Below are 72089 nucleotides of genomic sequence, written 5' to 3'. Positions count from 1 at the left end.
TATCCACGCATCTGAGCAGAACCATGTCAAAATTCCTTTTGTAGAGCACATCACCATTGAGGTAGAAACTGCCAGATAATCTCCTCAAAGTCTTCTTACAGATGCCCCAGGCGGGTTAGTCTGACTTTGAAGAAAACACTTGATATCATAATACCACGGTTTATCATCTTTTACTTCCTCAACTGCAAACACATGAGCCGGTCTATCCAAGCGCATCACAGTAATATTGGGGACTTTATTCTAATACTTCACTACCATCATTGAAGCAAGCGTAGCAAGAGCATCCGCCATCCGATTCTCATCTCGGGGAATATGATGGAAGTCAACCTTAGTAAAGAAAGTTGAAATCCTCCTCGCATAATCTCTGTATGGGATGAGGCTAGGATGATTCATTTCCCATTCACCTTTAATCTGATTAACAACAAGGGCCGAATCACCATAAACATCAAGATGTTTGATCCTAAGATCAATACACTCTTCCAAACCCATAATATAAGCCTCATACTCCGCCATATTATTCGTGCATTTGAAATTTAGCCTTGATGTAAAAGGAAAATGTGTGCCTTGAGGAGTAATAATCACTGCCCCAATACTATTTCCATACTGATTGACAACGCCATCGAACACCATACCCCATCGGGAACCAGGCTCTGGTCCTTCATCGAGTGTAGGCTCATCACAATCTTTCATCTTTAAATACAGAATCTCCTCATCAGGGAAGTCGTACTGCACCGCCTGATAATCTTCAGTTGGTTGATGTGCCAGATGGTCATCCAAGACACTACCTTTAATATCTTTTTGAGCTCGATACTCAATATCATACTCAGATAACAACATCTGCAAGCAGGCAATTCTCCCAGTTAAAGCAGGCTTCTCAAAGATATACTTGATTGGATCCATTTTGGATATCAACCAAGTCGTATGATTCAACATATACTGGCGTAAGCGCTTAGCAGCCCAAGCCAAAGCACATCATGTCTTCTCAAGCATTGAGTACCGAGACTCACAGTCAGTAAACTTTTTACTCAAATAGTATACTGCATATTGTTTCTTCCCTGACTCATCTTGCTGACCCAATACACATCCCATGGAATCATCAAGCACAGTCAGGTACATAATCAAGGGTCTCCCTTCAACATGCGAAGACAGAATCGGAGGCTCAGACAAATACTCTTTGATACTGTCAAAAGCTTTCTGGAAATCCTCGGTCCAATCATGACGCTGATCTTTCCGGAGGAGCTTGAATATAGGCGCACATGTGGCAGTCATGTGGGATATAAATCTCGAAATGTAATTCAAGCGGCCAAGAAAACCCTGGACTTGCTTCTCAGTTTTGGGCGCTGGCATCTCTTGTATTAATTTGACCTTGGCGGGATCAACTTCAATACCTCTTTCGCTGACAATAAAGCCCAATAACTTGCCGGAACGGACTCCAAATGTACACTTGTTTGGATTCAAGCGGAGCTTATACTTCCACAAACACTGGAAAAGCTTCAACAAGTGTTCTACATGTTCAACTTCCGTTTTCGACTTCACAATCATATCGTCAACATACACCTCAATTTCCTTATGCATCATATCATGAAACAAAGTAGTCATAGCGCGTTGATACGTGGCTCCGGCGTTCTTCAAACCGAAGGGCATCACTCGATAACAGAATGTTCCCCAAGGTGTGATGAATGTTGTCTTCTCCATATCCTCGGGTGCCATTTTAATCTGATTATAACCGGAAAATCCGTCCATAAATGAAAAGACATTGAATTTAGTTGTATTGTTTACTAACATATCAATGTGTGGTAGAGTAAAATCGTCTTTTGGACTAGCTTTATTCAAGTCACGGTAATCCACACACATTCAGACTTTTTCATCTTTCTTAGGCACGAGCACAATATTGGCCACCCATTGAGAATATGTAGAAGTCACCAGAAACCCCGCATCAATTTACTTTTGAACTTCTTCTTAAATCTTCACTGCCATATCAGGATGAGTTCTTCTGAGCTTTTGCTTCACAGGCACTGTAAGACCCTAATTTTGACCCTAAGATCCCTCATGGCATCATATCATTTTCTCAATGCATTGCCTCAAGGATCATAGCATGTTTGGCTCCTTAACCCTTGGGTGGGACTTGTGTGAGTTGGTTTGAGACCACCAAGCATGTTTGTATTGTATATTATTGCCTTTCTTATTTTTGATTACTAACCAAAAGCACAAAAATATGTCACTAACTCTTTTTGTTTTGAAGCTCAAGTGATCATGTGCTCTCATGCTCCTAAGCTCAATGAAGTGGCTAGATGAAGGTGAAAACAAGCATGACAATGGTCCACAAATCTCCTAATCATCATATATGTATCCCAAGTATCTCAATTTTCCAATTTGATCAAGATAACCCAAAGGGCTTGAGGTTTGTTTCCCAAGGAAACCCTAATTCAACTGTGCATTGACTATGCCTTGCTCATGAAGCAACCTCAGCTTATGATCAAATTCAATCAAGGGAAGTTATTTCATTCACTATTTTATGCATATATGAGCCTATGTGAGTATCCTCAATCATGCATTCATCAAGATTTGAAGTTTGACCTTGAGAAGTTGACCAGTCAAGTCATCTGACTAAATTGAGGATCCTTGAGACCTAACCTTTGATGTGTTTGTCAAATGAAGATGACCCCGAGATAAAATATGTTCTTAATAACCATATGAACAACTTTGATGTTCATCCAAAATCCATTTGAAACTTGGAAGGGCATCATTCATTTAAAAACATTATTGGTCATTTTGACTGAAACCCTAATCTTGGGTCAACTTCCCAAGGACCTAACTTCTTTATTTTTTATTATTTTAAGGTGAGACCAATTTCATTGGAAATATTAAGATGTCTAATTAAATTGTTATGTTGGACAAAATTTCATAATCCTAAAAGAAACACATGTGATAATACAAAACATTATAGGTCACTTTGGACCAAAACCATTGAATTTGAAAAATGTCCAACTTCAAGTGCCCATGACTTTCTCATAAAAATTCCAAATTATGAAAAATTTAAGTCTAAATTTATCACCTTGAAAATATATACAACTGTGATGTTGGAGGTTTTTCCATTTGAGGCTTGCATCATTGAAACAAAAGGGCTTGAAGTTGCTTGGTTTTGACAAAAAATTTCAAAGGGAACCTAGACTTGTTTTGCACCCCAAGCTTCAAAGCCAGTTTTCATAAATTTCCAAACTCCAAATGGATTTTTGCCCAACATAACTTTTATTCGTTATGTCAATAGCTTTCTAACCACTACTCACATGACCATTTTCGGATTCTCCATGTTGGACTTTCAAAGAGATGAATGTTTATGTGCATTTTGGCAATTCACATCATAACTTGAAATGCAAGCAAATGACATGCCTTGTGCACGTCCAATTCACTTCAAAATGACTTCAGCATGCATTTCCATCCATCCTTGGGCTTTGCAAGTTCCTGTACAGGCCCATGCATGAAAGATCAAATTCTCATGCACACGAGCATAACACCTCTTTGCATCAAGCTCAGCTATAAATAGAAGTTCTTCCTCACTCCAAATATAACCTTAAGGTGATCTAAAACTCTGTTGGATTAAAACCTCACCCTCACTCAAAGGAATTTCAGTTTTCATTTCTCAATTTTAGGCTTGAATTTCAACATCCTTAGTTGATCTTCAAGTCTTAATTCCTTAGCCTTGCATCATCATCACATCTCCAAATCAAAATTGGATCAAGAACTTGAGCAAATCGTGTTGTTCAAAGCTGCATTTCAGAGGTATATCACTAAACTATTTGGATCTGGATCTTGAAATACAATGTGAATTGCTTGAGTTTGAACTGTTTTCTGAAGTCCTCGAGCAAGAGGCAGGCCAGTGGTGGTCTTAATTTCATGAATTGTGCCATTTCAGTTTGTGTACCTCGATCTTCAAGCTCTGATTTCTCATTAAATAGAAACATTGAGGAAGATCCAAGGTTACAGGGATGATGTACATCACCCCAGCTTCATTTTGGTAGCCTACTTGTTTATTTTCATTAAGTTTCAAAAACCTGCGCATGATGGCCGGAGTTGGTTCTATGGCCGGAGAAGATGGTGGTTTCCACAACCATCCCCTCGTGGATGCTTCTGGTCCCTTAGATCTGGCTCAAATGTTATAATCGTGGCCATTATTTTGTTTGACTTGTTTTAATTACACATGTGATGCGCTTGACTCAAGAACATGGTATGACCGCGCCTCTGGACCGTGTGATGATGCCACGTCAATTAATGAGACAGATCCAATGGGCGCTGATTTTTGCTATTTTTTATTTTTTGTTTTAATTTCATTAATTCCTTTTATTTTCAAAAATTCATAAATATTTTATTTGAAGTCACAAAAATATGAGACCAATGGCAAAACATTTCTTGAAAAATCTAGTTTCATATTCTAATTTTTAATTATTTATGTGACTTCATTTAATATTTTTGTGAATTATTTGGTTTTTAATAGTTTTTAATTCATTTTAAATACTTTTTGATATCTGAAAATTCCAAAAATATTTTCTTAACACATATGGATCATGATAAGTCTATGAAAAATAGTCTCATCAATTTCTTAATTGATTTGAGATTTATTTGAGATTTTAATTCATATTGTGTTATTTTTATTATTTTTAATTGATTTAAAAATAGTTTCTGATTTCAAAAATTGTTGAAATTTTTTGTCAAACCTTGTTTGACCATGTTGGACATATGAGAATTTAATTGGACTTGTTTAAGTTGATTTGAATTAAATTTGAGGTTTGACCATATTTTGTCCATTTTAATTTTGCATTTATTTTAATTCCAAAAATACCAAAAAAATATGTTTGACTTGTTGACTTCTAATCTTCATTTCTCTTCTATTTAACATTGGTTGATGATGATTTGATTCACTTTTGACCAATTGTGTTTGACATTTGAATGTTCTTTCCATTTTATTTCATCTTCATCTCTTTCTTTTTATTTTGGCCAATGAGTTAATGTCTTATGGTTGGTCTTGACATATGAGAGGTTTAACCTTCTTTGATTCAAATCAAACTCAACTTGATCCATGATCAAGTGAGTTGCTTTGTGTCCAAGATAGGTTGCTTATTGGTCAAGCAAAAAACCTAAAGTCCATACAAGGCCTTTCCTCTTTTCTTTTGGCATGACAAGTTGTAGGAGCTTGGCTTACTAGTCATGATCTCTAACTTGTGTTTATTTGCCTATAGTTTTATTGACCGGTCTCAGATAGGTGTGACTACTACATTAGTCTACTTACGATTGCTTAACATAGCGCTAAATTGTCTTATGACAGACTAACATAACCACTAATTACTAACTTTAATTCAAGCATTTAATTTCTTGTAATTTACTTTAATGCAATTTACTTTCTTGCTCATTTATTCATATTGCTTTTCCTTTTGCTCACTTGAGCACATATTTTATGTTTATGCCATTTTCCTTTTGCTCATTTGAGCTTATTATTGTATATAAAGATATTGTTGCCTTGTGTTTGTTTTGTCTTTGTTTGTATGAACCCAATGCATAAAGGAGAAAGGACTTAGAACTAGGACTTACCTATGCTTAAAGGAGTTCAAGAGCAACTAGGCCTCATGCCTTTAGAATGCTAAACTTGTTGAAGAGCAACTAGGCCCCATGCCTTTAGAATGCTAAATCTTAAAGTTGACTTCAAAGGACTTCCTAATCTAAACTCATTCTTTGTCCATTCCTCTTATTGTGTTATGAACTTTTTTTATGTTTGCTCTTGTGTGATAGGGATTCCATCTTGAGGTGGTAAGAAGGAACATTTTCATGAAAAGCCAAGTTATGAGAGACAAGCCAAATGGAGATCCTAGGAGCTTGAATGTATATTTGTTTTAATTGCTTGTTGCTTGCTAAGTCCAAAGGAAATGAGCATCTTGAATCATCTATATGATCTCAAGAAAAGGAACTCCAAGGGTTTTATCCTCTTCTCTTATCCTTGTATGCTTTAGGACTAGCCATTCTCTTATTCCCCTCACTCTAACCCAAGCCAAACTCTTTATGTGCAAACATTGACTTTGTTTCAAATTAGAAACCTAGGCCTTATGCCTTTGACTTTTCAAAATCCTTTTCATTAATACTCATTGTGAATAAACCTTAATTCAACTTTGACTTCATTTTGTAAATAATCTAACTTGTAAATACAACTCACTTCAAGTTGCTTTTGTGGTTCCAATGACCACCTTTGTTAAAAATGTTTTATAAACATTAGTCATAGGTTTGAGTTATCATAGTGGTTGATGTAAACCTCACCTTATCCTTAGTGGTTGGATTATAAGTCTCCCATACTTATTATAGGGTTAAACCCTCACTAGTATGTTGAAGCCCTCCTTACATGGTGGATTATTGGTTTAGGTTGAGTTTTATCCCTTTGATAACAAAAGACCTTAAGGCTTTTGATCAAATCAATTCACCAATCTTTGTGATTTTTACCCCGAACTACGAGGTTCTGATCCTACCTTTGTGATGGTACGTAGGCAATGGGTTCATCCATTCAAACAACAAAATTGTAAATATAATATTCTCTTCTCATCCCCCCAATCTTTTGCACATATTTTCACAAATACCAACCTACAATACACCTTTGCAAAAAGAGGTTCCCTTAGAGTACTAAGGATGTTTTGGGTGCTTAAAACCTTCCCATTTCATAACCAACCCCCTTACCTAGATCTATAACCTTTTTTATTAGTTTTTGATTTGATAAAACTTCTTACTTGGCTTTTGTTCACTTTTTTGCCTTTCCTTTGGACAAATAGAAGTGCGGTGGAGACTCGAATTGTATGTTTACTTTTGGTTTAATCAATAAACCTAAAGGTAACGAAAACCCCACTACAGGCACACACTCAGGTTTTAATGGCAAGAAATGTTACCCGATATCAGTATCTAGACCAGGCATGTCGTCATACGACCAGGCAAAGACGTTGACATATTCTCGTAGCGACTCAGTCAACCCCTTCTTAACAGATTCTTCAAGGAGTGCCCCAATCTTCACTTCACGAATGTAGTCTTCAGACCCCAAGTTAACTGTTTCCAGATTCTCAAGATGTGGCTGAGTGATTTTCTCCTTGTGCTCAAGTAGACGGGTAATCTCATCAGGAATCTCTTTAACATCATCTTCTTCTGCCTCAAATACAGAGAACTCAAAGTTGGGAGATGGTGTTGGATCATTATGTTCAATGGGTTTTATTAACTTGCATAATGATTTCGAGTATAAAAGAGATTTCAGAATTCAAACAAAACAAATCATTATGCAGATGAAAAGATTGATTTTATTCCTTTTTATGGTTTTATAGTGATCACCAATTTCATGCAAAAAAGCAAAAAGCAAAAATAATTTTGGAAGAACAAACATTTAACATGTGATTATTGAATGAATATCATTGTATTACTCAAATTATGCCAACAATGTCTTCACTTCTCCTTTTGGCATGGGAGATGGGTTTTTGAACAAAATGAACACATTACATTGACTTGTGGATAACTGTTGGAACATCAACAACGACCTAATTATTGCAGATTCCTCCAGGTATGACAAAGTTGCCAAGGTCTTCCTCTTCATCATCTTCGACAATGGCAGCAGCTTCCTGATCTTCAACAATGTGGATGAAACCTCCACTCTGGAACAACCCACGATCATTGGAAACACCAGAAGCATACCTTATGCCAGCTCGGGACTTGTTGTCTTCCAACTTGATCATTTTCCCCAAACCAGTAGTTGCACCATGCTCAATGGCCAACTTTGCATCATTATAGGAGACAAATGAATAAAGTCCTTTCCTTGAAGGCTCAACAATAGATAAGGCTTAGAACGGAGTCCCAACCTCATCCTCAGCATCAATATAGGAGAAGGAAGATAAATGACTGACCAAGAGAGCCTTCTCTCCCCCTATCACCACCAACTTCTTGTTCTTCACGAACTTCAACTTTTGGTGTAGGGTGGATGCCACGGCGCCTGCCTCGTGAATCCATGGTCTGCCCAGTAAACAACTATAAGACGAATGAATGTTCATGACCTGGAAAGTGATCTGGAAGTCACTAGGTCCAATCTTGATCAGGAGTTCTAATTCGCCGATCATAATTTTACGTGATCCATCAAATGCCTTCACAACCACTTCACTCTGGCTCATGGGAGGCCCCTGATAAGAAAGTTTAGCAAGAGTGGACTTTGGCAATACATTAAGGGATGACCCTGTGTCCACCAAAACATTGGACAAGGTATCGTCTTTACAGTTCATAGATATGTGTAAATCCAAATTGTGGTCTTTTCCCTCCTCGGGAAGATCAGCATCACAGAAGCTCAAATTGTTGCAAGCGGTTATATTTGCAACAATGCTATTAAACTGCTCGATTGTGACATCATGGTCTACGTATGCCACGTCGAACACCCTCTACAAAGCTTCGCGGTATGGCTCGGAATTCATCAACAAAGATAAGACAGATATCTTTGATGGAGTTTGAAGCAGTTGATCAACAACATTATATTCACTCCTTTTGATGAGCCTCAGCATCTCATCACCATCCTTTTTCAAAATGCCCGACTGGCTCACCAGGACAGGAGTACTATTATTCTTAATAGCAACAAGGTCAACACCCTTAACAACGGGAACATAATTATTTGGAGAAGAAGTCCCCACGGGACCGGCATGATTAACAATAGTTCTTTTCACAATGTCCTCATGGGATTTCGGCTGAGCCGAGAAAACACAACCACTACGGGTCACACCACTGACATCTGAAATGCTCACTACGGAAGTTGAGGGCAACGACACCTCCTTTCCATCCTTTAGCATGACAGTGTTATCTCGGTAAGGAACAACTTTGTTTGATACATAAGGGACAAGGCCCGTTGGCTTAATTACCAAAGCTGGAGATACTTTCTTCTTGCTGCCATCATACTTGATAATGACAGGCTAAGGAATTTTAAACACATGGGTGATAACATCAACTTCGTCCTCATTACGATTCTGAAGTATCTCAATCATCCCTTGATCTATCATCTCTTGGATGTCCTTTCTCACCTGACGACATCCTCTCTCGTTGATAGTGCACACCTGACACCTATCGTGATCATGCTCGTAATGACTGTGTTCACACAACAGCTTATGCATCTCGACTAAGGATTGCCTTATGTCATTCACATACAGGACTTTGTACTTGCCAGGGCATCCCTGAACCATGTTAACAACTGCCTTCCTATGCTCGGGGCAATGAGTTCTTCTTTACATTTGGACCTACGTCCTCAAAAAACAATATCCCACTTCTCACAAGGTCTTGCACCTTGGTCTTCAATGGATAACAGTTCTACACGTCATGTCCGGGAGCCCCGTAATGATACACATAATAAAGCTCGGGCTTATACCACCATTGAGGATTGGTTGGTACAGCAGGAGGATCTCGTGGAGTTATCAGCTTCCTATCGATCAAGAAAGGATAAAGCTCAGCATACGCCATCAGAATCGGGTCAAAAGTTACCCTCTGCCTTTCGCAGTTGCTGGTGCTGGTGTTATTATTGTTACGAGGCTGGTAAGCCTGCTATTGTTGACGATGTTGTTGTTGTTGCTGTTGATGAACTTCTTTGAAAGCAGGTGCTATATGAGCCACCTGGTGTTGGTTGCTAGTCGGACGGACTTCCTTCCTCCTTACAGAGGGCATTCTTTTGACATGAGATGACGCAACATGAGTCTCTACCTTTTTCTTCCTAGCAAATCCTCCATACTTCTTTGCTGTGGAACTGTCATCTCGAGATAAACGTCCTTCACGGACCCCCTCTTCTAGTCTCATCCCCATATTCAGCATTTCGGTGAAGTCTGATGGAGTACTATCAATCATTCTCTCATAATAGAAAGAGCTTAAAGTCTTCAGGAAGATCTTTGTCATCTCCTTCTCTTCCAGAGGTGGCACTATCTAAGCTGCCAATTCTCGCCATCTTTGGGCATATTCCTTGAAGGTCTCCTTATCCTTCTGGGACATCGCCCTCAATTGGTCCCTGTCTGGAGCCATATCCATATTATATTTGTACTACTTCACAAAGGCCTCGCCTAGATCGTTGAATGTGCGGATACTTGCACTCTCCAGCCTCATATACCACCGGAGCGCAGCACCTGTCAGGCTATCCTGAAAGTAGTGAATCAACAGTTGGTCGTTGTCAGTCTGTGTTGACATCTTACGAGCATACATCACAAGACGGCTAAGCCGGCATGTATTTCCCTTATACTTCTCAAAGTCAGGCACTTTGAATTTAACAGGGATTTTAACGTTGGGCACTAGGCACAACTCAACAGCACTTTTCCCAAAGAGGTCATTCCCCCTCAAAGTCTTCATTTCCTTGCGCAGCTCAAGGAATTGATCTTTCATTTCATCCATTTTTTCATATACATCTGGGCCCTCAGATGACCCGGAATGATAAATGGTGTCTTCAACGCGGGGAAGGGTGTGCACAGTGGGAGGTGGCACAGACAGGGCCGGGCTAGATGTCGGCATAGAAGCGAGAGTAGGAGCGAAACCCTTTGGCATGAAATTGGATGGCATTCCCCAAGGGAACCCAACTGGCATCGGCGCGAAGTGGGATGTTACAGCAGGCACCATTGAAGTAGTTATTTAAGATATGACCGTCCTCGCGGGAGGAGTTGCAGGAGTTGGCGAAGCTTGGCTTTGTGCGGCCAGAACTGACTCCATCATGGCAGTCAGCATAGCAATCTCTTCCTTTAAGTCCCTGTTCTCTTGCTCGAGATGCTCCATTGTCTTCGGATGATTTTCTCTAGTATTATACCGGTGCGTCAGCTTGTCTTCAGAATAAATGAAGGGCAAAGAGTTAGACCACTGATCAAGAGCTTTGAACAAAACCTGCTTATGCATATGATGCATGCAATGTTTGTGTATATGGTTTGTTTAGAGGAACTTTATAGAGATCTATTTTGCAAATATTTGAAAATATATGGAATACTCATAGTAACAATATTTGGGAACTTTTTACACCAAAGAAGTAATACAGTTTTGGTAACCAAATACAATACAAGAGAAAAGGAGAATGAACATCCTATGGATCCCTAGAAACAATCGTCCAAAGCCTTCGAGATCGGAACATAGGTCGCACGAAGCCTCTTCACATCTCTCTCATAAGTTGCTTCCATATCAGCCTTCTCCTTGGCAAGCTGATCATACTTCCTCTTCCAGAACCTAGATGAATAAGGAAGAAGAGAAGTAACTATATCATCAGGCTCATCAATAACCTGATGCTCTAGAAATTCTATCACTGCATCCTTATCTTTGAGCTGCTGAAGAAGTCCATCACGCTCACGAACCCATGAACGCGAACGGTCATCATCTCTCAACTCCTCTAATCCTTGGTTAGGGAGGGTTGAAGGCCCAACCATAACCATAGGGGTAGGTCTCGGATATTCGTATGGCATGTGATACTCAAGAGCTCTCTTCCTCACCCAAGCGGTGTAAGGTTCCAAAGCAATACAATTCTTCGGACCAAGCTCATTCCTCCCTTTCCTATGAACTTTGCGCCAAGCGTGGACCATCCTATCCTTCAAGTTCTGGGGATCTTTATCCTCTTGAAAGAATGAGCCCTCTAACAATATGTTGTTAGGTTTATCCTGTAAGGGGAACCCAAGCTGACGGCGAGCCAAAGTAGGGTTGTAGTTAATTCCACCACACGTACCAAGAAGAGGTACATTGGAGAATTCACCACAAGAATCAATAATCTGAACGCCATCATAAACATGATTGTACCAAGAGATATCATCATTAGTGAGAGACATGAGTCTCGCAGACCACCGTAGACATCCCTTGTTTTCCTTGAAGGCAAGTGTCTTAGGCAAGTGCGAAATAAACCACTTGTACAACAGAGGCAGACAACATACAATGGAGCCACCACCCTTTGCATTCCTCATATGCAAAGAGAAATAAGTGTCACCCAACAAAGTAAGAACGTGATTAAGAGAAGAGAAAATCCTAATAGTGTTCACATCCACGAAGTTGTCGATGCTGGAAAATAACACTAGCCCATAGATGAGGAGTACAAACAAGGCTTCAAAAGCTTCCTTACTCATGGCCTTCCCAAACAAAGTAGCTTTGGCAATCAGAAAATCAAACGGGAGACATTGAATTCCACCTTTGGTAGTCATGTTAGCAACAATGTCGGATACATCCATATGGAGCATATCAGCAATCTCTTGAGAAGACGGAATCTTCTCCAAGCCACTGAACGGAAACTGGTCAAGAATAGGTATACCCACATGATAGGCATACTTCTCAAGTGTAGGCAAAAGTTGGAAATCCGGAAAAGTGAAACACCGATACAGAGGATCGTAGAACTGCACCAACACACTCATCAGACCCTCATCCACCTTGGTAGAAAGAATATACAGAAGCTTCCCATGGCGAGCTTTGAACTCCAAGGGCTCTAATACATAAGATATCAAACTCCTTAACTCTTCTAAGTCGGGTTGTCTGAAACTGTACTTCTTCGTATTCCTTCTTTGCTTATCCATGTCTGAAAATTTGCAAATAGGCCTCTTTAAGTTCCTTGAAATTTTTTATTGTTGATGATACGTATGAATGCATGAATGCATGGATGCAACAATCACACTCAAGGATCAAGCAAGTCACACCACACAGAGGTCACGGGATGGCTCGTGTCATTGTCAATATCAATCATCCATTTTGGTGGATTATGGTTTACACCTTATCAACACCTAAGTTCCATTGATATTGAGAATGTATGAGAACGGATCTACCGTGAATCAAGGGTTTGTTGTAAGTCACGAGCATGGAGTCTTGGTTAAGAACCACCCAATGGGAGTGTATTATGGTTAAACTTGACAATCATGTTCTAAAAAGGGTCCCCATAGTGATCATCTCATCTTTCGATATTATCGAATAAAACGACTACTCATTCTCCAAAAATATTCTCAAGAGGGACTCTTACGAGTGTAGTATCGCGTAACAATCGTATCAAATCTTACACTTGAACGACCTTCGCGCTACGTCCTAAAATAGGCCAAGATGGGCTAATTATCTAAGGTCCTTGGCTTCTAAGGTTTATATTGGAAAGAATAATGCCTAACCACGACTACTCGTGTGACATTATTGATCCCAACAAGACCTCCACCAAGTGAATGGGCTTTCAAGTCAACTTGTTAAGGAATAACTCCACACAAGTCAACAAGACTATGCCATTCTCCTATCATAAATGCACTCGAGTTCGGGTATAAAACTCATCTCACAAGAAACCACCAAGCATACAAGCAATTAATATATCAAGTAATTCAAACATTATAAACAATATAGTCATCCCAAATTTGCACAAAAATATGTCACCAATAAATATAAACATACAACATACATAAGCAAAAAGTAGGCTAAACCCACTGGAGACTTGTCCCCAGCAGAGTCGCCACTTTTCTATAGCAGAGTTTTCGTCACCTTTAGGTTTATTGATTAAACCAAAAGTAAACATACAATTCGAGTCGCCACCGCACTTTTATTTGTCCAAAGGAAAGGCTAAAAAGCGAGCAAAGGCCAAGGTAAGAAGTTTTTCAAATAAAAAACTAATAAAAATTTCAGAGATCCGGGTAAGGGGGTTGGTTATGAAATGGGAAGGTTTTACGCACCCAAAACATCCTTAGTACTCTAAGGGAACCCTTTTTGCAAATATGTGTTGTAGGTTGGTATTTATGAAAAGATTTGTGCAAAAGATTGGGGGGATGAGAAGAGAATAGATTATATTTACAAATTTTATTGTTTGAATGGATGAACCCATTGCCTACGTACCATCACAAAGGTAGGATCAAAACCTCGTAGTTCGGGGTAAAAAATCTCAAAGATTGGTGAATTTATTTGATCAAAAGCCTTAAGGTCTTTTGTTATCAAAGGGAGAAAACTCAACCTAAACCAACAATCCACCATGTGAGGAGAGCTTCAACATGCTAGTGAGGGGTTAACCCTATAATAAGCATGGAAGATTTATAATCCAATCACTAAGGATGAGGTGATATTTACATCAACCACTATGATAACTCAAACCTATGACTAATGTTTTTGAAAAGGTTTTAATAAGGTGGACATTGGAACCACAAAAATAACTTGAAATGAGTTATATTTACAAGTTAAGTTTATTTACAAAATGAAGTCAAAGTTGGATTAAGATTTATTCACAATGAGTATTGATGAAAATGGTTTTGAAAAGTCAAAGGCTTAAGGCCTAGGTTTCTAATTTGAAACAATATCAAAGTTTGAAAGAAAAGATTTTGGCTTGGTTAGAGTGGGGAGAAAAAGAGAAAGGCTAGTCCTAAAGCATACAAAGATAAGAGGGGAAAGATAAACCCTTGGAGTTCCTTTTATTGAAGTCATAGGGATGACTCAAGATGCTCCTTTCCTTTTGGACTTAGCACACAAACAAGCAATCAAACAATTGAACTCAAGCTCATAGGATCTCCATTTGGCCTGGCTCTTAAATTGGCTACTCATGACAATGGTCCTCTTTTCACAATCTCAAGATGGGATACCTATCACACAAGAGCAAATATCAAAAAGTTCACAACATAATAAGGGAATGGACAAAGAATGAGTTTGGAGGAGAAGTCCTTTAAAGTCAACTTTGAAATTTGGCATTCTAAAGGCATGAGGCCTAGTTGCTCTTCAACAAGTCTAGCATTCTAAAGGCATGAGGCCTAGTTGCTCTTGAACTCCTTTAAGCATGGGTATGTCTTAATTCTAAGTCCTTTAATTAGTTCACACAAAACAAACACCAAACAAACACAAGACAACAAATATATTTATACAATAATGAGCTCAAATGAGCAAAAGAAAAATGACATAAACATAAAGTATATGCTCAAATGAGCAAAGTGAAAAGCAATATGAATAAATGAGCAAGAAATAAATGGCATTAAAAGTAAAGGGCAAGAAATTAAATGCTCAAATTAAAGTTAGTAATTAGTGAAGTTATGTTAATTTGTCATAAGACAATGTAGTGCTATGTTAAGCAATCGTAAGTGGACTAATATAGTAGTCACACCTATCTGAGGCCTGTCAATAAAAATATAGGCAAATAAACACAAGTTAGAGATCATGACTAGTAAGCCAAGCTCCACAAACTTGCCATGCCAAAACAAAAGGGGAAGAGCCTTGCATGGACTTTAGGTTTTTTGCTTGACCAAGAAGCAACCTATCTTGGACACAAAACAACTCACTTGATCTTGGATCAAGTTGAGTTTGGTTTGGATCAAAGAAGGTTAAACCTCTCATTTGTCAAGACCAACCATAAGACGTTAACTCATTGGCCAAATTATGAAAAGAATGGGATGAAGATGAAATGGAGGGAAAGAAAATTCAAGTATCAAATTCAATTGATCACATGTGAACCAAGTCATCATCAATCAATGCCAAACAGAAAAGAAATGAAGATTACAAGTCAACAAACCAACCATAATTTTTTGGTAATTTTTGAATTAAGAATAAATGCAAAATAAAATAAATAAAATATGGCCAAACCTCAAACTTAATTCAAATCATCTTCAACAAGTCCAATTAAATTCTCGTATGTCTAACATGGTCAAACAAACCTTGACTAATTGTTTTAACAATTTTAGAAATCAGAAATTATTTAAAAACAATTAAAAACAAGGGAAAATAACACAATATGAATTAAAATCTCAAATAAATCTCAAATCAAATAAGAAATTGATGAGACTATTTTTCATTGACTTATCATGATCCATAGGTGTTAGGAAAATATTTTTTGATTTTTTAAATATCAGAAAGTAATTAAAAAAGAATTAAAACTATTAAAAAACAAATAATTCACAAAAAATATTAAATGAAGTCACAAAAATGATTAAAAATCAAAATATGAAACTAGATTTTTCAAGAAATTTTTTGGAATTAGTCTCATATTTTTGTGACTTCAAATAAATTTTCTATGAATTTTTTAAAATAAAAGGAATTGACTGAAATTAAAAGAAAATAGGTATAATAGTAAAAAGCGCAGCCACCAGATCAAATTCATTAATTGACGTGGCATGGATCAAAGGCTCAGAGGCGCGGATACATGGTACACTTAAGTCAAGCGCGCAGCATAATGCATTAAATCAAGTAATCACATTGGATGGTCAGGATTATAACATTGAGACACGATCCAAGGGCTGGGAAGCAAACACGTGGGGATGGTGGTGGAAACCACCATCTTCTCCGGTGAGATACCAGATTAAAATGAAGCTCAGGTGAAGCTCAGGTGATGTACATCACCACTGTATCCATGGATCATCCTCACTCTTCCTATTTATAGAGAAATATGAGATGGAAGATCATGGTATGTCGACTAAAAATGCACGAAATGGACAATTGAGACCACCACTGGCCTGCCTCAAGTGTGAGGACTTCAGAAAACCACATAAACCAAAGAAAATAACATTGAATTGCAAGATCTAGATCCAAAAAGTTTGAGATGCTACCTCTGAAATGGAGCTTCTAAAGGTCATGAATTCTTCAAGATCTTAATATGCTTTTGCTTTGGAAGTGTGATGGAGATGATAGGTTAAGGAATTGAGCTTTGAAAATCAACTAATGATGTTGAATTTCAAGCTTGAAAAAGAGAGAAAAATCTGAAAATTCCTTTGGTAATGGTTGGGATTTCAATTCTGCAGCATTTCAGGTCTCCACTTGGTGGTGAAATGAATGAGATTGAGTCTCTATTTGTAGCTTAAGAGGGTTGTAAAGCATGGTTCCCTCGGGTGCATGGAATTTGAATTTTGCTTGTATGGGCATGTGCAAGCGTGTAGCAGGCCCAAGAATGAGTGAAACACCTTACTGATACCTCATGGAATGCATTTGGACGTGCACAATGAATTGAACAAGCTTGCACATCAAGTTATAACATGAAATACCAAAATGGACATAAAGAATGAACTCTTCGAAACTCACACATGGAAAGTCCAAAAAAGTAATGTGAGTAATGGTTTGAAAGCCCTTGAAATAAGGGAAAAAAGTCATGTAGGGAAAAAATACATTTGGCATGTGGTAACTAATGAAAACTGGCTATGAAAGTTTGGGCACAAAACATGTCTAAGTCACCCTTTGAAAATTTTCACCAAAAGTAAGCCTCTTCAAGCCCCTCTGTTTACATGATGAAAGCTTCAAATAGAAAAACCTCCAACATCAAAGTTGTATATCTTTTCAAGATGATCAATTTAGACTCAAAGTTTGCATAATTTGGACTTTTAATGAAAACGTTATGGGCATTTGAAGTTGGGAACTTTTTCAAATTCAATGACTTAGGTCCAAGGTGACCTATAAAGTTTTATATAATCACATGTATTTATTTTAAGATTATGAAATTTTGTCCAACATAAAATTTGAAGTAGACATCTTAATATTTCCAATTCATTTGGTATCACCTCAAAATCATGAAAATTAAGGAAATTAGGTCCTTAGGAAGTTGACCCAAAATTAGGGTGTCAGTCAAAATGACCTATAATGTTTTGAAATGAATGATGACCTTACAAGTTTCAAATATATTTTTTATGAACATGGAAGTTGTTCATATGGTTCTTAAGAACATTTTTTCTCTTGGGGTCATCATCTTTTGACAAACACATCAAAAGTTGTATCTCATTGATCCTCAGCTTAGTCAGATGACTTGACAGGTCAACTTTTCAAAGCCAAACTTCCAATCTTGATGAATGAATGATTGAGGGGCCTCAAATAGGCTCATACATGCATAAAATAATGAATGAAATAAACTACCTTGATTAAATTTGATCATAGGTTGAGGTTGCTTCATGGGCAAGACATAGTTGAACTAGGGTTTCCTTGGGAAACAATCCTCAAGCCCTTTGGGTTACCTTGATCAAATTGGAAAATTGAGATACTTGGGAGGCATATATGATGATTAAGATCTTTGTGGACCATTTCCATGCTTGTTCTCATCTTCATCTAGCCATTTCTTTGAGCTTAGGAGCCTCTTATGAGCATTGGAGCACATGATCACTTGAGCTTCAAAACAAAAAGAGTTAGTGACATATTTTTGTGCTTTTGGTTAGTAATCAAATAAGAGAAGCAATAATATATAATACAAGCATGCTTGGTGATCTCAAACCACTCACACAAGTCCCAACCCTAGGGTTAAGGAGCTAAACATGTTATGATCCTTGAGGCAATGCACTGAGCAATGATATGATGCCATGAGGGATCTTAGGGTCAAAATTAGGGTCTTACAACTTGTACCATTTATTAGTGTCTATTCCCATCACGTTACCTTTTGGCAGATTTAGCTTGGGAGGGATCTTCATATGGAAGACGTCTTTCAAAATCCACTCACACCTTGTATTAAGTATGGGTGAAATACACATATGGTTTTCGGTGGGGCTTGAATGTTACTTGTACAAGCCTTAATGGGTTTATATACAACGAAGGGTTTGTTTGTTTTAATTTTATTTTAAATGATTTATATAATATTAAATATATTTGTTACAAAAAATTTATAAGAATTTCTTAATAAAACTTTTAAATAAAAAATTAATTTTTAATAATTGTTCTTAAAATGTTATTTTAGAAATTTTATTATTAATTTTTTTTTTATATCAAAATTTTAAAAAATTACTTAATTTAAAAACTACTTCAAATAGTTTTTCATAAAAATTATTTTTAAAATATAATTTTTTGAAAAAATTGCGATTTTAAATATATTTTTACTATCAATAATTTGTATTTATGTAATAAGATGTCAAAATTAATTTTTTAATTTATGAATTTTTTATTTTTTTTATATTTTAAAAATTATTTTTATAAATATTATTTTTAAAAATACAAAGAAAACAAATCTAATTTTAAAAAACTAAAACAAGCCTACTCTAAATGCAACAAACTTAGAGTGTAATTTTTTAACCAACTTAACTAACCAATTAAGGATCTATGGCTTATAACTAATTAAAATTAATTACACTTTAACACTCCCTCGAACTACTAGAGTAGATAGAATATTGTCCAAGTTTGAAGACAAAAGTAGAAAAGGGTCCAAATTGTAGTTCTTTGGCAAAGAAGTGAATGACTTAGTTAACAATCAAAGGATGAATGTGAACAATTTTATGTAGAACCTTATCATGAACTAGGTGACAATTCATTTTTATGCATTTGCTTCTTTAATGGAAGGTGCCAAGGAAAAAAACAAATACTTGTTGTTGATCGTCGAGTGAGAGGGCAGGATCCCGAGTCATAATTTGTGAAGCCTATTACAATTAGATTAGAATTTAAGTTTAATAGTAGGCCGATTAATGAAGAATTATGGAGATATCTTACTAGTTTAGAAGTATGTTGTTGTTGGCTTAAACAAGATTTGACTCAACTTACAAACAGGGTAATTGATGCCAAGTTTAGAATAGGTGAAATAAATCAACTTACAAATTAATCGTTTGAATTAAGTTGGGTCTAAAAAGGAAATTTTTAAGATCAGAATGTAAATCGGGGGATGGATTCATTGATGTTGAGACTAGTTTAGGACCCAATAAACATATGTCATGCAAAAGGTCTAAACCATATTTTCTTTGACATATGGATAAGCCTTTGGATGACCTTGTTATGTTTGTTTTTCTAAAATAATAAAGTCCTTAGAATAGTAAGTACGTTTAATGAAACATTAAGTCTGACTTAATCATGAGATCCCATTAAATATAAAGACATTATTCTTAAAGTATTTGCAGTCAAACTTTATTGTGAATTGGGATAATATTAAAGAATTAAAACTATTATATGGGTGAAGCTAGCGGAAATATACCCGAATGTATCGCACGCTCGAACATACAATAGAGTCGTCATCGAACTTTATTTATCCTCAAAGGGAAGCGAAAACATCGATAAAACTCGGGGGAAAGAGATATACTGGGCAAGAAAGTCGGTTATGCAAGGGGAAGGTATTAGCACCCCTAACATCTATGGTACTCCATGGGAACCGTTTTGATTGTTCTCGCTCGAATATGTGTTATATCTACGATTACTCGCAAAAGAATGGGAAAAGGAAGAGAAATAGATAAAGTGCTCGGTGGGGATTGGGGCCCTCATGCTTATGTATCCTCATAGTGCAATGAAGAATTCAGAGTTTCATAGTTCAAGGAACTAGAGGCGGGAGGTGGAAAGAAGTGTAATAACAATATGGTCTAAACAAAGAATTATGTTTTGAACTCCAACAAGGGTGAAAAGATGAACCCAAGAGTAAAGTCGTACGAACCAACTAGTGAGGGCCTACATCACAGTATCACTGTATTAGAACAACCAAAAAAGAGAGGAATTAGGTGTTTGGGATACGGGTCAAACAGCTCTTGGTTCTCAAGGAGATATAAGATGGAGCACAAATGTATAGTGTATTTGGCTCAAAGGATATGGTATATCACATGGAATGAATGAAAGCAGTATATGAATGTAGGTCGTGATTAATGTTCCATGGAGATGAATGGAAGGAAGTGACCGAAGTCACATAATTGAATATTTGGTGACAAGTGACTGAATAAGTATTTTTTGAAATCGAAAGGTGAAAGTGTATTGGAATCCATAAGAGAAATAAGATTTATACCATAGAGGAAAACGACTTTGACCGATACGTGGACTAGCAGGCCGCTACTATAGGGTGTTTAGCCAAAAAAGAAGGAATTAAATGTTTGAGGTTGTAGCCTAAATAACTCTAGATAGAAAGACGAACTACATTAGGTTTCCTAAAAGGATGTATACGGAATTCAAGGAAAGTGTATCTCGACGTCAAAGGAATAATGTGTAACTAGGTGAACGATTTATGATCGAAGGTAGATACTGGATTATGAAAGGTATGGATGGTGCCCTAAGGCGAAGGAGGAACAATTAGAAGTATGCTCGCCAAGGATTCACATCCTCGTGCCTACGTATTCTCATTGTGCAATGAGAAAGTCAGAGCAATCTTAGTTCGGAACTACGAGAATAGAAAGAGAGACATACAATGATAAAAAGTATAACTTGTACCAATAGAATAGTATCAAGGGAACCCATAACTAGATGGAACTTGGAATCAAAGAGTAAACAAGCCTTTCAACCAAAGGAATGAATTAAATGTCTGGGTACGAGCCAAACAACTCTAGATTCACAAGATGAACTAGTGTTACAACGTCTCAAAGAGGTAAAAGCGGGGCCCAAGAGAAGGTATTGTTGTGTACAAGGAAACAATATATCACTGGATGGGGAACCAACAGTTCGAGATCAAATAAGAATATTATCTTGGATCCAAGAAAGGGTTAGACTCTTAATCAAAGAGCAAAGTGACGTCTTAGACAAAAAAGAATGAATTAAATGTTTGGGTGACGTGCTAAACAACTCTCGATTGATGAGGTGGATTATCGATAAATCGTCCTAAAAGGATAGACAAGGAGTCCAAGGAGAAGTATAGTTGGTCTCAAAAGGATGGTATATATTAAATGAATGAAGAATGATTGATTGATAAATAGGGTAGTAACAAATAAGGTAACTCGCGAAGAAATTGGGTTCTCCTGCCTACGTATCCTTATAGTGCAATAAAGAAATCAAAGCTTTCGTAGTTCAGCCCACTAGGGCTGAAAATAAGGTGATTAAGGAGGCAAGAAGAGATGATAGAATGATAGAATGATTGAATGAGAGCAAGGAATAGACTTGATAGTTATTTGCTAAGAATCACACTAAAGTCTATGAGTAAAGGTGGATACGATAGGCAACGAGCCAAACGTATCCCACCCAAAGATATCCATTATGAGTGTAGGAAAGCTCCAGTCTCATTCCTTCTTTACCACTTAAGGCTCATGGCATGTAATTATCGTCTTAACTTCCAAGTGGAGAGAGGAGAATCTTTGTTGTTTCTTGTGTTGATGAAGACCTTATCAATCGTTCGATTCGAATCGCACTAAAGTCTATGAATAGAGGTGAATACGATAGCGCTGGGTCATTCGTCCCATACCCAAAGATACTCAGAATGGGGGTAGGAATATTCCAGTCTCACTCCTTCTTTATTGCTCAAGGCTCGTATTGTACAAATCAATTCGTGATTGATAAGTTGCTGATGTAGTTCTTGCTTTGTTGTATTGCTTTGTAGTGAGAAAGATACTTGCCAATTGTATGATTAGAATTATGCTAAAGTCTATGAATAGAGGTGAATATGATGAGCGTTGGGTCATACGTCACATGCCCAAAGATACTCAGAATGGGGGGTAGGAATACTTCAGTCCCACTCCTTATCTATTGCTTAAGGCTCGTGCCACACACTTCTAACCTTGACTTGACAAGCTTTTTAGGATTCCACCTTTGATATGCTTGTATAATCCGCTGCTTGGTATGACTGAGGATGCCTTGATTGAATATCTTGACTTGAGGCTTCAAGCTCCACAAATTAGAAGAAAAGTCTTATTAAGTGACCAAGGGTCTTTTGGTCACTCAAATTAGACTGTGGGATTATACAAGTTCAAAGGATTTAATTGATCAAAATTGGTTTTGATCAATTTAATCATGGGTTTATTTTGGTTTAGGGAACTAGGTTTGAATCTAATCTAATAGTTAGAATTGTCAGAAACTATCCTAAGGGATCATGTTATGGTTAGTCAAAATCTTGATTAAAATTCTAGGTACAAGACCTAAGGGAACCTACAATTGTTAGGAAATGATTAAAGTTCTAATGTCAAGTTCTAGTCCTAAGGGACCATGTTATAAAAATGGATAAAATGCCCAAAATTACCCTTAAAGGGTAAAATGGTCATTTACAAAATATGTCTAAATATTAGCACAAATCAAATTCTAGTCAATGTCTAACCATGTCCTAAAATTTATTAAATCCTAAAGCTTGATCTTAATCTATTTGTATAGAAATTAACTAAATTCTAAAAACCTAATTATTTCTAACTAATTCTAATTATCAACAAAATATGGCTAAATACAATGGCAATCACAAGGTGAGTGAGGTATGGATGACAATATTGATCATGGTTTTTAGGCATTGAGATAAACATAAACAAGACATGACTAAGTTTCACATAACATCACAAGACACAACACATTGATGGTCAAGACAAAATCATATTTGACATGGTAAAGACATTCATTGGTACATGGTAAACACAACATGAATCAATTTAGGTCAAATATGCATCACATTATAAGTCTTCACAAAATAAACATTAAACTTGAATCAAAGTTCATGATAAGGCCAAGCTTAAGTGGAAACCCTAATCATGCACCAAGATGCTTCAAAAGATTCATCTAAACAAAACCCTAAGTTTCATCTAAATAATCAATTACTAATATTTCAAAATAAGGCCACTTAATCATGGTATGATGCCCAAAATATGATCATGTTTAAGCAAACAAAATGATACAAACATCAAACAAGACCTAAACAAATATACACTGGTCACTGTCGCAACGCGAAAAACAACCGGCGGGAAAAGACACAAGCAGAGCCGCCACCGTGCGTTATTTATCCCAAAGGAGGGAAAGGAAACGCTCGAAGTAAACCTGGAAAGGAAATGGTCTTACGACCGGAGATTGCAAGGATCGGGAGTCGGTTACGCAAGGGGAAGGTATTAGCACCCCCTCACGTCCGTCGTACTCGACGGGATCCACGCTCAGAAGAAAAGAATAAGGTTGCTGAGTAACTGCTTGAAAAGAATGCACACACACCGGAATAAAACACAGATGGAAGAAGAGGGAAACGGGCTCGCTAGGATATCACATCCTATGCCTACGTATCTCATCTGGAATGAGAATCAGAGCTACCGTAGTTCGGCTAACGCACGCCGAAACAAAACACAACACAAAGACGCTGAGACGTCAGAGCGAACACACAACTGGAAACGGAATGCCAATCGCTGGTCTTACATCCAACTCCAAGCAAAAGAAACACCAACAGGAAATGGAATGCCAATCGCTGGGCTTACATCAGACTCCGCAAACAAACAACAACAGACGGGAAACCGAATGCCAATCGCTGGGCTTACATCAGACTCCAAACACACACACAAATCAGAAGAGTTGAAAAAGAAAAAGGGTGAACACACAGACTAGAAGAGATTCGGGAACTCGGACCTAGTAGCTGTCAAGCAAAACGCACGCAAAAAAGAAAAGAGTGCCCGGAGAGATCCCGCACGATCTCCTGCCTACGTACCTCATCTGGTATGAGGATCAGGGCGACATAGTTCCCCTAAACAGGGGAGAAACTTCCTCCTAACCAGATACTAAGGGAATAACGGACTAAAAGGGAGACTGACTCGAGCCTAATAGTCATCATGCAAATTATAACCCTAGGTTGAGGTCTCTAACAAGAGTTTGACTCACACAGGCAGTGAGTCAACTCAAGTCCTAATTCTACATACGTTCAACTTCCTCGAAAGTTAAACGTACGATTCCTATAGAAAAGGAGGTGAGAAGCAAAAGCAGATAAACATCAAAAGCAATCACCACACGCTATATGCAAACAAGCGGCTCATACAAGGCTGGGCTTTAGTCAAGGGGTCATATCAACCTCGACAAACAAGCCAACACTGGAAGGGGTGTCTGATGCTCTTAACCACTGACATTGACCGTCAGGGTGAGCAGATGAAATAGGAGATGAGGGTTAGACCTCATAGCTCTTAACCCGGCCTGGGTGAGCTTTAATCAAAGAAGGTGTGGGGGTCCAGAATGAGGGACCCTATTCCACATGACTGACACAACAAGATTTTGGGTGTTTATTCAAATTGCATCAGCACGTAGTGCGAGCAAAATGAAAGACTCAACTGAATAGCAAAGGATGGATTGCACATCCCTTTTTCTGCTAATCGCCTCTTCACTTAGGAGGTCTTAACATGTAACCATGCCTCATTGAGGTCTTTAGCACAAACTTAAACAAACAAAAACATGGCCTCTTAAGGAGGGCTTCAGACAGGTGTCTGCTAAAGATAGCAGGTCTTCCAGACTACATGGAGGATAGAATGGTTACCTAGGTGGTATGCCAACCACAAGCAAAGCAAAGAAACTCAAGCAATGAGTTAAAGCGGCTAAAGTACCTGTAAGAAAGTCCAACAATCAGTATTCACATTCAGACATCCAAACAGAAAACAGACAAAACCAACAGCGGTTTCCAATATGTACATAAAACAAGGTGCAAAGTGCAATCAACTCAAATTGTTTCATCATTCAAGTGACCTACAAAACAGCAAGGTTAGTTAACCAAAGTAACTTGCATCTCAAGTAAGGAGATCATATCATCCATGAGGACTAATTGCTTGAACCTGAAAGGCAAAGCTCAAATTGTGAGTACAAACCCCTAGGGCAAAGCCTAGGGTCAAAGTCAAAGCAAAAAGTCAAAACAGCAACCAATATTCAACATGCAGCACATTTAAACAAGTAAGAACATGTCCTAAAAAGGACCAAGTCTAAAGCATCAAGCAAAGTCATTACATGAGCAAGATATGGCAAAGGCAATTACAAAGCACACAATTGGACATCAAGAATCAAAATTCCATATTAAAACAGAAATGAATCAAACAATCATGGAAATTTTTATGTGCATACAACATGTCAAACACAATCATCATGCCAAAAATTAGAATTAACAGAACTCAATTGACCTAGAAATGAAAATGCACAAGTATGACATCAAATTGTGTGACACACATTGTCACACCATACAATCATGTGTCCAAAACAGAGATGAAAAATGATAAAAATTCACAACCAAGCCTCAAAAATCATGCAACATGTTGGGAATCAGCATACCAAATTTCAAATCAATTGGCCAATGTATGAGCATTTCACAATAGAATTGGTACAACATGTCACATTTGCATACATGTTCAATTAACAGTCCACAATTCAAATTCCAGAAATGATAAAATCATGAAATCAGCATCACAAAATAATAGACATCCATATGAACATGTAGCAAAAAATTGGAAGTGATTTGGATTACATTTCAATTTATTATGATTTTTTGAAGGATCATGAAAATATTTGGAAATAATATGAAAAGAATTGGAAAATGGAAGGAAATGTGAATTAAAGTTGGAAACGCAGCAGCTAGGGATCGAAGTGAGGTTGGAGGCGCCTCATCAAAACGCCGTCGTTTTGGCCAAGGCTGGAAATGAAAAAAAAAAAGAAAATACGAAGCGCGCTCGCTGGGAATCGAAGCGAGGGGTGAAGCGTTGGACAAAACGACGTCGTTTTGGTCCTCAAACCCTAAGTTTCCACAGGCGGCGACGCTACAGTTCCAGGCGGTGGTTTTCACCGTCTCCTACCTTGAGACGGTGGCTCTACAGTAGCTTCCATGAATTTTTTTCCAGAATCATGCAAAAGTTATATCAATGGAAAGCTCTTGCTACGTACAACATGGATCGAGCATTATTTTCAGCTAAAACTCAATGATCAAAGCGAATCGAACCAAAACATTTTTGCACTCAAAACTTTAAATCAACATAACTCAACCAATACTCAACCAAATTCAATTCTATAACCATCAGAATTCTCAGCATGATGAGATCTACCTAAACATGGCAATGGTTTGAAGAATTAAGAGATTCGAAATTGGACCAACCTGAACTTACAGTGACCAAAACAGTAGATTCAAGCTTCTTCCAGCTCCAGTTCTCCTTCCTCAACCTTGCTATGAAGTCTAGAACACGATTTGATGCTTCAATTGGCTTGGATCTTGCTGAAACTCAAAGCTCCATGTTCATGTTCATGTATGGATTTGCTTGATTTTTCACCAATTTCTTCACATCAATGCTTGATCTCTACCAAATGATGATCAAGGAACAAGAATATGCAATAAAATTCAACTGTTATGTGAAGAATTTTTGAATTTGGATTGAGAGAAAAATTTGGAGGGAAAATGAGATCTAGATCTAGAACTTGTGATTATGATCCAATTCTGTTATGATTAGCCTTATATACTCCTCCTTAATCATGTTCAAATTGAGTTTAAGCATGGCTAATGAAAGATTAATGAAATATGGGGTGTTTTGCAAATTTGGAAAAGTGTGGTGCATGGCCTAATTTGGACGTGAACAGTAACATGCTAGCATCCAAATCCACTTAAAATCATCTAATAATCACAATGGGATTGGAATTATGCTTGTAGCTTGCACCAAATTTAAATTCCTCAATTTCCCTCCAAAATGCATGTGAATGAACACATGATCATGTGATTAAATTTCATGCAATGCAATGATAGATTTGGAAAGCATTGGTCAAGACAAGAATTTTGAAAAAAGAGTGGCTTCATTTGGAGTTTTGAGTCAAAAGTTATGCCATGTTGAAGTTCCATGTACACTTTGTCATCCTTTGAGCATAACTTCTCAACCATTCATCATAAATTCATGATCTTGGACTTTTTGGAAATGGGAGAGAAAGATCTTCAACTTTCATGTTGGATAAAATTTCATTTGAAGCTTATTTGATGTTGGAAAGTCAAGTTGAATGTGGTCCAAAAACTTGCCATTTTTGGAAACTTTTAATTACAGGTCACTTTCCATTTTGGGAAACTTTTGATCTGGCTTCAAAATCTTCAATATTGATGTTTGAAATGACAAATAAACCTTGTTTGGTCATGAATGAAGTGTCTCAAACCATTTCTCCACCTCCTAGCCCTCAGTTGACTTTCTGTTGACTTTTATGGGCCCTAGATGACTTGAAAATGCACTGTGGACTTTGAGCCTCTACCACCTGAGGAAATGGCTCAGAAATGAAACCCTTAGCCCATATAAGCTCATTGAGATAACCACATGATCCTCATCATCAATAGATACCTCATCTCCTTAAAAATCCCTGACTGGAAGAATGCACTGATTAGGGTTGACCAGAGGTCAAAACCCTAATCCAAAGGAACTGGAGCATGCACAATGAAGCCCTAGAAGATGACATAACCATGATGATGATGATGATGATGTACCCTTGCAATCAAAATAATGCTTAACCTCCTTGAGGGATCAAGAAACCCTAATGCACTGCAAACCCTCAGATGGTTGATGATCAACTTATGGAGACCCTTAGGCTTGAATCTCTTAACCTCTCTATCTTCTGAGAAAGACTTAGGAGGATGACCTTCTTATTATCACATGATATGCAATATGCAAATGCCTAATGTCCTAAAATAAAATGCAATATGCTAAACTAGTCCCAAGAAGAGGAGGGCAAATTTTGAGGTGTTACAATCACACAAACATCTATGATCACTTAGAAAAAATAAACAATAAAAGAAAATCCATTAAAAGGCCTAAAAACAACATAAAATGCACTATTTTTCTACCTAATAAAAATGGTCAAAATATATATTATTTTTTAGGTTTTTTTATGTATTCATAAAATAGGCATTCTCATGCACACATGGCAAAAATAATGGGTCAAAAATGTTAAGGCATCATGAAGTTATGGATATTTGAAGTTATGAAGAAAAATGAACATTTAACAAGTGATAAAAAAAATAAACATTACACTGTCAGGTTCAAACCTGCGTCCTTGGGGTTCCATGCATTGTTTGGAAAAAGAAAAAAAACAAAGTCTGGGGAGAGGGGGATTCAAACCCCAGACCTTTTGGTTGTAAGTGACTTAGGGCATGCGCTTCTACCACCAGGGTGGTTATACATTCGTTCATTATAACACAAGGAATTGTATATATTATAAAAACGCGTTTGGTTTGACTTTTCCATGCCATGTCAGCATCTTATTCAACCTCTAGCTTCTTAGTTTCGTTTTTTTTCTTTCATTATTTTTCAAATCTTCCATCAATCATATATCTCTCATTTCTCAACCATTTTTCATGAAATAAAGATCAAAATTGCTTAGAAAAATGTAAGGAACACAATGATACGATAACTTTTAGCTAATACTCAAAGATGAAGATGCACGAAGGCCAAAACCAGAACTGAAACTTTAGGTTTCATGCAACTTTAGGCTTCAGAAATCCCATGGAAATGATGCATGTATAGTGAGTTTCGAAGTGCAAGAATATACCTATTGGAGCAAGATCCAATGCCTCTTCAGTACCACTTCCAGCTACTGTTTGATTCTTCTCCTAATGCTTATGAAATATCAGAAGGTGATTGGAACCCTTGGTTGGCAGAATGCACGAGCAAGATGAGAGAAATGGAGGTTAAGGTCAAAAGATTACAAAAATGAAGTTTTGTTTGGTGAGCTTGGTGTGTGGATAGCTAAGGCTTTGTACTCTATTTATAGTGATCCTTGAGGGTTCAAGAAGCTTCGGATATCATAAAATAATTGTGGCTTGTACTGGTTTGCTTGCTTGCTTGGTACTTGCACAAAACACCAAGTGGGAAGCATGGCAAAAACATGGGGTGCATGGAGTGTTTTGTTGAGATTTGTCTGAAGTGTAGGAGTTGACTTGAGGTTTAGAGTTGTTATGTCTCATAACCAAAGCCATTTGGGAGCTCAATGGTACTTAATGTTAGGTTAAAGCCACTTTACACAAATGGAAGTGTAACCTTTATGCCCAAAATGGAATGATTCATTGTGTAATGGATTGGTTGCTTGGATAATGGCTCAAAAGTGTACGTGATATTCTTATTATAGTGAGATTTAGAAGAAAGATATCTTGCAAAGTAAGATTGTGTAGCTTTGGCTCAAGGTTGCATGATGAACTTGCCATGAAAATTACCCAAAATTCAGTTTGGAGAGCGAACTTCATCTCTTTGAAACTCCTAACTCAAATATGATAATTTCATGCTATTGGACTTTTGGAAAGCTAAGACCATCCTCTATAACTTTCATGTTGGGAGTTTTCCTCGAATAAATATGGATCATGGGGAAAAATGATGATAAAGTAAGTCACTTTTTGAAGGAAGATTTGGTTGAAATTTTTTCGAAGTGTTTCAATTTTATGGTACCAACTTCATTGTTTAATAACTTGAAATCCTGGCATTTTTGGGAATCAATATCAAGGAAAAATTTGAATTATGAAGTAAGACCTTTAATCTGATCATTAGAGCAAAGAAAATGGTGGCTTGGATCATAAGTTATGGCCTTGGAAAGTTGGGTACTTGAACATGTATTTTTTTCATAACTTAGAAAAATTTACAAAACCAAATCTTGCCCTTTTTGCAAGCAACCTCCAATTTCTTGTTTTCTCTTGATAAAATGCATCCACCAACCATATTTTCATGATCCTTGAGTTGAGAAGTCCATGATTGACCAAAAATGTCAAAAGTCAAACTTTGACTTTGTCTTAGTTGACTTTGTATTAGATGAATCCAATTCTTGCAATTTTTAATGAATGGGATATCTTGGGCACATTGGATTATGTGAATGGATCACTTATGATGAGTTTGAAGTATTTCAACCATACTTCAAGCTTTGGGATCATGCCTTGCCTAAAAAGTCAACTAGTTGACTTTGGGTCAAAACCCTAATTGAGGGTATCAGATGAACTCTGGCCTTGATGAATTTGAGATGGAATGATATTGAACTTTATTCTTCTTGATGGAAGTCACTTGATCACTTGGGAAGGATGAGGAGTTTAAAATATTAAAACTCATGTCAAGTCTTGATTGGTCAATCTTTGAAAGCTTTTGATGCAAAACCCTAGCTTAAGATAAACAAAGTAGAAAGTCTTTTTGTACTTTCAATAGGTTAGTATTGCAAAGATGCTAGATGTCATGCAAATGATACAAATGATGGAGGCATCTTAGGGTTGAAAATTAGGGTATGATACTATAGTTGTTTGCTACTGCAATGCGCTTCAGTGATCATGACCAAAAGTGTATTCTCTTTATCAAAATCTTGTCTTGCAACCTTGGCTTCATCCTCTTGAGATTCCTTCTTGTTCTCATTGCACTCTTTTGCAAAATAACTGAATCGTTGACACTTATAGCATTGCTTCTTGCTCTTGTCAAACCTCTTCTTCTCACCTCTAAAGTTGTCTTGACCACTATTTTTTTTGCAGTTGCTCTCACCTCTTTGATAAGTCGAATTCTTTGAATATTGGGACTCTCTTCCACCAAAATTCCTAATATTCCCTTTGCTCTTCATGGGCCTTTTTTCTTTCGATCTCTTGTCCTTCTCATTGAAACAAGCCTGCAAAGCGATCTCCACCTTTGCCTTATCGTTATTTCTCTCCTCCATCCTTTGCTCATGAGCCTCAAGAGAGCTTTGCAGCTCCTCTTTGCTCATTGTCGCAAGATCCTTAGATTCCTCAATTGCCATAACTACATGGTCAAATCTTAGTGTTAAAAAGCACAAGATTTTAGTGACAACATACTGCTCTATAACAACTTCTCTGCATACCTTCACTTGAATCACCAATCGAGTGATTCTTGTTGTGAAATCGTTTATTGTCTCATTTTCCACCATTTTAATCAATTCGAGCTAACGTTTGTGAGTTTGTAACCTCACCACCTTTACCTAGTCATCCACTACATAGGCATTCTATAAGATCTCTCACGCTTGGTTTGGCGATTCGCAATCACCAACTTTTTCAAAGTTGTCGCCATCAACACATTGATGGATCAAGAACAACGTTTTGAATTCTTTCTTCTTCTCTTCCTTATGTGTTGCTTGTTGCGCTTGTTGCATCTTAAACAAGAGGAATAACACCATTCTTGATCACTTCAAAAACATCTTAATAGTCAAACAACACCTTCATTTGCTTGCACCATTTGTCGTAATTCTTCGCATCAAGGATATATGGGTTTGTAGGGATTCTTTCATTGGAGACAAAATTTATGTTGGAATAAGACACCGCAAGTTTGGTGAAAAATGGTGGATAAACTTTGGATGAGGAGAGAGAGAGAGAGAGAGAGAGAGAGAGAGAGAGAGAGAGAGAGAGAGAGAGAGAGAGAGAGAGAGAGAGAGAATTGAGGGTGAGAGGTTATGATTGCATTAACTTAAGATGCAAATGCATCCTATACATTTATACATGAGTTACAATGTGACCGGGAAACAAAATGACCAAGTAAAGTAACAAAAATCGGGCTTGTAACCGGTTACACCATTTGATTAACCGATTAAACCTGACATAAAAAATAAATTTTCTTCAGTGGTAATCGGTTAACGCAATAGGCTAACCGATTACAACAATGAAATAAGATATTTTCTACTACTTGAAAGTGCTTTTGACCTTGCTGTAACCAGTTACCACCCCGTATTAACCAATTACAACACTTAAATTACTTGAATAACTTTCGAGATATATGTCAATGTTAATAATAGAAGTTAGAGTAATAGTCGTAAGCCTTTTCATGTATTTAAGAGACATATTTACAGAGCAAGTTTTACTATGGAACAAAGATACTTCAAATTGAAAAACGTGTCTAGTGTCTGACACATCATTAGTAGCGGTGGAATTCGAATCCGAAATCTTATGAGATTTGAAATTCGAATCCGAGATCTTATGAGATTTGAGTTAAATCTTTATCAACTAGACCTTCCATTAAGGAATCAACACTCAACAACAATGTTACATTTCATATCATATCATACATTCTGCACTTTGCATAAGTATCACACAATATTTTCCAATAAACAACATCTAGAGTTTGTTTTTCCATTTAGTCCTGCTATCAAAAAGGACACTACATATAATTGAGAATATCTTTGAGAACATAAACCAAAAGCAAAGATATTAGGTACAAGAGGTATGCAGGAAAGGATGTCCAAAGAGGAAAAGTGGTACGAAAAGCCGAAGCTAAACCCATCACAGCACAAACAATGGCCACCACCAATACATCAGCTGAAAATTCCCAAGTAATATCTCTCATATATATAAGTATAGATATCACCACAAAACCAAGAATGTTGTTCATGAACACTGCTCCATAAATCTGCATTCACCGAATCGAAAAGTTACAAATTATCGACAAGTTTAAGAACTTATAGTGAAGTGAGAGTGACAGACACTAGATGATGACTAACCTCATACATTGTGTGAGAAGTATTACTACTTTTCTTGTGACTAGCTTCTTTGATTGCTGATGTTGCTTCTCTGAAATTTGTAGCCAAAGGGACTAAAATAAACGAGATGAAAAACGATGAAATTCCCGCGGCTTCGGAGAATTTTTGAACACTTGCTATTAGAGGCTCGGCAAGAAGTGACAGCATAGTAATTCCCAACACCAAATATGCTATAGCTTCAAACCATGCAGAAACTCCTTTGGATTGATTCTCTTCCATTACCTTCTCAACATCTTCCCATGTCTATAATCCACAATCATTTCATTGATCAAGAGTTTCATAGAGACTAAACTTTAATATGAAAAGTTCTTATTTGAGTAAAGGAAAAAATAAGGACATACTTGATGAGTTTCATGATGATGTTGAGAAGATTTTGAGGTAGAAGTTTTGTTGGAATTTGAGCTAATCCATTTGGTGAAACCATCCACAAATTCATTCTCACTGATTTCATTGTCTTTGTTGACATCAAGATCTTGAAGTAGTTTTGTGACTGCTTCTTCTGAATCTACACCCGTACCAATATGAATGTCCTTCACTATTTTCTCTAACTCAGTTCTCGAAACATGGTCATCGCCATCGATATTAACTTCCTCAAACAACCTATTACATCATCAACTTTAGATTATCAAATATTTGATTTAATTCATGTATACTTTTTCAGTACAAAGATATAAACATGCAGACCTTTTGATAGCTTCTTTATCTGGTGTACCGTCTTCATTGCGCAGCTTACCAACCATATCACTTTGAGCATGACTTAAAACTTCAGAAATAAGACGTCCCTTCAATTCGCGTTCTTTTCTCACGTTTTCAATCCACGGCTTAATAAACGTCTGTTCGCAACATATAAGCACTTATATTATCAACCTTAATTAAGTTGTTTATCCAAACATGGCCTATGGCCTAAGTATAAGCTTACCTAGAAGTAGATTGTGCAAGAAAAATATCCCAAATATAATGTATAGTAATCATACCTGATACATTTTGTTCATAGACTCTTTGGGTAGATACTTTCTATCCAAAGCATGTTTAGTTTGGTTAATGTATTCTTTTAAGCCATCAACAAATTCTTCCCTTGATATGATTTGGTCACCATTTTTGTCAAAAGCTTTTACCATGTCTTCTATTTGTTCATCTTTGATGTTCGTGTTGGTTAAATTGTTTCCGAGCAGAAGCTCTTTTACTTCAGAAGCTAATAAGTCCTTTCCCCCACGTTGACTGAATTCGTTATACAACCTACATGATGATGAAGTACACTACTATGATAATGTCTTACAAGTGCTTATGACAATAGATATGTTCAAATATATGAATCCAATCCAAACAAGTCTTAATCGGTTATGTTTCATGAAATCTTACTCACCCGCTTATGGCAGTTACGTTCGGAGTTCCGTCCTCAGCTAAGATCTTTTGAAGAGTTTGCTTTTCAACGCGTTGGAAAATTCGCAATATTAAATCATCATGTTTTATGTATTCAAGCCTTGTTTTCTCTATCTGAGGTTTAAAGATCTGCGCATTTCGTCGGAGAAAAATAATGATAAGGCGATTTTGCACTGAAAAACATCAATAGGAGAATCAAACTAGAAGTTGGAGGAGAAACCTGGTAAATGAAGTATGAGATGAGAAAAGAGACCGCAATGATGAGAGAAATCATCAAGGTGAAATTGCGCGACGATGTAGAGAAATGAAGTAATGAGGGAATCTGCATTATGAGGAGTGGTATAACAGAAAAAACCATATTTCTTGCCATCTTTCTAGTGTCTACGTCCATAGTAATGCCATAACCTATGAAACAACAACACAGAAACAAGCACTATAGAAGACGCATACACGTTGATACTGATAATAGTTTGAAAAAAATAAATTAATCGAATGTAATAATATACTGAGAGAGAATCAAGAGCATACCAATCAAAGATTGTTTTATTCTTCCTGATGATGAATATGAGCAATGAGAATTAGATTCATTTTTCAAATCTTGCTTGCCAACAATAACACAAGTTCCCCATAGTACTGTGAGAAGCAAGATGGATGATCCTGCTAACAAACCAACACCAGTGGAAGCAGATTCTTGTGCCCTCTCCTTATCACTTGAAAGTCCAGTGACTGACAAACAAACAACAAGTGTACAATTAATAGTGAATAAAATAAAGAAAAGTAACAAGTTTTAGAAAAAGTTTCATTATGACTATATTTATTTATTTATTTTTATTGTCTATAAACGTCAAAGTGATTTTTTATTTGTAATAACAAGTACAATGCAAAATTTATCCAACAAAAAAATAGGAAAAATATTCCAATGAAAGAAATTTTGTGAAAAATATTTAAAAAGAAATATTATTTTGAGTGCAATTGGATTGTGAGTTTTGTGTGAGAGAATATCCTTAAACACTTATATATTTCACTTATTATTAATTTCAATGTGCTTCTTGATTATTATTTTTCTTTGCTCCTCTACATATCTGAACCTATAGTAAGTGTTATGAAGAATTGAGGATATATAAAACCAAATTTTACATACTATGTTACAAAGAATAAAAAAAAAATGTTTGTGTAAAAAAAAATATACATAGCATTGGCACTCTCCAATTTTATACTCAACTTTTGTTTGTATTCATTCATTCAGAAATGGCATAGACTAGAGTTATATTTAAACATATAATATGTGTAATATATGAAAATGTGTGAACATGTATTTATGTCAGTAGGTACAGTCCTATTTAATCCATCTGTATTTTTGTCCTATGTATCTTATCAAGTATGCTAAGAGTTAAAAAAAATCACTTCAAAATTATAAAGAAAATAAAAAATCTATAAAACAAGAACCACATAATTACTAAGAAGATAAGTAACTAGGATGCAGTACGCAAATTCTAACTCAATCGTGAAAAATTCAAATTGATATTGTTAGGTTGAACGTCATCAAATTCTGATGTTTACGAATATATGTGAATATGTGTGAGTTTTAATATTTATTAAAAAATAGGATGCAACTAAAGAGATTTATATTTTGAGAGTTAAAAACATTACCAAGAAGAATCAAAGACTCTGGAAGGGCACCAAGAATATCAAAAGCACTAGCACCAAAAACACCAGGACCAAGAATCTTGAAAACCTGTTCACCTCCAGCAGCCAAATATGATTCTCCATGGAACAACAAGTACTGATAAACCAAAATCAGAAACAAATGACCTAATATGTTATTAGAACATGGCAAAAAACCATACATTTGCCTACAATACTCCCCTTCATTATTAAGAAGCAGCAAAGAATCTTCTTCCGAGGATTCAACATTATCAACTCCATTAGAGACCAGTTTATTGGGAAGAGAACGGCATTGAACATCAAGTGATAGTATAGAAAGAAAGAGAAAAATGATGAGTGATGATATCTTAATGTTTCTCATTTTGTTTTATCTAATATGTGATGAAAAGAAAAAGAGACAGTGGTTTTATAAACACCACAAGCAAAACTTAAGAGATTGAATGTGATTCATGATGGGTAGATATGTAATGAATATGAAATAGTACATCAAAACCACGTGACCTATTAATTTATTTCATTTGACCCTAATATTTAGGACCATACAAATTCATCCGACAAATACATATTAGCTGACTTGAGATTAGAGATGTGGTGTTGAGTATGACTAAACTAATAATTAATCATTCTCTTAGTTGTGCAATATGATTTGTGATCTAAATTTGTAAAAAAAAAATGTTTTAAAATGAGTATTTGAAGAATGGAAGCCTCTAATATTGGAGTATCTCTTCGACATGTGTCTGAACATTATGAAAATTTAGATGTGGGTTTCCAATTTTTTTGACATATATATATTTGTTAGATATGTCTCAAACACGTCTATGAATTAAAAATAAAAACATTAAATTTACTATTATAAATTGACTCAATTAATAAGAAAGAGTTGTATTATTGATATAAATATTGCCATAGTTAGATCCAAGATTAAGATATGTACAACTCCATTTAGTTTTCTTTGAAATTTTGATAGATGCAAATCTGAAATAAAAAAAGACTTAACAATCAGTGGTCAATATGTTAAGATAAAGATTTTCTAATTGGAAAGGAAAATATTTTTTCATTGGTGGTTGCGTAGTTATGTTGAAATCAGTTCTATATTGATCAAAGGGTGAAGTGCTTTTGAACTATTGTTCGTTGGGATATCCCGAGACCCTAAGTTTATTGTTGCCATGATGATTGGCCTTGAGTCCTTTAGGCAAGGGTATATAGAGCATGGGTGATGAGGCTCCAAGTCCCTCATGTGAGGCGTTAGCCCTCTTAGGCGGGACTTCTATCAAACCCTCGTACAAGACTTTACTTAATACTACTACAAAAAATACACTTTATGACAGAGTATTTAAAGGGAACGTCTTCGAATTCCAGCAACAACATTTTATCACCTTTTAATTTTTAAAAATTTTTTTATGACATATTTCCTTGGTTTTGCTAGAAGCTGAGGGGTAAAGTATGTTGCAACAAAATTGGTTTGCTCCATATCCCTTAGTTTTTTATGATAACAAAGTATTTAAAAACAATTGAGTATACTAATATTTGTTCAAGTGTGCAGAACCACAGACTAAAACTTCATGAACAATCCTAGTATTGATTCTAACTATGAACATCTTAAGAGAAGCCTATAGACCAGAATCTGTTGGATCAAAAGCTGAAGACCAGACTCTGAAGAAGTTAACTTATGAAGAGGTCAACATCTGAATGCCAGAGTCTGAGGGAGTCAGCCTCTGAAGACCATACTTTGAAGAAGTCTACTTCTGAAGATCAGAACCTGAGTCAATCAAAGCGCAAGGACCAAGGTGAATCTGATAGGTCGTTATCAACCTCTGAGCATACTTTGTCCCGTGAAGAACTAAACTATATTTTCTTCATAGAGTTAGCTGAGATACAATTGATAATTCCTCTTGCAGCAAAGGAATTTCAAACAAGCTTTCAATGTCAGTAACCATTTGGAGAAACATTTCAACGACTATTTTCAAGCTTCTCAAAGAATCTATCGTGTTGGATCTTCAACGACTATTTTCCTTCTCTATTTAAGGAGCTAAAGACTTGAAGAAAAATAATTTAACATCTATTGACATTGAAAGAGAAGTTACTATGTCAAATCAAAGCACAAGTTGAACTTAGGAATTCTTATCCATGTATATCTTAGAAACCCTAAGTTTTAAAGAGTCTATTTGCATTGTATTCTTTCTACACCTCTGATTGTATATCAAATGTATTACACAAACAATCATTTATCTGTTAGGTAGACTATTATAAGTCTCTTATTTGAAGTCTCTTGCTTGTGTGCTTGAACATAAAAGTATCTTGCTTGTGCACTTGAGCATTAGAAGTATCTTGCTTGTGTGCTTGAGCATAGAAGTCTCTTACTTTAGTGTTTGAGCATTGTAAGTCTCTTTCTTGTGTGCTTGAGCATATAATTCTCTTACTTTAGTGTTTGAGCATTGGAAGCCTTTTGCATGTGTGCTTGAGCAAATTATAATCTTGTGTGATTATAGTGAAAATATCTTGTAAGTACATGGGGACTGGATTACTCTCAAGTTGTGAAAGGAACCAGGATAAATCTTGTGTTTAGAATCTAACCAAAGAGTTTAAAAAGAAATAAAAAGTCAACACAATTCACCCTCCTTCTTGTGTTTTTCTCACCTTTAAAGTAGTGTTTTTTATATTTATTTATGACCAATTTGATGAAAAAATTAAGTAAGGAATCTTTGACATCCATTTATAAAGTAACAATGGTCAAGTTATTATCAACTCATCAATCTACACGAAACATTAGTGATTCGCGTGAAACTCTCACTAGCCAATCAAAATGTGAATGCCACAACTATCCATCTTGGATGAAAAATGATGAAATTTAAACTTAAACATATTGAAAATAATGATAATTAAATAAAGAGTAGGAAAATATTTCAAGGTTTATGTCTTAATGCAATCTTTTCTCTAGTAATTTCTTGTTAAAATATTTAATGTTAGTCAGGGAAGCATGAAAGTAACTTGTTAATATTAGTTGTAGTTGTATGAAGTAAATTTTTTAATATTGTTGTTGTTGAAATTTAATATTTAACAATTCTATTAATTTTATTTATTTGTTTTTGTTGAGATTTAACGTTTAAAGATTCTATGGAGGATAGTTCTTTTCATGAACTCTCAGCTGTCGGGAAGCATAAGCCATAACTTTTCCCATTTGCATAAGTACTCCGCCTAAACCCATCTTGGATGCATCACAATATACTTCAAATGGTTTCTTCGTATCTGGTATGGTTAAAACTGGTGTTGCAGTCAACCTCTTCAATTCTCTAAAGCTTTCCTTGCACTGAATATTCCACACAAATGCTTGGCCCTTTTGGGTCAATTGATTCAAAGGTAAAGCTAGCTTGGAAAAACCATCGATGAATCTCATGTGGTAACCGACTAGTCCAAGGAAACTTCTGAGCTCAATCATTGTCTTAGGAGCTTCTCATTGTAATATTGCATCTACTTTCAAAGGATTCACCGTCATAACACCGCTAGAAATCACATGACCCATGAAACTAACTTCATGTAACCATAACTCACATTTAGACAGCTTGGCAAACTATTATTTCTCTTTCAGAGCTTGAAGCACAATACGGAGATGCTCTGCATGATCCTCTTCTGACTTGGAATATAATAGGATGTCATCAATGAAAACCATAACAAACTTATCCGGATAAGTATGGAAATTTATGTTCATATACTTCATAAATACACCAGGGAAATTAAAAACTTCGAACGGAATCACTGAGTATACATAGTGACCATACCGAGTTCTAAAAGCAGTCTTCGAGATATCTTCATCTTTCACCCGGATCTGGTGATAGACCGATCTCAAATCTATCTAGCTGAAGATACATGCTTCAATCAATTGGTCCATAAGATCATCAGTTCTAGGAAGAGGATATTTAATTTTAATAGTCACTTTGTTCAGCTGGTGATAGTCAACGCACAATCTCATATTAATGTCCTTCTTCCTAACTAATAACACTGGAGCTCCCCAAGGAGATACACTTGGTCTGATAAATTTCTTCTCAAGCAAGTTTTATAATTGCTTCTTTAATTCCTTCAATTCTTCTAGGGACATTCTATAAGGTTCCATGTATACAGATCTGGTGCCCGACACTAGATCAATAGAAAACTTAACTTCCTTCTCTGGTGGTAGATCATTAATATCTTCTGGAAATACTTCTAAAAGTTCTTTCATCATAGGTAGATCAACCATTGATGTCTTATTTCCTATTTGTAAAAAAAGAAAACATCGCAAACACTTGGGATTCATCTTTCAAGAATTATATCATCTGACTAGCCGATAAGTATAAAGGATCCTTCTCTTCCACGAACTCAGGAAATGACACTGCCTTGGAATAACAATTGATATGCATACAGTTGAACTCTAGCCAGTTCATCCCCAAAATAGCATCAAACTAACTCAACCATAAGTAGACCAAGTCAATACCAAAGTTCATACCATATATTGTCAGAGGACAATTCAAACAAACTGAATAAGTAGTCACCGACCCATTAGTTGGAGTATCAATTCTCATACCTCCACCCATGTGGGACACAGTGGGATTTAATCTCTTCACACAATCAGCAGATATAAAAGAATGTGTAATATCCCATATTCCCTTAAATGTTCAATTAGTTGTCAGTTGAGATCAATTGAGTACCTGTGTACTATATCTTTTGTTAGTTGTAACAATTAGAGCTCCTTTATGCTCTAAATGTTGTCAATTGGGACCAATAGAGTAACCAGTGAACTCTGAAGGGATTAATTATTAATAAAGAGAAAGAGAAAGAAAGAGGAAGGAAGAAGATGGAAAATCATCTTCATCATCACCACGAGGTAACCGGTTAACGCGTAGCAAAACTCACTTTCTGGGCAGTTTCGTGAGTGGTTAACCGGTTAATGGTTTAGCTGTTTGTTAACGGTTTAGGTCAACCGGTTAACACTGAAACAGAATTAAATTTTCTGTCTGTGAAGAATTTGTCATCAGTGGGGTTCGAACCCAGGACCTCCTTTGAACTGTACATGCCTTACCACTAGGCTAGAGAGATTGTTGTTGAATGCTTATGCAATGAATAAATATTAATCTAAATCTTGATTAAGATAGATTAATGAATTAATTGAGCGTTATAACTCCGTTTTGGATGCGGACGGATGCATTAGTAAGATAATGAAAAAGGCTATTATTATGATATCATATTATAGTATATTATGTGTCTTACAAATTAAATGAATTATATTTATGATGGGTGTTAAACATGGTTGATATGGTTGATTGTGAAATAACATGACTAAAGATAACGTAAAGGACTATTATTGTTGTTCCATGTTATAAAATAGTATGTGATTTATAAATGCCATGAATTTTATCATGATGAAATTAAATATTGTTGTTATGTGGAAGGTGAAATAACACGATTAAAAACCTTACAAAGATGAGTGAGGAAACCTAGAAGAATAATTTGATTAATAACCTAGAAAGATAATCTAGGTTATGGAACATGTGAGATGCATGTATGAGAATACGGTATTCATTCGTACGACGCTTATGTGAGGTCGTGGACGAATTGTTGCCATGATTAAGAATGAGACGCATTGTATGGAACATGCCATGTTATTATTTGTGTATTATTATTATTTGTGTATTATGGTGAATGAAGTCACCTATGATTGATGAATTTGTTATGGTTCGTGGAACCAATGTTTTGTGGAACCGATCATGTATTCAGAATGTGTGTTTTTCTGTGATGGTACACATCTCTATTGGTATGCTTAAACGTGTAAGCATTGGGATGTGGGATCAATGATTCGAGCCTCAATTGGGTTTGAGCCCCAACCATGGCGGACATGGGGGAAAGGTGGACACCTAAGTGGGTTAGAGTCTCATACGGTGAAAGATACTCAAAGTGGGTTAGAGTCCCATACGAGTGATGGTTCTTAAAAGTGGGTTAGAGTCCCATAAGGGAACCTGATATCCACCGCGAAAGTCGAATCATACGGACATGCGTGAACCAAGCCTTGGCCTAGACGTAGGTCCGGTTGGGGATCGATGTTGCGTGAATCTGAATATTGATCGTGGTTGAGTTATGAGAACTCAGATGCATGTTGCCATACAATTGCGAGTTAGTTCCCCATCGTTCAAGTCTTCGTTCCCTTGTTGACTTGAGTTGGATATGAGTTGAATATCGATTAGAATACCCTGTAGAGCCGAGTGGACCCATAGGATAGGAGAACTCACTGAGATTATTATCTCATCCCATCATTGTTGTTATTTTTTCAGGTATTCTTTACAGGTTGGATCTAAGAGAAACTGTTATGGATGTTTCAAGGGTTGCTGTTCATTATGATCTTCCGCTGTGGGGTTGTTGTAATACCCCAAAATTTACCCTTCAGTTTTTCAAAAAAAAAAAAAAAAAAAAAAATTAAATAAATAATTAAAATATAACAAATTATTTTGGACTTGGGTCTCCCTCATTCCAAGCCCACAAGTCCACGAAAATCAGCTATAAATATAAGAGTTTCAGTAGGGTTTCAGACACTTGGAAATTCCCTGAGAAATAGACTTGGAGTTCACGTGGAGTTTCAAACCTAGGAACTACTCTGCAGCAACCTTCGGGCAGCCCTGAGAAGTTCATTCCGCCTCACGCAAACCCTAAACGTTACTTCGCCAATCCGGCCTTGCCTTCCAATTTTAACAGGTCTCTCATCAGGTATGCCTCTGTTCCTATTACTCTATGCCTCGGGTTGAATACTGAATATATGAGGTAACCTCAGGCTTGGCCCTCAGGGTTATATTTGTGTATGAATATGTGATTTATGCCTTGACTGTTTAACAGTTTCGTTTATGAGGTGAATGCCATAGGATCTGGAATCTTTAACATCGTGCAGGTACCAATGGGAAATCCAAATCCCGCAGGTGCTCGCTAGCCGCTTCGCTAGGCGAGCACGCAGCGAAGCTTCGCTAGGCTTTCGCTAGGCGAAGCAGTCGCGAATGTGACAGTATCTGCTTTATTCCGTTTTGTTCCAACCTGTTCTTTGTGTTGCCATGGCCTTGTTATCTTTTGATTTCAATCCTGTTTGCCTAACCCCTTTTGTTGAGTTTTTGTGAGGGCTCACATATTCTCGCAGGGATACCCTCCGGAGGTTTATTCCGATTTCCCGTACTGATTGGTTTTCTTTGATGGCATCAGCTTGGGAGAATCTCAGGGTTGCTTATCCTTTAATTGCTGTAACTTCGGATCTTGATCCGTGTGGTATTTTACTTCTTCCCTTTTATTTCTACGGTTTCTTAGCTGGAAGACCTCGATAGGAGGCAATGTTTGAGCCCCTTGGTGGCATTTTTTCTATTTCAAGATATATGTTTGTGTGATGTGATTGTTTCCCCATAGGATGCGAGGCTTCGCATAGTCTCCCGTTTGCAATGCCAATTTAGGTAGCACTGTTCCTCCGCCTAGGACTTCCTCTTTGCATGCGCGTTCCTACAACGCAAACAAAACCTAAAACCCAAGCAACACGTTTACTCCTTCTACTACAGGCGAGTAAGTCTCCAAAGGTCGAGCATCCGGTAGATTGCGTAGTAACGTTGTTCACCCCGTAACATAATCCATAACCCCGTAGTTAGTCGAACTACGGCTTGCTCTGATTCTCATTCCAGATGAGATACGTAGGCATAAGACGCGATGTCTTAGCGAGCACAATTACCCCCAACCCATAGGTCAGCCGAGCTACGAAGACTCTGATTCTCATATTCAGATGAGATACGTATGCAGTGGATGCGACATCCGCGCGAGTCATTTCTCTTAACCTTTTTAGTAAATAGCACATTAGGCAAAACCATACCCTTAAAACAGAAACCGCATAAGTGGATCCCGTAGAGTACTACGGATGCGTAGGGGTGCTAATACCTTCCCTTCGCATAACCGACTCCCGAACCCAAGATTTGGTTGCGAGACCTTGTCTTTTTCTTTCCTATTTTCAGGTTTACTTCGAGCGTTTCCTTTCCCTCCTTTGGGATAAATAACGCACGGTGGCGACTCTTCTGTCTTTTTTCTTCGCCGGTTGTTTTTTTTTTCGCACTGTATTTTTCAGGTTGCGACAGCTGGCGACTCTGCTGGGGACTTTAGAAGTTGACCTCTTGCTGGTCCATCTTCCCTAAGCGAGTCCTTCCTAGCTTGTGTGTTTTCTTGTTTATTGAGTGTTCATTCTTTTGTGCAGTTACTTATTTGCCTAATTGCATTCATGTACATATGTTTGCTGTATCTGCTGCTGTTTGTTTGTTTGTTGGGATGGGATGTTCTACGAGAGATAAGCCCATTACCCAGGCTTGAGTGTACACACAGGTTTTAGAGTGGATGTTCATGAGGCTTGCGTGGTATGTTGCTGCGTTAAGTCGTTCGTGAAGAACCACACCCAGACGAGGTTTCTCTTGGATATACTATGTCCTACGGATGTTCCGTAACGACATAATATTCCCCTAGAAATTGTCGACTCTGGTGACCATTTCCCGAGAACTCAGTCGAGGCCTCTCCTCCGAGACGTGATTATGTTAGCTCTGGTGGGCGCATTCTCGCTGATCAATCCGAGGACCCCGAGACTGGGAACTTGCTTTAGGATGTCCTGTTGAGGGGAGTCAGTGGAGGTCTTTTATTCCGTAATAATGCCAAACCTTCAGTGGTAAACGTATTATTCGCGACTGAAGGGCTGAAGTTGACGAACTTCTGTTCTTAGAACCTACAAGTGAGGGGCGGGCTAAATTCAGGAAACCTTAACCTCCAACCAACCCGGTTTTCTGGAGCAGTGCTTTGATCTCGTATTATATTCCTCAGTGGTTTTCTCTTCAGACAGTGCAACCTGACAAATGCTCAAGCAGATACAGCGATCCTGATTGACACGCCGCTGCATTGCATTCACATCATCACATCATTTGCATTCATATCATTTAACACATGTTTATCCATTTCTAGGGGGTTTACATCTTCTTCTTGATTCCGGTCGGGGTTTTTCCTGGTTCTCTTAAGATGGATATTGGCAGAAAGAGACTCGTCGCCTACAAGTTTCCGGTGGTCTGTTTGGAGCCCATCCAACAACTGATGAAGTTAATGGATCCTGGTTCTCTAGAAGGATTCCGAGAGGATTACGGTTTAATTCTAAGTTTCGTCGCGGTTCTTTCCAAAGATCAACAGGATGCTCTCTTCACACTACTGCAGTTCTATGACCCTCCATTGAGGTGCTTCACATTCCCGGATTATGTTTTGGTCCCTACTTTGGAGGAGATTGCCAGTTTTCTCAGAATTCCCATCAAGTCACAGTTGCTATTCTACAGCTCGGAATGTCTGCCCGATCTCAGCATGGTTGCTTCAACCACATATTTGAGGGAATCAGTTTTGAAGGCTAATATGTGTCAGAAGGGAGAAGTTAACGGTTTTCATCTGAGTTTCTTATTGGGAGAAGCAAAGAAGAAGCTTGAAGATGGTGACCAGAGGGGTTTCAATGCTGTGTTGGCTCTTTGTGTGTATGGGATTGTCTTGTTCCCTAATGTCGCCAAATTTATAGACGTAGATGCCGTACGCCTCTTCGTGTTGGGAAATCCAGTGCCGACCTTGCTGGGAGATTTCTTTCATTCAGTGCACCACAGGAATAAGAATAGAAAAGGAGGATTGTTGAATTGTTGTGCGCCTTTGTTCTATAAGTGGTTCAGTTCTCACCTACCCAAGTCAGGAGCATTCATTGATGTCAAGGACTCGTTGAGTTGGTCAAAGAGATTGATGGGGTTGAGAGCTGAAGATATTTCTTGGTGGTCTGACCGGAGTTTGCTTCGGGCAGATATTATTCACAGTTGTGGGAACTTCCCGAATGTTCCGTTGGTAGGAAGAAAAGGAGGAATCAACTATAATCCTTCTCTTGCAGTTAGACAGTTTGGATATGCCTTAAGAACTCCACCTTTGGAAAAGGATGTGGAAGAATCTCTGTTTTTCCATTCTTCGCCTGATTTGACTGTATCCCGTAAGGCAGCTGAGGCCTGGCTCAAGGTGATCAAGAAAGGAAGAATTGTTCTTGGGAAAGGAGATTGTAGAGCTTACCCTCAGTATGGAGAATGGCTTCAAGGAAGAATCGAAGAGTTTGGTCTACCGTTTCCTATTGAAGAACCCTTGTATTCACCTACTCTCGAGCAGTCAGCAACGGTGAGCCGAGAGGAGTATGACAAGTTGAAGAACACCACAGAAGGACTTCAAATCGAGAACTCGGAGTTAAGGGAGAAATTGCAAGACTGTATGCATCGATTCCATGAGTCAGAATATCAGAAGGAGGAAACCGTCAAATTGCAAGAGGAAGCTGAAAGGAAATTTGCTGTGGAGGTGAATTTCTTCAGGAAGACAGACGAAGCCTTGAGATCATCCAGTTCTGAGTTGAGGCGAGTCAAGCAGCAGTTAATGGATGCTCGTGGTAAATTAGCTGGGTGGCAAGAGCGATGGGATGCATTTTCAACTTCTCGGAAGACAAAGGAGGAAGAGACGGTGGCTGAACTGACTGGTCAGATAGAGAAATTGAAGACTTTGCTGAAGGGGAAGAACCATGAGCTGCTGTGTACCCGATCAACTAATGGTTATATCACAGATCAACTCAATGAGGCTCAAGGATATATCGAAGAACTCAAGACGCTGGCAAGTTTGAAGAAATCCAGACTTGAAGAGGTATTTGGAGAAGATGATGGGAATTACTACAAAGAACACATCAACGAACTGGATAGGAACATTCGCAAGAGGAATCTGCTTATCCGGCGTTTGACAGAATCTCCAGATCATCCTGACACGGTGGCGTTACTGGATGAAGTGAGGAACGGTCCTTATGGGTTGTATACAGGAGGCTGACTTCTGATTTGTTTGTTCCTCTCTTTACTTATTGCTTTGGTACTGTGTAGTGATGATCCACAGGCTTGTTGTGGAGATCCTCCTTTGATGTATTTTTTGGCTAAGGCCCTTTCCTTGAACTCATTTGTATGATGGTTTCCCTTTATTACATCTTGATCTCAGAAGTTTATCCATGACTCGGCCTTCTTGCACTACCCACCTGATGTGAGACTGGAATCAAGGGGGTAGAATACCTTTTGGAATTGATAAACATGTCATTACATTTACATATTCATTGTCATATCTTGCATAACAGGTACCGCTGCGGTGTTCTCATATTGTTTGGTGTTCCACTAGCAGGATAGCTGACTCAGGCATTCACCGATACGGTACCCGGAGGAATCAACAGAGAGCAATGGAAGGTGTACAAGCAGAGCTCGCTGAGATGAGGGCCCGCATGACCCAATTCATGGATGTGGTTGAAGGGGTGGCTCAGGGACAACAAGAGCTCAGGCAGATAATACAGGGGAATCCCCCTGCTCAACCAGAGACAGTGACTGATCCTCCGGCTGGAGAGGTTAACGGACCCAGTGGACCAGGGCCTATCCCGATCCCGCACGCCAACCCCGGTCAACAGCCCGTTCATGATGATCAGGACGATCAGTTTCCCCCACTTCAGGAAGACTTTGGCATGGGTCATGGCGTAGACCCCATGTTCAGGAGATTGGAAGAGAGGTTGAAGGCAGTGGAAGGACAGAATCCTTTGGGAGTAGACGTTGCTGACTTAGGGCTGGTCCCAGGTGTGAGAGTGCCACCGAAATTCAAAGTCCCGGTCTTTGACAAGTACAAGGGCAACTCTTGCCCCAAGACTCACGTGCAAGCCTATTTCCGTAAAATGGTTGCATACTCTGATGACGAGAAACTACTTATGTACTTCTTCCAGGACAGCCTAGCTGGGGCATCCTTGGAATGGTATATGAGACTGGACAGAGCCCACATCCGTTGCTGGAGGGATTTGGCGGAGGCCTTCGTGAAGCAGTATCAGTATAATGCAGACATGGCTCCGGACAGAACTCAACTTCAGAATCTGTCTCTTAAAAGCAATGAGTGCTTCAGGGAATACGCTCAACGCTGGAGGGAGACAGCTTCCCGTGTTCAGCCCCCTATGCTGGAGAAAGAAATGGCCAACATGTTCATGAATACGTTGCCTGGACCTTATCTGGAGCGCCTGGTGGGGTGCAATGCTTCCAACTTTGCTGATGTGGTCTCTACCGGAGAGAGGGTGGAGAATTACCTGAAGACCTGCAAGATCCAAAGTGGAGGAGGATCTTCGTCAGGGGTAAAAAGTCGTTCGTTGGAGGACATAAGCAAAGAGAGGGGGGAGTGAATTCTTTGGCTTCCTATCAGAACAGAGGTGTTAGAAGGAATAATTTTCAGAATTATCATCAACAACCGTATGTTGCGGCGGTGACCATTCCAGCTGCAGTGCCACAACAACAACAACCACCGCAGCATCAACCAGCTCAGTACCAACAGCAGCAACAACCGGGTAACAGACCCGCTTATCAACAGAGACAAAGGACGATGGACCGGCGTTTCGACACTATTCCAATGTCGTACGCCCAGTTGCTTTCTAGTCTTCAACAACTACAGCTTGTGCAACTGCGCACTCTGGCTCCTCCTGTTGGTAGACTTCCGGTGGGTTACGACGCCAACGCTAGGTGTAGCTTCCACTCTGGGGCACCTGGCCACAATATTGAGAACTGCAAAGCTTTTAAGCACGTAGTTCAGGACCTCATAGATTCAAAGGCCATCGACCTTGCACCGGCTCCGAATGTCGTTAACAATCCTATGCCCCAGCATGGTGGTGCGAATGTTAACATGGTAGAGGGAAGAGCCAAGTTCATTAAGGATGTGTTGAAGTTGAAGACTCCGGTGTCGGATATCAAAGGATGCTTGCTGAAGGCCGATGTTTTCCCCGGTTGTGGGAAAGTTTGTTTGGATTGTGCTGCACAGGAGAAGGGTTGTTTGAAACTACAGCAAGGTATCCAGGCCTTGCTCGACAAGGGTATCCTCCAGGTTGAAGATTTGTCTGTCCGAGAGTTTATGGAAGGGGTTGAGGAAGAAGGGTTTGAAGGTGCTACTGAAGAGTTCCTAGATGTTGTTCCTGCTGATTCTGCAGTCCATGATGATGTATTTACTCTTTCCAATACGGTTGACTCTTTTGTATTTGAACTTGATTCCGATGTTTCGGATGTTCATGCTCCAACAAATGAGGTTTCTGAGTACGACTGTGACATTGCAACTATAACTATTTTCTATCCAACTAATCAGATCAGTGTGCCAGAAGCGCAACCCGCGCCACCAATGCGACGACCTACTATGACCATCACAACCCCTGGTCCTTTACCCTTCACCAGTGAAAGGGCCATTCCATGGCATTATGGGGGGAGCGTGTATACGCACGATCATAAGGTGGAACGGCCACTAAAAGTAGAAGAGGGTCAGAAGCCTGAACTTGAAGGTCCCGCAGTGGATAATGTTGGTGGAATCTGGCGATTCACCAGGAGTGGTAGATTGCTCTCACCACCGGTTACCCAAGCTGATAATGCTGATGCTGTGGCGAAAACCAAAGGCAAGCAAGTCGTGAATGAGGGTACCTCTGCACCCCAAGATGGTTCTGAGCCCACTTTTGCAAAGGACGTGGACGAGTTTCTAAGAATCATAAAGAAAAGCGATTACAAGGTAGTCGATCAGTTGATTCAGACTCCGTCCAAGATATCCATTCTCTCACTCCTATTGTGTTCGGAGGCACACAGGGAGGCACTTCTGAAGGTTCTTAATGCTGCATATGTACCTCAGGAGATCTCAGTGAACCAACTAGAAGGGATCGTTGCCAATGTCCATACAAGCAACGGGTTGGGTTTTACTGATTCTGACTTAACACCAGCTGGACGCAATCATAACAAGGCTCTGCACATCTCATTGGAATGCAGAGACACCATGTTATCTCATGTTCTGGTGGATACAGGTTCCTCTCTCAATGTGCTACCCAAGAGGGCCCTGTCGAGGTTAGAAGTAGAGGGTTTGGTCTTGAAACCTTCAGATCTTATGGTGAGAGCCTTCGATGGTTCTAAGAGATCGGTGTTTGGAGAAGTGGAATTGCCAATTCTGATTGGATCACAAACCTTCAACACTGTCTTCTACGTGATGGATATCAGTCCTTCCTACAGTTGCCTGCTGGGTCGGCCGTGGATCCATAATGCTGGGGCAGTCTCTTCAACTCTACATCAGAAGGTTAAGTTTCCGGTCAACGGACGAATTATCACCGTCTGTGGTGAGGAGGACATCCTGGTCAGTAACCTGTCTACATTCAAGTATGTAGAAGTAGGAGGTGAAATTCATGAGACTCTATGTCAGGCTTTTGAGTCAGTTCAAATCAAGGATGCAGCTCCGGTGGAAGAGGTTAAAGCAGGTGCCTCTATCTCATCCTTTAAGCAGGCACAGGCCGTGGTGGATTCAGGTGTTGCTCCCGGTTGGGGACGTCTGTTGGAATTACCAGTTAAGGAAGATAAGTTCGGGATTGGATACCAGCCAGCTCTGACTTCTACAACTTCAACACTTCAGGGGCCGATCACTTTCTCTAGTGCTGGCATCATTCAGTATGGTCAAGTCTCTGCAGTCAACGAAGAAGATGGGGATAGTGACTGCGACATCGACAACTGGGTGCGTCCGAGGATCCCGGGTGAAGTCATCAACAATTGGTCTTCTGAAGAGATTGTTCAAGTCACTCTTCTCGAAGAGTAATTTTCTTTGTTTATTCATGCATATCCAAGTCTTACGTTCCGCCCAGGGCGTAATGACTCATTGTAGGGCCCATCTATGTGACACTTGCATTTTTATCATAAATAAAGGACGTATTTTTGCATTCAAATATTTCGTTCCTTGTCTTTCTATTTTTGCAGTTTTTCAAAGAAAAAAAAATAATAATAAAAAAAAATGGCAATGTTTTGTTTAGTTTCCATATTTTTTTCACACTCATAAGCACATACCATCACTCATGCAGATGCACATCACCGGATCCTATTGATAACGGTTCTGCTATGGCTCGCTTCGACTTTGAAAATCCAATCTTTCAAGCTGAAGAAGAGGATGATGAAGATTGTGAACTCCCTGAAGAACTTGCCAGGTTGTTGAAACAAGAGGAAAGGGTTATTCAACCGCATCAAGAGTTTGTTGAAGTGATTAATCTCGGCACCGAAGACGCCAAGAGAGAAATCAAGATAGGGGCTGCTTTAGAAGACAATGTGAAGAAAGGGCTGATTGAATTGCTGCAAGAATACATTGACATCTTCGCCTGGTCTTATCAGGACATGCCTGGGCTGGACACAGACATCGTGGTACACCGCTTGCCTCTCAAAGAAGGTTGTCCTCCGGTCAAGCAGAAGCTCAGAAGAACAAGACCAGAGATGGCTGTCAAGATAAAGGAAGAAGTGCAAAAGCAGTTGGATGCAGGGTTTCTAGCAGTCACCAATTATCCGCCATGGGTTGCAAACATCGTCCCAGTACCTAAGAAGGATGGAAAGGTACGGATGTGTGTCGACTATCGGGATCTGAACAGAGCTAGCCCTAAAGATGATTTCCCATTACCTCACATCGACGTTTTGGTGGATAATACAGCTCAGTTCTCGGTATTCTCCTTCATGGACGGCTTTTCTGGCTATAACCAAATCAAGATGGCACCAGAAGACATGGAAAAGACAACTTTCATAACCCCGTGGGGCACCTTCTGCTACAAGGTGATGCCGTTTGGTCTGAAAAATGCCGGAGCAACATATCAACGAGCTATGGTAACTCTGTTCCATGATATGATTCATCATGAAATCGAGGTTTATGTGGATGATATGATTGCCAAATCTCAGACAGAAGAAGAACATTTGGTGAATTTGCAGAAATTATTTGAGCGTTTGAGGAAATTCAAGCTGAGGCTTAATCCGAACAAGTGCACTTTCGGGGTGAGATCGGGAAAATTGCTGGGTTTTATTGTTAGCGGAAAAGGGATTGAGGTGGATCCCGACAAAGTAAAAGCAATACAGGAAATGCCTGAGCCAAGAACAGAGAAGCAAGTCCGTAGTTTCTTAGGGAGGTTGAACTACATTGCAAGGTTCATCTCTCACCTAACAACCACGTGTGAGCCAATTTTCAAATTGCTGAGGAAAGATCAGGCTATCAGGTGGAATGAAGATTGTCAAAGGGCTTTCGAGAAGATAAAAGAGTATCTACAGAAACCTCCGATCCTTATACCTCCAGTTCCTGGGAGACCTCTGATAATGTACCTATCAGTGACTGAGAACTCGATGGGGTGTGTATTGGGACAGCATGACGAGTCTGGTCGAAAAGAGCATGCCATATACTACCTTAGCAAAAAGTTTACCGACTGTGAAATCAAATATTCGCAGCTTGAGAAAACTTGCTGTGCTTTGGCCTGGGCTGCTCGCCGACTGAGGCAGTATATGTTGAACCATACTACCTTGTTGATTTCTAAGATGGATCCAGTGAAATACATATTCGAGAAGCCAGCTCTCACCGGAAGGGTCGCTCGTTGGCAAATGATTTTAACAGAGTATGATATTCAGTACACGTCACAGAAGGCCATCAAAGGGAGTATTCTGTCAGACTACCTTGCCGAGCAACCGATTGATGATTATGAGCCAATGAAGTTTGAATTCCCTGATGAAGACATCATGTTCCTCAAGATGAAAGACTGTGAAGAGCCAGTTGTTGAGGAGGGACCTGATCCAAACGAAAAGTGGACTTTGTTGTTTGATGGGGCTGTCAATACTAGAGGAAGTGGAATTGGTGCTGTCATTACAACTCCGAAAGGTGCCCACATACCTTTCACCGCTCGTTTGACTTTTGAGTGCACAAATAATGAAGCTGAGTACGAGGCCTGTATCTTGGGCATTGAGCAAGCCATTGATCTGAGAATCAAGACTCTGGACATCTTCGGAGATTCAGCTCTGGTGATTAATCAAGTGAATGGTGATTGGAATACTCTCCAGCCCACTCTGGTCCCCTACAGAGATTACACGAGAAGACTGTTGACTTTCTTCACAACGGTAAAATTGTATCATATACCTCGTGATGAGAACCAGATGGCAGACGCGCTTGCTACTCTATCCTCCATGATCAAGGTAATTCGTTGGAACCATGCTCCCAGGATCGATGTGATGCGCCTTGACAGGGCCGCGCATGTGTTTGCTGCTGAACTGGTAGTCGATGACAAGCCCTGGTATCACGATATCAAGTGCTTTCTGAAGAATCAAGAGTACCCTGCAGGGGCATCCAACAATGACAGAAAGACTTTGAGAAGATTGGCAGGCAGTTTCTTCTTGAACAAAGACGATGTGTTGTATAAGAGGAACTTCGACATGGTTTTGCTCAGATGTGTGGACAGACACGAGGCGGACATGTTAATGCAGGAAGTTCATGAAGGTTCCTTCGGTACTCATGCCGGTGGACATGCAATGGCTAAGAAATTGTTGAGAGCGGGTTATTATTGGATGACCATGGAATCAGATTGTTTCAAGTATGCTCGGAAGTGTCATAAATGCCAGATTTATGCTGATAAGGTGCATGTACCGCCGAATCCTCTGAATGTGATGTCTTCGCCGTGGCCGTTTGCCATGTGGGGTATTGACATGATTGGAAAGATTGAGCCGACTGCTTCCAATGGGCATCGCTTCATCCTTGTTGCCATCGACTATTTCACCAAATGGGTCGAAGCAGCGTCATTTGCGAATGTCACCAGACATGTGGTTGCCCGTTTCATCAAGAAAGAAATTATTTGTCGCTATGGGATTCCCGAAAGAATCATTACTGATAATGGTTCTAATCTCAACAACAAAATGATGAAGGAGTTGTGTCAGAACTTCAACATTCAGCATCACAATTCTTCCCCTTACCGCCCTAAGATGAACGGCGCTGTTGAGGCGGCAAATAAGAACATAAAGAAATTGTGCAGAAGATGGTCGTTACGTACAGAGATTGGCATGAGATGCTACCCTTCGCCTTGCATGGGTACCGCACTTCAGTACGTACATCGACAGGGGCAACCCCTTACTCCCTTGTGTATGGTATGGAAGCGGTCCTACCTGTTGAAGTGGAGATTCCTTCTCTAAGAGTCCTGTTGGATGTCAAGTTAGATGAAGCTGAATGGATTCGGACAAGGTTCAATGAGTTGAGTCTTATCGAAGAGAAGCGAATGGCAGCCATTTGTCATGGGCAGTTGTATCAGAGTCGGATGAAGAGAGCTTTTGATCAGAAGGTGCGTCCTCGTTGTTTCCAAGTCGGAGATTTAGTGTTGAAAAGGATCCTTCCTCCTCAGACAGATCACAGGGGCAAGTGGACTCCTAACTATGATGGACCGTATATTGTCACCAAGGTTTTTGATGGTGGGGCCTTAATGCTTGCAACTATGGAGGGTGAAGACTTCGCTTCCCCTGTGAACTCAGACGCAGTTAAAAAATACTTCGCATAAAATAGACCCGCTGGACAGTAAAAAGAATAGTCCAGGCAAAAATGGGCATCCCGACGAACCAAGAAAATGGAAAGGTTCGGGCAAAAATTAGGGATCAAAAAATAAATAAAAAAGATTGTACACCCGGTAAGTTGAAAACCTGAAAAGGCAACTTAGGCAAAAATGGGTATCCCGGTGGATCGAAAACCCGAAAAGGGCGATCCAGGCAAAAGTTAGGGATTAAGCGAATGACTGCGTTCTGAGTAGCTCTGAATCTCATCTCGTGCCAATGACTGGAAATTTTTGAAGGATAGGAAACAGTCCAATCACTCTTTCAGAAAGCTGATCATCTGGAGGATCTTGAAGACGGGCAAGTCATAGCAGAATTGGAACCCAATAGAAATCCACTTCACATTGCCATTAGATTAATTTTTGTTTTATCTATTGTGCGATTACCTCTTTCCAGGGATTGCTTCTTAATGTAAATGCCTATTCAGAGGCCATTCAATCAATAAAATCATGTTATTCAGTATATCTCTGTTTTCTTTTTCATTTTACTGTTTTGTTTGCGAAAATGACGTCCGAATTTTTGATAAACATTGCATCATGACACATAAGGGCTCTACAGGTACATGCTCAGTAAACATTTAAAATTGCTGTAAATTTTGAGTGCCTTGGATCGTCTATTCAGAACAGATACCCTCGGGGCATTTCTTTAAAATCCCCTTGCAGATGATCGTGAATATCTTCCCCAGTGAAGTCGCCAACAGACTTCGGTGTCTTATCCCTGTAGAGCTAATTAGAGCGTTGGATTCTTCAATCCCCAGCAGGTTTTCACCACTGTACTTCCCCAAGCGTTTGTTTCAGGACATACACTCCCCAGCGGAGTTGACAGCGCCAAACTGTATCTTTCCAGCAGAAGTGGCTGCTCCTTAGAGTTCGATGCCAGATCGATAGTCCCAATGCCAGATCCATGGTTTCTTTTCTTGAAGCAGAACCTCGGTACCGTATCAGTGTTTGCTCCCCCTGCTGAGTCATCTCTCGCAAATCGTGGTTGCCAGAACCATTGTAGCTTTCCTCAGCAGCAGGCTTCCAATGCCATTCCTTCCCCGATCAGAGTCTCGGTATGGCCAGAACACCGCATGGCTAGTCGTCTCCCCACAGAATTCTTTGCGCTGGGCATCTCCAACAGCCTTGCCAGGGTCCAGGAGATGGTGATCATTTCCCCAGCAGATCCCCTTGCCTCGGCTTGGCATTCTACCCAGCATTTCGCATCCCTGCATGTAGAATCATATTGCATTGCATCCTTCCAAATCGCGTAGCATTTCCATTTTCATGGAGCATTACGCCATTGAAAAATTCAAACATATGCATGTAAACATAAAACATTCTCGGTATCCCAAGTGATAAGCTAGAAGTTGTTTCCAGTACTCAGACTGAAGATTGTTCATGACTTAACTTTGTGTCATTGGCCCAGGCGCCGCCTCTATTATCATTCCCTATTTCTGCCGATGCTGACAGGCATGAAGTTTTCCCGGTATCCAGACCGAAGTGGCATTCAGGCCAGTTTTCCGGTATCCAGACCGAAGTGGCATTCAGGCCAGTTTTCCGGTATCCAGACCGAAGTGGCATTCAGGTCAGTCTTCCCGGTATCCAGACCGAAGTGGCGTTCAGGCCAGTTTTCCGGTGTCCAGACCGAAGTGGCATTCAGGCCAGTTTTCCGGTATCCAGACCGAAGTGGCGTTCAGGCCAGTTTTCCGGTATCCAGACCGAAGTGGCGTTCAGGCCAGTTTTCCGGTATCCAGACCGAAGTGGCGTTCAGGCCAGTTTTCCGGTATCCAGACCGAAGTGGCGTTCAGGCCAGTTTTCCGGTGTCCAGACCGAAGTGGCATTCAGGCCAGTTTTCCGGTATCCAGACCGAAGTGGCGTTCAGGCCAGTTTTCCGGTGTCCAGACCGAAGTGGCGTTCAGGCCAGTTTTCCGGTATCCAGACCGAAGTGGCGTTCAGGCCAGTTTTCCGGTATCCAGACCGAAGTGGCATTCAGGTCAGTTTTCCGATATTCAGATCGAAGTCCTTTCCAGTATTCAGACTGATGAGCGACATTCCGGCCATGGTTATTTCTGTGTTACCATTTATTTTGGTATGCAAGTTAGCATTCTTTATTCAGACTGACTCTCACCGTACCAGACGGATTCTTCTTTCAAGACCACCTCTTTGCCGATTCTGACAGACATTGTTACTTCATTTCACTTCAGTGCAAATTTTTGGGCTTTTATTGTATTCAATCCCTTGATACCTCGAAAGCACGAAAGCAGCTGTCATCTTCCTTCCGGGTCTCCAGTTGATTGAATAGGGGCAGCTGTAATACCCCAAAATTTACCCTTCAGTTTTTCAAAAAAAAAAAAAAAAAAAAAAAAATAAATAATAATTAAAATATAACAAATTATTTTGGACTTGGGTCTCCCTCATTCCAAGCCCACAAGTCCACGAAAATCAGCTATAAATATAAGAGTTTCAGTAGGGTTTCAGACACTTGGAAATTCCCTGAGAAATAGACTTGGAGTTCACGTGGAGTTTCAAACCTAGGAACTACTCTGCAGCAACCTTCGGGCAGCCCTGAGAAGTTCATTCCGCCTCACGCAAACCCTAAACGTTACTTCGCCAATCCGGCCTTGCCTTCCAATTTTAACAGGTCTCTCATCAGGTATGCCTCTGTTCCTATTACTCTATGCCTCGGGTTGAATACTGAATATATGAGGTAACCTCAGGCTTGGCCCTCAGGGTTATATTTGTGTATGAATATGTGATTTATGCCTTGACTGTTTAACAGTTTCGTTTATGAGGTGAATGCCATAGGATCTGGAATCTTTAACATCGTGCAGGTACCAATGGGAAATCCAAATCCCGCAGGTGCTCGCTAGCCGCTTCGCTAGGCGAGCACGCAGCGAAGCTTCGCTAGGCTTTCGCTAGGCGAAGCAGTCGCGAATGTGACAGTATCTGCTTTATTCCGTTTTGTTCTAACCTGTTCTTTGTGTTGCCATGGCCTTGTTATCTTTTGATTTCAATCCTGTTTGCCTAACCCCTTTTGTTGAGTTTTTGTGAGGGCTCACATATTCTCGCAGGGATACCCTCCGGAGGTTTATTCCGATTTCCCGTACTGATTGGTTTTCTTTGATGGCATCAGCTTGGGAGAATCTCAGGGTTGCTTATCCTTTAATTGCTGTAACTTCGGATCTTGATCCGTGTGGTATTTTACTTCTTCCCTTTTATTTCTACGGTTTCTTAGCTGGAAGACCTCGATAGGAGGCAATGTTTGAGCCCCTTGGTGGCATTTTTTCTATTTCAAGATATATGTTTTGTGTGATGTGATTGTTTCCCCATAGGATGCGAGGCTTCGCATAGTCTCCCGTTTGCAATGCCAATTTAGGTAGCACTGTTCCTCCGCCTAGGACTTCCTCTTTGCATGCGCGTTCCTACAACGCAAACAAAACCTAAAACCCAAAGCAACACGTTTACTCCTTCTACTACAGGCGAGTAAGTCTCCAAAGGTCGAGCATCCGGTAGATTGCGTAGTAACGTTGTTCACCCCGTAACATAATCCATAACCCCGTAGTTAGTCGAACTACGGCTTGCTCTGATTCTCATTCCAGATGAGATACGTAGGCATAAGACGCGATGTCTTAGCGAGCACAATTACCCCCAACCCATAGGTCAGCCGAGCTACGAAGACTCTGATTCTCATATTCAGATGAGATACGTATGCAGTGGATGCGACATCCGCGCGAGTCATTTCTCTTAACCTTTTTAGTAAATAGCACATTAGGCAAAACCATACCCTTTAAACAGAAACCGCATAAGTGGATCCCGTAGAGTACTACGGATGCGTAGGGGTGCTAATACCTTCCCTTCGCATAACCGACTCCCGAACCCAAGATTTGGTTGCGAGACCTTGTCTTTTTCTTTCCTATTTTCAGGTTTACTTCGAGCGTTTCCTTTCCCTCCTTTGGGATAAATAACGCACGGTGGCGACTCTTCTGTCTTTTTTCTTCGCCGGTTGTTTTTTTTTTCGCACTGTATTTTTCAGGTTGCGACAGTTGTGTGCAATGAAGATATTGTACATAGTTCTTAGATTTTTATTGTTTAGGCATTATTGTATAACATGTTCCATTGATGTTTTAGTTTGGACATGTATACATATTGATGCCATTAGGCACTTATGTTGTGACAGTACCAAAATTTAACACTTGTATGATATTATTCTAGATATATATTATATGGGTTGTTACAGTTGGTATCAGAGCAGGTCGATTCTCGACCTAGCCTTGAAACATCATAAGTAAATCTATTCCTGCCTCATATGTGTGTTTAGCCAACATGATTCTTAATATCATTGTATATAGTATTGGGCCTGATCAACCTAATATTATGTGCATGGTAGGTAGGATCATGGTTGAGCGACCACGAGGACTTCGAAGTGTGGGTTGAACTTGTGCTTTGAGAATAGGCTCAAGCCAAGAGTTAGAAAGTAAGGAGAACTAGATGGCCCAGTTGAAGTTTCAGAGGCGTTGTGATTTGGGTATTATGGAATTAAAGAGTAGTGTATCATTCAAGCGATTCTGCGGTGTTAACAGAGTTGAGAAGTTGAGGATCTCTATTGGATGAATTGTCAGAGCTTTGAGAAAGGTGTGAATTGCTAGTGGAGTAAGATATACTCACTGATATGGAATAAGTATTGTGAGTAATTCCATATGGTGAAGGAGAAAGGATGGTTATGTTGCGCATATGTCATAAGGTCTGGAAGTGAGGTAGTGTATCAGTGTTTCAGGTTTTAAGGCCACTAAAATATTTTAGAAGAACGAGAGTACTTAAGGGAATATATATATTTGGAATGGTACCTTGCAAGTGGTTAAAGACTTGAGGGATAAGGACATTCAGTTTTGTTGGGAGCCTAAGGTAGTCGTGAAGTCTAAGGAGAGACTCGAGGACATGGTTGCCTATTCCAAGTGAAACATGTATGGACAAAATGGAGGTTATGAGATAAACCAAGTATGTTCAGTTTTAGAAGGGAGATCGGATTGGAGATAGCTCGTCAGCGGTTCAGTGTTAGTAAGAGACCAAAATGGAATGATGAGTTACCTAAGGATCAATTATAAGAGTTTGTGCTGGAGAGAGATAACGCCCATTATATAGTAATGGAAGCCCCAGTGAGTTTGGTTGTATGGGATCTGGTTGAGGAGAAGAGCAATTAAGTTGGATTTAAGGACTTCTAGTAGAATGGTTTTGTAATTGGAACTGAGAGAATTACCATGGGAAGACAAGTGAACACCGAGTGGGGAAGTAGTGAGGATGTTGCAATACGACCGTTGTAATGAGGAACATTTTAGATAAAGGCGTAATTGGACCATTAAGATTCATTAAGACAAAGTTATGGGCGTGTAGTTGATGATTGTTCACATCGAGGATTTCTAAAGTATGTAGTGTGTAACACCCGAGGTCGGAGAGGCCGAAGAGTGGTTACATGTAACATCCAAGGGCGATGGAGTGGTTGTCGATGCATGATGCATGACAATGAGACACTCCTAGCAGCTTCTAGGGGAAAAACCGAATTCACATCAGAATGAGAGGGATCCTGAGGTTGTGCAGGTATGAGACTACATGGTTGAAAGAAGGCTTATAAGGATTAATTGGTACTACCTATATCAACAAGATACATCTTCTTTTCGGTATCCTAATCAATAAGAACTCCATAGTTAAGCGTGCTTGACTTGGAGTAGTATTGGGATGGGTGACCTTCTGGGAAGTTTCCTGAAAAGCGTGCGAGTGAGGACAAAACATGTTGAAAAAGGCCCGTGTTGATTTGTGGGGTTAGTTGATAATCCTGAAAGCAGTCTGGGGTGTTACATAGTGGAATAGAGGAAGTTAGACCTTGGTGTTAAGAGAAGTATGTGATAGAAGTATTATGGTCACAAGTAAGTGTAGTGGATTCCTTGTCTTGAGATGGATGTAAGTAACATACATTTTGTTGAGCAGTGAGTCTTGATGATAGACAATGAAAGATAAGCTAAGCTGGAGCATATGGACTAAGTGTAGGATGTTGAATATGTTATGTTGTAAGAGCTTATTGGGGGACAATGAGGATTGTCCGTAGCAAGTCATCTAGACAAGTAACCCCAGTATGATGAAGGGAGTAGTAGATATTGGTTTCGAAGAAAATTCCAATCATAAGCGTGTGGCAATGATAAGGTTCATCTTAAGTGCATTTTATTTGGATTGAAAGAGTAATATTGGCTTATTGGAAGTCTGGTTGTTATTTATCTCCTTGAGAAGTATTTGGTTGGTTGGTTAGTCGCAGAGTATAAACATTCACACCGTGTTGGAGCTTAGGATGTCCTAAATGTCATAAGTGTACCGTTGTGGATGTACAAATTGAGGATGGAGTTGCAAGTCACCACAAGTCAGATTGGTAGTTTTGAGATTGGGATTTCTGAAGGTGTAGTGCGTAGTTTGTCATCTGAGGAGATACCATGGAAGTCAGACATGTGGGAAAACCAACTTAGTAGACCATACTCAGTTTAAGTAAGTCTGGGAAGTACCACTATTATGATTATGAATAACTATACGGAACAGACTTGGAAGAGACCTACTAAGCGGTGATCTGGAAGAGATTAGATAGGTATGTGGTATAGATATTGATAAGGTGTGAAGTGGTTGGTCATGGTATGAAATTGATTAATTCATTTGGATTCATAGCCTTAGATGTAGACTCCCTGAGAATGGTGATGGATGTGTACGATGATACTTTACCCTATTGGAAGGATTCATGAGTTATACTTCCCAGGAGGAACGAGAATCAGTTATTCCTACGGTTAAACATGTAACTCGGATGGTATGTTAGTAAGAGCATGAGCTAAGATTATGGAAGATGGGACAGAATGATTGAGATGAATGATTTTGGATACAAAGTGAAATGTTATCTCTAGATGTGTATGGAATATTGTGTGTGACTCTATGAGGTGTATGGACACTCATAGTTATGTTCGAGATTGCTTAAGTTCCTTAGAAGTGGTGTTTTGTTGATGATTTAAAGTTCCTTGATGATGTTATGTTGTTTTGGTCGAGATCATGTGTCGGGAGAAATATTGAATGAATCAAAACCCTATAAGAGGATTGATATGGAATATAGTAACCGGAACCGAATATTGTCAAACTAATTTGGTATAGCTGCATCAAACACATGATGAATTTGGATGTTCTATATTTTTATGGTTGTAGCCATGTAACTCCTGGATACCTATGTTCTGAAAAGTGTTGGTCTTATTATAAACTTTTGTGAGTCATCAAGGAAGTTATTCTACTAATGGGCGTCGGTAAGGTTCTTGTATCATTTTGGACAGTAGGCACTCTGGAGGGTAAGTGTGTTTCTTTGAAGATTGTTAGCTAAACAGGTGTTCCACTATTGGAATCAGAGTATCACAATGGAGGGTGACGAGAGAAAGAGCCCAATCAAGTCTATGGGGATCAGGGAGATAGTAACTCGTAAGAATGGAGGTAAGGATGAGAGTAAGACAATCTCGTGCTAATGGTTCTATCTCATTTGAGTAGTACGAGAGAAGGGAAGCAGTAGGAGTAAGGGCTTGTAGCATACATTATCAGATCAAGTGAAGTTGATGAGATTATGGTTTCCCTTTTCAATTTAAGGGGGGAGAATGTAATATCCCATATTCCCTTAAATGCTCAATTAGTTGTCAGTTGAGATCAATTGAGTACCTGTGTACTATATGAGGTAACCGGTTGAGGTAACCGGTTAACGCGTAGCAAAGTGCAGAATTTGTCACCAGTGGGGTTCGAACCCAGGACCTCCTTTGAACTGTACATGCCTTACCACTAGGCTAGAGAGGTTGTTGTTGAATGCTTATGCAATGAATAAATATTAATCTAAATCTTGATTAAGATAGATTAATGAATTAATTGAGCGTTATAACTCCGTTTTGGATGCGGACGGATGCATTAGTAAGATAATGAAAAAGGCTATTATTATGATATCATATTATAGTATATTATGTGTCTTACAAATTAAATGAATTATATTTATGATGGGTGTTAAACATGGTTGATATGGTTGATTGTGAAATAACATGACTAAAGATAACGTAAAGGACTATTATTGTTGTTCCATGTTATAAAATAGTATGTGATTTATAAATGCCATGAATTTTATCATGATGAAATTAAATATTGTTGTTATGTGGAAGGTGAAATAACACGATTAAAAACCTTACAAAGATGAGTGAGGAAACCTAGAAGAATAATTTGATTAATAACCTAGAAAGATAATCTAGGTTATGGAACATGTGAGATGCATGTATGAGAATACGGTATTCATTCGTACGACGCTTATGTGAGGTCGTGGACGAATTGTTGCCATGATTAAGAATGAGACGCATTGTATGGAACATGCCATGTTATTATTTGTGTATTATTATTATTTGTGTATTATGGTGAATGAAGTCACCTATGATTGATGAATTTGTTATGGTTCGTGGAACCAATGTTTTGTGGAACCGATCATGTATTCAGAATGTGTGTTTTTATGTGATGGTACACATCTCTATTGGTATGCTTAAACGTGTAAGCATTGGGATGTGGGACCAATGATTCGAGCCTCAATTGGGTTTGAGCCCCAACCATGGCGGACATGGGGGAAAGGTGGACACCTAAGTGGGTTAGAGTCCCATACGGTGAAAGATACTCAAAGTGGGTTAGAGTCCCATACTAGTGATGGTTCTTAAAAGTGGGTTAGAGTCCCATAGGGGAACCTGATATCCACCGCGAAAGTCGAATCATACGGACATGCGTGAACCAAGCCTTGGCCTAGACGTAGGTCCGGTTGGGGATCGATGTTGCGTGAATCTGAATAATGATTGTGGTTGAGTTATGAGAACTCAGATGCATGTTGCCATACAATTGCGAGTTAGTTCCCCATCGTTCAAGTCTTCGTTCCCTTGTTGACTTGAGTTGGATATGAGTTGAATATCGATTAGAATACCCTGTAGAGCCGAGTAGACCCATAGGATAGGAGAACTCACTGAGATTATTATCTCATCCCATCATTGTTGTTATTTTTTCAGGTATTCTTTACAGGTTGGATCTAAGAGAAACTGTTATGGATGTTTCAAGGGTTGCTGTTCATTATGATCTTCCGCTGTGGGGTTGTGTGCAATGAAGATATTGTACATAGTTCTTAGATTTTTATTGTTTAGGCATTATTGTATAACATGTTCCATTGATGTTTTAGTTTGGACATATATACATATTGATGCCATTAGGCACTTATGTTGTGACAGTACCAAAATTTAACACTTGTATGATATTATTCTAGATATATATTATACGAGTTGTTACAGAATGAGTATCACTTGTATCAATGATAGTAATAAGAGGAATATCATTAATAAAGCATGTACCTCACATAAAATTATCAGAATTCAAGGCCTCTACACCACTGAGAGGAAAAATATTTCCTCCATATTTGACATCATGTGTCTTCTTAGGTTTATGATAGTTGGTACTGATGTGACTAGACTCTCAACAGTTATAGAAAACCACTTCATCACTCTTACACTCATTATCCTTATGCATAACCATCCCACATTTGTAACATGTCAGTGTTGTACACTCTGAAATACGATGGTCACGAACACCACACTTGAAGCACTTGATTGGATTAGCAGCACCTCCTCCACTTTGAATCTTCCTACCATTACACTTAGACATCTCCGCCTCCGCCCCACTATAGTGAGGACATAACCTAGATAATTCTTCAAATTTGACAGGATAGTCTGCAACAGTCATATTTCCTTGCTTAAGTTTAAGGAATTCCACCTCTTTCTTGCCATGCACATCAGGCGGGAAATATTTTTCCAAAAATGCTCCCCTGAAAAAAGTCCAAGTAATCATTGTACCATTAGCCTAAAACCTCTGTCTGGCATTATCCCACCAATACTCTGCTTCTTCAGATAACATATAAGCATCATAAAGAATCTTTTGAGCATCTGTACATGCCATCACTCAGAAGATTTTCTCAATTTTCTGCAACCAAACATGTGAGCCTCTGGTCTCTCAACTAGACCAACGATCCCACCAAATAGATCTGAGACCCGCCTCTGGTCTCTCAACTAGACCAACGATCCCACCAAATAGATTTGAGGCCACCAAAATGAACTGAAGTCCCTCCTAACTCCAATGTATATGCATGCATGGAAATGCTCATAGTCAAACAATATAATTCACCCAACATCAATATAAATCACCAAAAGTTATTCACCAAAATTAGGTTCCGAGTATGAACCATATATTATGAAATGTCTCAAAAAATAATCTCTTTTTTCCATAGTATTTCAATTTCATCACTCCAAAAATGTTACCAATTTTCTCTTTTTATATTAAAAACTATAAATAATTTATTTTATTCATGAAGGGGATTTACTCTCAAAATAAAGCAATTTATCTTCAGTATTACTCAAAAGTCAAAGAAAAGATCTCAGAACTCGAAAAACATCAAAAACGTACGAAACTCCCAAAATCGCGTTCGGTTCGTCGTCGGTCGATCGATCACCAATTTCCGTTTTATGCCACTGTAGGCCACCCTGATCTTCGTTGCCGATCACCGATTTCTGGGTTTCTTTTTTTGATTTCGACTTTTTGGTTAATCGATACAATTTCTGACTTTTTATGAATTTTTGACTTTTCCGTATGATTTCTGACTTTTCCCCGATTTTTCGACTTCTCCATACCTCCTTGCGAGTTTCAATGAAAAAAAACAATTTTTGACATAAAAATAATAATTTATAGAAAAAAGTGATTCTTAAAAAAAGTGTTTTCTTATGAAAAAGTGATTATTTATAAAAAAAATGATTCTACTATCAATTTTTGATATTTTTCAAAAAGAACATTTTTCCAAGTTTAACAAATATTTATAGTATCCCCAAACTACTAATTTTATCATACCGTAAACAAAAGAAATTTTTCTAAAATCTCATTCGATCACCCAATTTCAATCATAAACTTAACAATTTAACAAAAAGAGTAACCAAATGAGATTTTCTCAAATCCCATTCGGTCACCAAAATTCCAATCGATAAACATTACCGATTCAACAAACAGTAGCAAAATAGGATTTTCCCAAATCACATTTGGTTACAGATCATAATAACAATTTGTATTCAAAAACAACCAAATCAACATTTTACACCAAATTCACAATCTCAAACACACACACACACATATATATATATATATATATATATATATATATATATATATATATATATATATATATATATATAATATATATATATATAATATATATGGCATTTTCATATTATAAAAATGTGTTTCTATTTCATATGAATAATAAATAATAAAAGAGATGTACACATGTTCCTTAAATGAACGTTTTAATCTCAGTCATTTATTTTTAATCTTAAGGATAATAGTTATTTTTATCACTTTAATATAAAAATAACATTCTCATATGATATGCCATATATATATATATATATATATATTATATATATATATATATATATATATATATATATTATATATATATATATATTATATATATATATATATATATATATATATATTATATATATATTATATATATATGAAACATTGAAATAAAAATAAAATATCATATAATCGATAAACAAATCAGGTTTATTAGGAAAACAAATCCCTTGACGCTGATGAGAGGATAAGAGAATCATCATCATCCTGCTGCCTAAAGGTCACCTTACGGTAAGCAATCACCCATTACCTTAATCTAAGTTTTTCTCAAAAATCTTGTCATTCCTACTGATCCTTTCACAAAGCTCGCTTTTTTCGCTCTCAGATGCGCCGCTTCACCAATTTTAGGATTTTTCCTATTCTAACCTAGCCATCACACTCTCTTTAATATTTATAGTTTCAATCCCATTTGGACATTTCACCTCCTACTTACTCTGACACCCCCATATTACTGTTAAGTTAAAATAATCAATTTCTTTTTATTATTAAAAATTATTTCAATTAAATAATTATTCCAACTTAAAAAAAATAAAATAATAATTATAGTGTTACCGTAAATAATTATTCTAAAACAATGCAATTATATAAGTATTTCAATTAAATGATTATTTAATTAAAACCTATAATTAAACCCAAAAACTCTAATTGTTTCAGTAATTACTAAATATCTTAAAATTAACTAATAATTCAATAAATCTTAATTTTTAAAATTACGCTCTCAACTCAACTATTTCAGTAATTATTAAATTATCAAAATACCCTTGTAACATCCAAATTATTAAAAATAATAACACAATTAATCAAAATAAATCACACCACATGCAACAAACAAATATCATAATATTTAATTAAAATATTAAAATAAAATAGGGGTGTTACACTTCACCTCTCGAACATGACTTTTATCAAGCCCTCAGGAAAGACTTACCTAAGCCTCTTAGGAAAGACTTCAGTCGTGCCTCATGGGCAAGATTTATATGTCGGATCCCGCCCAAGGAAACTCACAATCTCTCAGGCGTGGAGTTTAGTTAGCTTGTTTGATCGAAACTCTTAGCTCTTTAGGCGAATGTATATTGAGTCTGAATGATGAGACTTCAATTTCCTCAGGCGATGTGTTGGACCTCTCGGACATGACTTTTATCAAACCCTTAAATAAGACTTAACCTAAGTCTCTTAGGCTAGACTTCAGTCATGCCTCATAGGCGAGATTTATATGTCAAATCTCGCCCGGGGAAACCTCAAGTCTCTCAGGCGGGAAGTTTAGTTAGCCTATTTGATGGGAACTCTCAGTCCCTCAAGAGAATGTATATTGAGCCTGGTTGACGAGACACCAAGTCCCTCGGGTGAGGCGTTTGATCTTTCGGGTGAGACTTCTCTTAAGCCATCAAACAAGAATTAACCTTAGTCTTTTAGGCTAGACTTTAATCGTGCCTCATGGGCGAGATTTATATGTTGGATCCTAGCCGAAGAAAATCCAAGTTTCTCATGATGGGAGTTTCATTAAATTTATTCGTATCGCCTCGAATGGGTGGCAACAATCCTAGTACAAAGATGTAGATTACAATGTGTTGCCTTAAGAGGCGGTTAAGGGCTTTTCCAGGAAGTCCTGCATACAATATGTTGCTTTAAGATGCAGTAAGAAGCTTCGCCAAGAATTCCAACATACAACATATTTCCTTAAGAGGCAGCAAGGAGCTTCACTGGGAAGTCTAGCATACAAGGTATTGCATTAAGAGGCGGCAGGGAGATTTTCCATGAAGTTCAACATACACAATATTGCCTTAAGAGGCAACAAAGAGCTTCGTCGGGAATTCAAGCATACAAGATAGTGCCTTAAGAGGCGGCAAAGAGCTTCGTAGATCAGTTTCGTCCATAAGCCTTTGGCCTCGTCGAGCTTCTTTTTGAGTCCCTTCAAAATTACCTTGTTTGCTGATTCAACTTGCCCATTGGCTTGTTGGTGTATAATAGATACAAACTTTGTTTGTACCCCTAAATCTCGACAAAAGTCGAAGACCATATCGCTAGAAAGCTAGGTCCATTTGTCAAAGACAATGTCTCTCGGGAGTCCAAACTCTCCCCAGATTTTCTTCCAATAGAAATGGTGATTAGATGTGGCACTCAGAGGAATCAGATTTAGATCGTTCTCTCACAATTCACTGCTTTATTATCTTGTGTTAATTATATTGTACTATCTCATAATGATTTGTCTAAGATTCAATTTGGTAAAAAAAAATCTTAATGATGAGTTTAAAATAAAGAATCTTAGGTCCATAAGATATTTCTTTGTTCTTGAGGTTGCAAGATCACCCAAGGGGATCATGCTTAATCAAAGGAAGTACACTTTAGAGTTATTGAAAGATATTGGAAAATCCAATTCCACCTCTTATGATACTTCCCTAAAATTTTCTTATATCAACTCATCACAGTATAAGAAGCTTATTGGAAAAAAGTTTATATCTCACTGCAACAAGACCTGACATATCCTTCTGTTGTTATTTGGCAACCTCAATAATATGTATCCTATCCAAGACAAGAAAATTTCAAAGTTATCACTCATGTGGATCTGTTAGAAGATATTAGACAGCTAAGTGTCAAACCAGTTTTCCACCCATTTTGATACTTACATAAAATTGTCTTGTATCGAGTCTCCTACAATAAATCACAATATATGAGGCTTATTGAAAAACTTTGACACATTACTAAAAAACATATTTTATCTCAATTGAAAAAGAGGTTATTTTGGTTTCACATGCGAGGTAGTGAATGATGTTATGAAAACTTCTCACTTTTTTCCTCGGCTATATATTCACTTAGGGGAAATTGTATTGGTCATCGATTCAATCCCTAGCAATAACATTTTTGTATTTTCAAAACTATAAAGCACGCATCACATACCTCTCAATTTCTGTTATTATCCTAGGGGAAAACATGTATTTACGTCGGTTTGAAATAATAACCAAGGGGTAAAACATATTTTTTTTGTCATTTATATTTTTTTTTAAATTTGAATCTAACCTGTATTTTTTTAGACATAAGTTATATACAAATTTTGTGACATAAAATCAGAACGTTTAATTTTATTTTATAACAGAATATAATCAAATATACACAGAACATCAAATTAAATATTTACAAAATCAAATATACACATATCCAAAATGGTACACCAAGAGAACACACACAACACACACACATATATATATATATATATATCTATATATATATATATATATATATATTATATATATATATATATATATAATAATATATATATAATATATAATTATATATTATATAATATATATATATATATATATATATATATATAATATATATATATATATATATATATATTATATATATATATATATCTATATATATATATCTATAATATATATATATATATATATATAGATATATAGATATATATATAGAATATATAGAGAGAGAGAGATAGAGAGAGAGAGAGAGAGAGAGAGAGAGAGAGAGAGAGCGAGAGAGAGAGCGAGAGAGAGAGAGAGAGAGAGAGAGAGAGAGAGAGAGAGAGGAGAGAGAGAGAGAGAGAGAGAGAGACGAGAGACGCGAGAGAGAGAGAGAGAGAGAGAGAGAGAGAGAGAGAGAGAGAGATTTGAAAATCTAACTATAATGACAAAACAAAATACATGTGTAATAGAAAACATATACACAATATTTACAACAACCACGAAAAACTAGTATTATTGAGATTCATAAAAAGATAAGAAGCAATCGGCCCAACATGATCGAATGTCATCTATATCTTCTTGTGGGAATGGTGTTGGGTTGTTAAACACCTATAATTTGAACAAGTTAAGCTAGGATAATCCAAAAACAACAACATTATAGATTTAATCTCAACATAAACTTCATACTAGCTTACAACAACAACTATAAATAAATTACATGCATATGGATAAAGTTAATACCTTAACTCATGAATTACTAATGTCTCCATAAACAATATCAAACATATATTTCATAACATAATATCCACATGAATATCTATTGGCGGAAATAAAAAAATGTCAAAAAGCACAAGTAGTATTACTTGTGCTTTTTGACATTCTTTTATTTCCGCAAACGTATTACTTATGCTTTGTGCGTAATATCAAACATCTTCTTCTGTGACTGCTAACTCATTTTCTATGCTTGTCAAGAGGAAGCTTAACATATTAAGGGTCTATTTATTTTCGATTTTTATAAAAATAATTTTTATAAATTAAAAAAATTATAAAAAAATTAATTTGAATAGTTATTTTTAAAATATTATTTTAAACACTTTATTATTTTATTGAAAAAAATATCAAAATTAAAAAATAATACTTAATTTTAAAGTTATTTCAAATAGCTTTTTATAAAAATCATTTTTTAAATTCAATTTTTAACAAAATTACAATTTCAAATATATTTGATCTTCAATAATGTACGTTTATGTTATAAGACGTTAAAATTAATCTTTCAATTTAGAAAAATAAATAAAAATATTTATAATATTTTAAAAATCAATTTTATAAAATCAATTTTTAAAAATACAAAAAGAAAAAAACATTTTTGAAAAACTTAAACAAAACTAAGGATCAATTTGTTTTAGTTTTAAAAAAATGATTTTTTTCTTTGAATTTTTGAAAATGAATTTTACAAAAACGTTTTTCAAATTATTATAAGTTTTTTAAATTTTATTTTTATAAATTAAAAGACTAATTTAGATATTGAATATCAATACAGAGTTAAAATCATAATTTTTTCAAAGATTTGTATTTTAAAAATAATTTTCATAAAAAACTATTTGAAATAACTTTAAAACTAAGTGATTATTAAAATTCTGATATCCAAATTTTTTTTCAATAAAATAATAAAATAATTAAAATAACATTTTAGGAATAACTATTCAAACTAAATTTTAATTTAAAATTATTATAAAAAAATTCTTTATAAAAGTTTTTTACACTAAAATATGTGATTATATAAAAATTATTTTAAAAAATATCCAAAACAAGCTACCCGCCCTATTTCATGTATTAAAGTAACTTCAGAAGTGACAATTGGTAGCAATTATCATGGCATAGTACAAATAGTTAGATATTTACGTTTGATTTAAGTTCGAATAATCAATGCATATCAGAAAACACATATTGAAAAAGAAAGAAAAAAAGATCAATTCCATAAATCGATCATAGCTAACTTAAGAAGTCAATCTCTAGCATAAATATATTATATTAGTTTACCAAAATAATTAGACAGGAGTAGTAGCCGCCACATTAGATAATGTGTTGTAAATATAATTCTTAAATAAAAATGTTTTAAAATAAACAAATATTAATACTAATACATATCCAAAATATTGAGTTGTTCATGTTTAAGGATGGAAATGGAATCAGGCATGCATTATTTTATCTATTAAAAAACTTTAGTGGTTGAGATATCAAAATCTCATTTTAAGCAAGGGTTGTAAGATTTATTTTTCCTGAGTTTTATAATGGTAGAAAATCTGATTTCGTCGACATGTCGTATCAACTATTAAATCTCATATTATTAAAATAAAATAAAAAATTAATCTAATAATTATGGATGGAAAAACAGAATGTGTCAGGTCCCTCTCTATCATAAATTGTAAAAAAGAAAAAAAGGGACAAATTTACTAAGTAAAATTAAAATTGAAATTAAAATTCTAATCCATTCCGCCAAACTGATGGATTGGTGGGTTGATGGGTGGTTGACTTGCCGCCTATTTTTTATTTTTTATTTTTATTTTTTTAATAAATTAGTAAATTCACTTTTATATTTTAATTAGACTTTTTATGAATAAATATTTATAAAATATTTTTTTAAATAAATTTTATTTTAAAAAATATTATATTTATAAATAAATATATAAAATAGAATCATTAATAACTTTCAATTAATCAAAATAAATACTTGATAATTAAGTTGGCCGGTTGACAAACCAATCCGTCCATATTTTTGTCGAACTTAAAACGGGATGGACTGAACGAATAGATCAGATACAAAATCTTAACTCAATCTATCATTTTTTGACAGGTATACGGACCAATCCTAAACCATAATCCATTTTATCACCCCTACCCATCACATCGCTATCATCTCT

The 72089-nt window shown here is 37.7% G+C and overlaps 2 protein-coding genes across 2 annotated transcripts; both read right to left on the bottom strand.

Moving 5' to 3' along the window:
• Positions 1-30729: 30729 nt before the first annotated feature.
• Positions 30730-31368, bottom strand: LOC127081981 (uncharacterized). The gene has a single exon (XM_051022205.1). It carries the CDS (start codon positions 31366-31368, stop codon positions 30730-30732), a length of 639 nt encoding a protein of 212 aa, XP_050878162.1.
• Positions 31369-32419: 1051 nt separating this feature from the next.
• LOC127086270 (sodium/calcium exchanger NCL) lies at positions 32420-36653 on the bottom strand. Its single transcript, XM_051026992.1, has 9 exons — positions 35998-36653; positions 34876-35073; positions 34568-34752; positions 34331-34476; positions 33942-34203; positions 33652-33800; positions 33309-33567; positions 32929-33210; positions 32420-32837 (listed from the first exon to the last, which is right to left on the bottom strand). Exons 1-9 carry the CDS (start codon positions 36371-36373, stop codon positions 32589-32591), a joined length of 2106 nt encoding a protein of 701 aa, XP_050882949.1. The 5' UTR covers positions 36374-36653; the 3' UTR covers positions 32420-32588.
• Positions 36654-72089: the final 35436 nt, after the last annotated feature.

The sequence above is a fragment of the Lathyrus oleraceus genome, chromosome 5 (genome assembly GCF_024323335.1).
Source record: "Lathyrus oleraceus cultivar Zhongwan6 chromosome 5, CAAS_Psat_ZW6_1.0, whole genome shotgun sequence".
Taxonomy (NCBI): domain Eukaryota; kingdom Viridiplantae; phylum Streptophyta; class Magnoliopsida; order Fabales; family Fabaceae; genus Lathyrus; species Lathyrus oleraceus.
Note: the sequence above shows the minus strand (reverse complement) of the source record. Positions and strands in the feature narration are given on the sequence as shown.

Coding starts and splice junctions, on each gene's coding strand:
- LOC127081981 (XM_051022205.1), bottom strand. CDS start 31,368: ATGGTGGAAAATGAGACAATAAACGATTTCACAACAAGAATCACTCGA.
- LOC127086270 (XM_051026992.1), bottom strand. CDS start 36,373: ATGAGAAACATTAAGATATCATCACTCATCATTTTTCTCTTTCTTTCT. Junction 35,074..35,997: donor AGAGTCTTTGATTCTTCTTG/GTAATGTTTTTA, acceptor TTTGTTTGTCAG/TCACTGGACTTTCAAGTGAT. Junction 34,477..34,567: donor TCTCATACTTCATTTACCAG/GTTTCTCCTCCA, acceptor CGAAATGCGCAG/ATCTTTAAACCTCAGATAGA.